Raw genomic sequence first — 72,089 nt, 5'->3', positions numbered from 1 at the left:
AACCACCAAAGTTGTAAAAAAAGCAGTGTATGCCATCGCTTCGCCATTAAGCTATATCATAAACCTCTGCATTGCTCAAGGTAAATTTCCCGAGAAGTTAAAGATAGCAGTTGTTCGTCCGTTATTTAAAAAGGGCGAAAGAGAAAATATATGTAATTATAGGCCAGTGGCTCTACTACCAATATTTTCTAAGATCATAGAAAAAGTAATCTACAATAGCTTATATCAATACTTTGAAAAAAATGATTTATTTACCCCAGAACAAAAAGGATTCAGGAAAAATAAATCAATAAATATGGCTATCTATAATCTACTAGAAAAAGTTATGGCTCACGTTGATAAAAGGGTACCTGTTTGCGCTCTATACATGGACATGTCAAAAGCTTTCGACTTTGTTGACCACCAGATTCTTTTGTCAAAACTTCACAAATACGGAGTACGGGGCAATGTATATGATCTTATCAAATCATACTTAACAGGTCGCAAACAATGTACACAAATCGAGAGAATATGCCCAAAGACAAAAAAGGAAGTCCGGCACCTATCAAACTTCAAAGACATAAGCTACGGTGTACCTCAAGGCAGTGTTCTAGGTCCACTCCTCTTTCTCATATACATTAATGACCTACCTAAAGCCGTAAACCACCCAATGGTACTGTTTGCCGACGATAGTACAATTATATTTACGGAGACTGACATAAATGTACACCAGGAGAATATTAATCAAGCTCTACATAGTATTATTGAATGGCTTAATAAAAATAACCTACATGTAAATATTGAAAAAACTAATTTCATGAACTTTCATTTGCGTACCAACAATGCACCTAATCTAGTTATTACTTACCAAGACCAAAGAATTAATGAAACTGCATCTACCAAATTTTTAGGTTTAAGTTTAGATAGTAATCTGACATGGAAAAATCAAATTGACACTTTATGTACAAAACTTAATCAATTTAGCTATGCACTATATAATTTAAGGAAAGTAGTTAATAAATCAGCTGTACTAACAGTATACCATGCACATGTGACGTCAACTTTAAGATACGGTATAATGTTTTGGGGCAATGCTACTGATCGTGAATTGGTTTTCATAAGTCAAAAGAAATGCTTAAGATCGCTATGCGGTATTACATTCATGGATTCGTGTAAACCCCATTTTATAGAACTAAAAATACTCACAGTCCCTTGTTTATACGTGTATGAAATAGCAACTTATGTTAAAAGTAATATAAATCAATTTACGAAATTCAATAGCCTACGTCACCAGGGAAAAATTAATTATAAGCTATCTAGAACCGCCTGTGTATCTAAAAGTATAATTGGTATGGCGCCTAGAATATACAATAAATTACCATTAAGCATCTTACAACTTGAAAATATAAAAGAATTTAAATCTACACTGTATAACTTTTTAGCGGCTAAGGCATACTATAGTATTAAAGAGTATCTTAATGATGTATAATAATAATTTAATAAAGTAGCTGATAAGTAATATAAATATGCATGCGATGCACACAACATTTTATAAATATTTGCATGTCTTTGTGACAAAACATGTAGCTCTATAAATTGAATATGCATGACCTTTTGTACCATGTTTTAGCAAATAAATGACTAATTCTGAATTCTAATTCTAATTCTGAAAAACCGTTTCTAGTTTTATATCCCGTAAGAATAATGCGATTATATTTCTTTACAGTTACCTTGTTTCCAACGAAGAGTACAGAAGCTGCATGATCAGTGATTGAACTTACAGATATCAGGTTTCTAGAAATTGCAGGAACATGTAGTACATCTTCCAGTTCAAAACCATTTGTTTTTACTGTACCTATGGCTTGTGCGACGAGGTTCTCTGCATTAGCACATCTTATTTCTACATTTACATTTTCTGTGGAGTTAATGACATCATTATTATAGAACATGTGAGAGGATGCACCCGAATCAATAATGGCTCTAATACTAGTTGTATGCTTCAGTTGTTCACTCACCAGACTAAAAGTGCGACAAAATTTTTCAATGTGTCCCTTCCTGTTACATTTCCTACATACCTTTGTAGAAAAACATTCACTGGAAGTGTGGCCACTTTTATTGCATATTGTGCATTTTTTATTATTACAGAATCTCGCAATATGCCCTCGTTGGTTGCAATTAAAACAAATTCTTTCATTGCTTTTCATTGCTTCCTCTGTTTGGTTATTTATATCTGAATTGACTACTATTGAATAATTATTTTCAACAAGCTTAAGTTCTTTTTGAATTCGTTCGATCAAAGTATGTATGGTTTGGTCAGACTTCGGAGTTACCTCCCATACAGTCCTGAAGTAATTTAATGTTGAAGGTAAAATGGTCAAAATCTTTTGTATAAGCATGTCATCATTTATTTTATTTGCGGTAGATTCTAGTTCAAAACACATATTTTGCAATTTGCTAATATCTTGAAGTATATCTCCAGTAAATTTGTAGTTATAAAATTCTATAACTCTGAGGTGACTGTCTTTTTCCACTTTGTAATTGAAGACAATATCTAATTTTTCAAAAATATCCTTTGTGGTTGAGCAATTAATCACATAATGTAAAATATTTTCATCTATTGAATTTAAAATATAGTATTTAGCTTTTGCGTCTTTACCTTTATCATCGGCTCCAATTCCTTTTGCATCCAGAAATAATTTAGCTAGTTTTCTCCAATTAGAATAATTCGTATTTAATTTCAAAGTCTTTATGTTGTCCTTGCTGTCCATGATGTAGTTTACTTACGGTTTTTCTTTAACTATGATGTTACTCTCGTTGCTAAGGTTATGTTGTCAACAACTGTGGTTGCTAACGTTATTCTCGCCGTACGAAAGCTGACTAAATAATGCTGAAAAAATACAAACACTTCCTAGCTTTAAACACAATGTTCCTTAATGTTGCGTATGGGCCATAACCTGTGGTAATTCCCACAGGAGGTCCTTGGAACAATAGGAAGGCACTTTGGTTTATCCGAACGTTATTTATTTATAATTTATTGATATATATTTACACAAACATGTTTACATCATGAGTCCTGTCAAAAGAGTGTCGTTTGAAAACTCAAAAGTCTGCACATAGACAACTGAGGTTCCAAACTTAAATTTGGTCAAGCATGAGTCGATTGCATATTCAACCTTCACAATAACAATATATATATATATATTTTTTTTTTAAAGTACCGATATTATTAAACTTCTGGAATGATTTCATGTATACGAGTGCATGGATATTTTTTTTTTAAAGCGATAACGCTTCTTTAATTCGCCTGAGTATAGAAATAATGACATAATTGAAGTTGGAAATACACTTTTAACAATGAATTACAAACACTAGTTTTGATATTGATTTTTACGAATTTTATTTTGCAACAAGGAAATAAATTAATAACACTATTAAGGACTACGACACTATTAGGACATTACAAGGAGCAAATAATTAATGTAAATACATTTATCTCAAATTACTATACCCAGTTTAACCTTATTTTACAATACTTTGATTTCAGAAAAAATTGTAAACTAAGTAACATGCGTTTAAATTTTTCTTCTGCCACCCCGGCGGTGAAGGGACTTTCGGGGGAGGTGTAATGGCATATTAGCCACTTTCTATGTTTAGCAGTAACACAACGGTTTACTGCGACATAACGCATATTGCTTGGTCAGCGGCAACCGACACATGTATATATAGGCATGTTTTATTAAATAAACCGCTTCATATACGACTCATACTTTGCCTATGAATCAACCATCCTCAACTGTCCTCTAATATTACATGTAGGGTTTGCAATCCGGATATTCGAATATCCGGATTGTGATATGTGAACAAGTCACAGTCGTAGATATCGACTCTCTCCGCCCGAGAGATAAGAGCAACTGCATCGTAGCTAAGACATCGAATTTGTTGAGAACAGAAAAAGCAGCAGCAATGAAGCAAAGAGGCCCGTACTCTCCGTACCTAGGATCCTCGACCCCGGAAAAGATAATGAAGCCCAAGCTGTCAGTGATCAGCCCTAACCCAGCAGTTAAATCAGTAATGAAATTGTATTACATACAATCCTATTTAGAGAGGATGAACCCTCAGAGTAATTTAATAGATTTGATTAAGCAGATGATTGCGAACAAACTGGCAGGGCTGCCTGAGATTTTCTCAACAGAGCCTATATCAAGATGGTGCGGGATTAACTATGGTGGTAGTTACGAACACCGTTTTAGAGCCTCATCCCAGAAGCGTTCGGCCTTGTATGCACTCTCGACAACATTGGCGACCCATATAAGCATAAACACAAATCAGTTGGGGCAGGCACTCAGAGGTCAGGAAGATTACAACTTATTTTTCCAGGAGCTTTTCCTTTACATCCAAAACTATGCCGCCGAAGCAGCTACCTGTGATGCTCGAATTCCAGAAGAGTACGGTGTTCCGCTTATGTGTCCGCAATGTACCTACTTGATCACAGACCCGCAAGTCCAGATGGAGCGTAGTCCGAACATAGGAGTAGCAAGAGAAATTGAGTACAATCCTTGCTATTTACTAGATGGTGATAGAGAAAGAAACATCCGGGACTGTGTTGCAGCTATGTCAGTTGACCTGGGACGTAAATTGGCCAACACGCTAGACAGACATACAGATGTTCACGATGAGAAAGAGTCAATAGGCCTGAGCAAAACTAATGACTGCACTGACAGGCTTGCGAGTAACTTGATGACAGAGTTTCGCTCAGCGAGCCTACCTTACTTGATCGTAGGATTAATGCAAGGAAGTGTCGACTTGACAAACTACCTTCATGGCAAAACATTTGTCTATCCGAAGGGAATGTTTGACCATTTAGCCTATCTAATATTAAATGGCGGTCGCGAGAATGAAGTCATTAGGTGGCTCCAAATTCCACCTTTAAAGCATGCAATATTTACCCAACCTAGGAGTCTATCCGGAGTCTTGGCGGAATCTGTCAAGAAACACATAACAGAACACGCGCGTGACTACTATGAGGCAACCTTGACGATATTCTTTGCTTCAGACACTCTTGGGTATCAGCAACACGTTTGGAACTTATATTTAAAGAAATACTTGGATATGACAACGACGATGAGCAAATTCGAAAAAGCAGGAGCTCTATCCGTCACACGCGTTCACGAGCAGGGAGCAAGGCGATGGCTTGACCTGTGCCCTGTAGTGGCACTGAATGGGTATTCAAACTTCTACGGGTTCGACCAGGCAATTGCAATCCTGGTCTGGCGAGACCTGAAGGGTGAGTTCACTGAGCATCTTTCACCTGCACTGCCTCTTGCTGATACGATCGACCAGAAGCTGTCTACCAAGGCAAACATATCTCGCTTGACGTCAGGGTTTCTCGCTTACCCGGCAAGGAAATCACCATGCTATGCCTTTAGTGAATCAATTCTGAGACGAACAGGAAGCGACAAGTCACCCCTCTGGACACGATATATTCACCACATTACTCGACCAATAGGTAGGATTAGCACAGCTGCTTCTAAACTTCATGAAACTTTGGGCTGCATTAATCCTGTTCTAACTCATACAAGAGATATCGTCATCACGCTGGCGGAAGGGTCAGGAGGGATATTGTCTTACTTGGCACATCTTTTTCCTGTGGCCTCCCTGATATATAACACCCTCCAAGACGAGACGGTGGAAATCAAAGAGAATATACTAAATGTATCCCCTCCGTCCTTAATGGGGGATGTGTGCAATCCCATGAATCGTCTAGTTGGCATTACAGAAACGTGCATGGGTGCCACTGATATCACAGAGATCGGGTTTGTTAGCAAGTTCAAGGACTTAATCGCACGACTGAACGGAAACATAATGGTATTTTGTATGGATGCGGAGACGAAAACCGACACAGACAACTATGATAAGATATTACTCTACTTGCCAATCGTAAGGCCATATCTGCATGCAGAGGGCACCTTTGTTAACAAGATGTTCCTTCGACACCCGTATCAGATCGTAATGCTCAGGGAGATTTTCGAAGCTCACCAATGCAACTTGAGTATCATCAAACCGTCGTCCAGTCACCCGCATAACCATGAATTCTACGTTATAGGGAGACCCAAGGACCCATCAGCAACCCCATCGGAGAGAATTGAAATATTGGGGGAAAGTAATATAGGAAATTACCTTTTAACGCCTTCATGTACGAACAAGCACATGCTGTCGGTGCCGCAATACCGACAAGGTTATATCCACCACATGATCGAGGTTGCCCGAAGCCCACTCTTCGACAGATTGGAGAATAATCACTGTTTGTGGAACCTAGAGTTAGGGGACGCCTACACTCCCACTGAGATAAGGCCCCACTTCTCTCATCCGATACATCTCACTAATGTGTTGTGTATGATCCTTCAAATCGAGCAAGATTCCCAATTATCCGAATTATTCGAATATCCGCCAATATTTTTATCCGAAAATATTCGAATAATTCAAGTGAAATTATCCGGATAATTTCTATAAATGTTATTTTTTATTTATAAGTAATATATTTAATAGCTAGACGTCACTGAAACCAATTTCGATCAATTCTTAATACGGATAATGTTTATTGCTAACAAGTTAATACCTATTTATTTTCAAAATCAAACTATTCTATTAATTGGATGGTTTAAAAACAGAAAAAGGTTCAATTATTGTTTTTTAATATGAAAACGTTACCCCAACCTACTATCATTACTGCTAATAGATAAAGTGAAGTTATCTGTAAAACCGAACTTAATAATGAGATTTATACCTAGATTTCCTGGTCCCTTTTTTTGAAATTGAAATTTAGCGCCTCATTCCGAATTTAGCTGCTATCAGTTCCATAGCAATTTACGCCAGAATTCCCTCCACTTCACTAAGAAATATAAGGTATTTTTCTTTTAAGTCCTTAGTTACACGCATACACAAAAATCGGTCTAATTACTACTTATACTTTGAAATCTTAGTCGATCTACTGATTACCTTGGAAAGTAAAACCTATCAAATCGCTGCCGAGCAATTTGAGGCGTTTTGGATTTGAATATTTAAATAAGTTCGCATTTGTACCTCCTCCTTCTTCATTCTTTTAAATTTGATGTCTTGTATATTTTATGTTGGTGGTACAATAAAGAATTTACTTACTTACTTATTTATCACCTCTCCCCTTCAATTGGTACTTTGGTACCAGCCACTCTGCAACTAAGGTCTAAAATGATCCACACCTGGATAGGAAGTGTCTTCGACTAATTGGTCTTCTCTTTTTTGGTTATTCTGTTTTGAACGAGTACCTATATCTTTGCTCATTCCTGTTCGAAGACCCTAACCAGGACGCTTTTGTTTAGAGCCGTTTAGAGTTTTCAACTTTTTATATTAAGTATCTGATCCGGTCCAAGATGGCATCTGGCACGGGCGTAGGCATTTAATGCAAATGACTAGTGACTACAGTGGTAGTATCAGCATGGGCAATTATGCCACTGTCTTCCAAGGCGAGAGCCCGAGAAATGCGCAATAATTACCTGTGTACATAAGAATATAGTTAGACAAACCCAAGGAAAGAATATCTATATACTCAGCGACAGTCAGGCGGCACTCAAAGCCTTCACATCGCCCAGAGTTTACTCTAGACTGATATTAAACGGCATCCAAGCTCTTAACAAGCTTGGAAGGCAAAACAAGGTGCAACTGGTATGGGTACCGGGGCACGAAGGCTTCATTGGCAATGAAAATGCTGATGAACTTGCCAAGGCCAGATCTAAAGACAACTGCTTAGGTCCGGAACCTTTTGTGGGCCTTTTACAAGGAACCATTAAAACGGCTATGAAAGACCAAACAAAGGCTAATCACCAAAAAGAGTGGGATGCCCTGGTAGGTCTGAAGCATTCAAAGCTCTTTATGCGGAGGGTAGACTCTGGATGGAGCAAAAAGTTAGGAAAGCTAGGCAAAAGACAACTCCAAATTATAACAGGGGTGTTCACAGGCCATTACGGGATCAAAGGAATTTTGGTCAAGATGGGACACGCTGACTACACTGATTGTCGCATGTGCGGCGAAGAGAAAGAGACCGTCAGACATCTAATGTGTGAATGTCACGCCATCGCCAGACAAAGAATTAAGAACTCTGGAGCATGCTACCTAGTACCAAAGGACATCAGAGAGCTACCCATGAGCCTCATCATCCGATACGTGGAGATGGTCGAGAAGCTTCTGAATAGCTGAAGGATCTTAGGATCGAAGGGGGTAATTGCACAAAAGATCCCGATGGGTCGAAGTGTATCCGGAAGCGGCCCCCGCAGATTTAAGATGAGTATCCGATCCGATCGAGCGAAGGACCGACTCACAGACAGGTATTGAGCCTCAAAAGCTGGCCAAAATCCATTTTTTTTATTTACGCCGTACCCCTTCTTAACCATTGTTTCTTAAAACTAGAATAACCCCTCCACCTAGTAAAAAAAAATACCACGTGCTAAAGTCATCTATCACCCGTGTAGGCTTAGTCGAAAATTACCGTTCGCCGAAAGCGTCTGCGTGATTGTTCGATGCACTCGAATTTCATTGTTTTCAAAAATTTGTTATTCCTTGATTGGCCCGTTTTGTGTTGGTTTCTAATATGGATTGCAAAGAACCAGGTATGTACTTTATTTAACACTAAATTTTACTTAAATATTAATTGATTTTCTTCATTAATACCCTTGAGAAGTGAGTACCGGGAAATTTTAAATAAAAAGATAAGTTTTTCAAGAACATTGGAATTTTTAATAAGTTACCAAGCATTATCCAGCTAACATTTGAATGACATGTTGAAGAATAGACTTTCCTTTATAATATAAAGTACAGAATAGCCACCCCAATGCACCCGCCTATTTTTGGTGATTTTTTTTCCGTAAGCACATTCGTTACTTGGTACATGAGATTTTACTTATTTTTACGTTTTTGTGTTTTAGGTTCTTCTGGAATCCGGGTATTATATAGGAATGATTTATTTGCTATTATTGAACGCTCAGACAGCTCAACTTTTAACAAAAAGTTGCAATTTTTGGAGCAAGTATTACTGAATCTATATACGGAAAATGACCACAATATTGCTGACATAAAGCTGAAACTGTCTCGCATCAAGCATTAGTTTAAACAAAAATGGACAGCTGCTCTTAATACAAGTGCCAGATTCCTAGATAGCAGCATCGAGTAGCTCAAAGGATGCATATCTCTACCAAAAGCAGGAGTCAGTTCTGGTCGTCCTGAAAAGACTTTCTTAGAGTTGAGCGACAGGAGCAAGAGACATAAAACAGAAATGTCCTGGAAGAAAGCTAATGTAAGCTTTGATGAAAATAACTAATAAAAGTTGAAATATAATATTTAATGTTTTTCAACTTTCAATTTGTCAACCAGGAACCGTTATAGTTTCGCCATGTCTGTCTGTCCGTCCGTCCGTCCGCGGATAATGTCAGTAACCGGTAGCACTAGAAAGCTGAAATTTGGTACCAATATATATATCAACCACGCCGGCAAAATGGTTAAATAAAAAGTGGAAAAAAATGTTTTGTTAGGGTACCCCCCTACATGTAAAGTGGGGACAAATTTTTTTTTCATTCAACCCACAACGTGTGATATATTGTTGGATAGGTATTTAAAAATGAATAAGGGTTTACTAAAATCGTTGTTTGGTAATATTAATATTTTCGGAAATAATCGCTCATAAAGGAAAAAAAAGTGTCCCCCCCCCTAACTTTTGAACCATATGTGTAAAAAATATGAAAAAAATCACAAAAGTAGAACTTAATAAAAACTTTCTAGGAAAATTATTTTGAACTTGATAGGTTCAGTAGTTTTAAAAAAAAATACGGAAAACTACGGAACCCTACACTGAGCGTGGCCCGACACGCACTTGGCCGGTTTATTTTACCTTCTTGACCCTTAAATCTTAATAACAAATGGTTAGGAGGCCATTGGAACTTTAAAATAATTTTGGCCAACTTTTTGGGTCAAATACCAGTCTGTGCGACTCCTATACATTCTCGAAATCATTCGAGGCGCCATCTTTGATTTTTGCCTTTGACCTCTTTCCTACATCCGATATCGGATCGGATAATATGATAACGCTGTATAGCCCTATAACCATCATCATATCCAATGATGTTGTCTCACGTTCCACTCTACACAAGCCATCCTCTCTACCATCCATTTCCAAGGTAAAGATGTTGTCAGAAAAACTTCTCCTTATACCTAACACCTAACTAATCACTACTACTGTCTTATATCAACAGCTCACTATCTGATTGCAAGATTCTAGTCATAGAAGTAAATATAGAGAGCTAGGTGTGTTTTAATTTCTACAGTTTGCTGATTTACACTAAAAATAAATAAAATATGTAGGTAAATTTCGCATTATGGCGCTCATCTATCTCAGCCGTTATCAATTCCACGCTTATACGCACCTGGAACATTAATTTTGTTCCATTTAATAAATTATCCGAAATTATCCGAATTATTCGAATATTCGAATAATAAAAATTGTATTATCCGAATTATTCGAATATTAAAAACCCGTCGGATAATGCAAACTCTAATTACATGGCGACTGTAAGAGAATGTCAAGGTACGGGCGCCAGGGTATCAGCAAAAATGCATAAAATCTGAATAGGTGTGTTTACTGTCACGGTAAAAAATGTAATGCGAATACACAAATTCTTATGGTTAATTACAACTAGGTTGTGTGGGAGATTTTGATGCGTATGCAAAATGACGGTCTACTTTTGGACAAAGTCCAGATGCATCAGTTGCATTAAGATGTTGTTTTGGGTCAGAGTGCATATGCATTGTTGCAAAAAATGTACATCTTTGTACAGCGACCCTTGCCACTTGAACCAGTGAAGAATCTTCAAATACGCAGTCAGATCAATTGCAAACAGGACCAATAACTAATCTTCAAGATATCAAGACTCCGAAGAACCAGAAGCAGAAAGAAAATTCAAAATTAAATATGGCACCAGCACCAGTGACAGTAAACATCACCATCTAAGGAGAGGACATTTCACTCGAGAAGCCAGTGGAATATAACCAGTCGTTGCGGATAACCCTAGACAGCGACGGAAACCGAACAGTGGAACTAACGATTAACGCAGCGGTCACCGTGGCAATCTAAGCGCCACCGAATCAACCACGAGCCATCACAGTATCAAGCAACACGACGACAGCGCGGCCAGCCTACCAAGACCCGCCGACACACCAGAGGCGAGCAGGCCAAGGGAACCCTCCAGCCTGCCAGGACCAGGCGAGCCAGGCTCCAACGGCCCCGTCGCAGCCCCCGCGGACCATCGTGCGACCGATAGCCACCGTGGCACCAATGCCACCACGGGCCGCACAACTGCCTCAAACGACGGCACAGGAAATCCCGCCGCTCAGCACACCAGCACAGACCACGCCGTTTACAAGGGCACGTAGTCTGCATCAGCATCGGCACAGCGAACCAGTCAGGTACCCACCAGTGACCGTTCAACCGCCACCATACCCACCACTCCGCCAACCCTGTACAGTATCAAGAGAACGTGGATGGAGTATATTATTTTTCCCCTTTCTTTTTCTAAATTTGAAGGTTGCCGCCAACCCATTACTGTTAACAAAATTTCATAAGCTCCAATTTTAAAAGAAAAAAAAAGAAATGTAAATCATAATCAGAATAATCTTAACTCCCTTACTATTGTTTTTGCAACATAACTTCTCTTTTAACCGTACATGGTTAAATAATTTATAGTCATATTCTAAATTATAAATTGTAAGTGTCGAATCTAGTCCAAGTAAACAGCTTACGAAATTGCACGCGCCGACGGCAGCGCACGTTCCGCGCGTCAGCATAATTTTTCTAGGTCGCGAGTTATCGCCACCACTTTACGATATTTTAATTATCCAATGAATGAAATTTGATACCAACAATAAAATAATTACAAACTTCATTCAATAAAATTATTTTATTGCAATTAATAACTTAACTAGTACTACTTAACTACGTTTAGACTGATCACCTGATTGTAGTGAATGTAGAATTTATTTACTTTCTTAAATTAAAAAAAAAAAACAACTTATTTTACCAGGCATATAGTGAATATTAGCTAGCGGTACTAATATATGAGTAAGATAGGTTAGCGTTGCGTAACTAGTCCTTTTTGTTAGATAAAATCAACAATTTGGAGACGGGATGTCTTAAATAGTTACTGCAAACGTGGAGGCACACCAAGTTGTGTGACCTCATACAGCTAGAACACAAGTCCTTCATACTTGATCATGGTGAGAATAACCGTATTCCTCCGTGAAAGATGTAGGAGACCTTTGTTGTCTTAATGTAGATGTGCCTAGGTACAGTACAGGATATCCCTAAAGGATGGGCCTGATAAGCCGTGTTTATGTCATAGGGTGATCAGACCCTCGGGAACGATTCCCATGTATTAAGTATAGGGTACGCAGAGGCGCGTAGCCCAAATTATTATTGTTAGGAGTATAGGACTCCGATTTATTATTAGGAGTATTGGACTCCAACCGGCATTAATTTTAATATATATATATATATTTTTTTTTTAAAGTACCGATATTATTAAACTTCTGGAATGATTTCATGTATACGAGTGCATGGATATTTTTTTTTAAAGCGATAACGCTTCTTTAATTCGCCTGAGTATAGAAATAATGACATAATTGAAGTTGGAAATACACTTTTAACAATGAATTACAAACACTAGTTTTGATATTGATTTTTACGAATTTTATTTTGCAACAAGGAAATAAATTAATAACACTATTAAGGACTACGACACTATTAGGACATTACAAGGAGCAAATAATTAATGTAAATACATTTATCTCAAATTACTATACCCAGTTTAACCTTATTTTACAATACTTTGATTTCAGAAAAAATTGTAAACTAAGTAACATGCGTTTAAATTTTTTCTTCTGCCACCCCGGCGGTGAAGGGACTTTCGGGGGAGGTGTAATGGCATATTAGCCACTTTCTATGTTTAGCAGTAACACAACGGTTTACTGCGACATAACGCATATTGCTTGGTCAGCGGCAACCGACACATGTATATATAGGCATGTTTTATTAAATAAACCGCTTCATATACGACTCATACTTTGCCTATGAATCAACCATCCTCAACTGTCCTCTAATATTACATGTAGGGTTTGCAATCCGGATATTCGAATATCCGGATTGTGATATGTGAACAAGTCACAGTCGTAGATATCGACTCTCTCCGCCCGAGAGATAAGAGCAACTGCATCGTAGCTAAGACATCGAATTTGTTGAGAACAGAAAAAGCAGCAGCAATGAAGCAAAGAGGCCCGTACTCTCCGTACCTAGGATCCTCGACCCCGGAAAAGATAATGAAGCCCAAGCTGTCAGTGATCAGCCCTAACCCAGCAGTTAAATCAGTAATGAAATTGTATTACATACAATCCTATTTAGAGAGGATGAACCCTCAGAGTAATTTAATAGATTTGATTAAGCAGATGATTGCGAACAAACTGGCAGGGCTGCCTGAGATTTTCTCAACAGAGCCTATATCAAGATGGTGCGGGATTAACTATGGTGGTAGTTACGAACACCGTTTTAGAGCCTCATCCCAGAAGCGTTCGGCCTTGTATGCACTCTCGACAACATTGGCGACCCATATAAGCATAAACACAAATCAGTTGGGGCAGGCACTCAGAGGTCAGGAAGATTACAACTTATTTTTCCAGGAGCTTTTCCTTTACATCCAAAACTATGCCGCCGAAGCAGCTACCTGTGATGCTCGAATTCCAGAAGAGTACGGTGTTCCGCTTATGTGTCCGCAATGTACCTACTTGATCACAGACCCGCAAGTCCAGATGGAGCGTAGTCCGAACATAGGAGTAGCAAGAGAAATTGAGTACAATCCTTGCTATTTACTAGATGGTGATAGAGAAAGAAACATCCGGGACTGTGTTGCAGCTATGTCAGTTGACCTGGGACGTAAATTGGCCAACACGCTAGACAGACATACAGATGTTCACGATGAGAAAGAGTCAATAGGCCTGAGCAAAACTAATGACTGCACTGACAGGCTTGCGAGTAACTTGATGACAGAGTTTCGCTCAGCGAGCCTACCTTACTTGATCGTAGGATTAATGCAAGGAAGTGTCGACTTGACAAACTACCTTCATGGCAAAACATTTGTCTATCCGAAGGGAATGTTTGACCATTTAGCCTATCTAATATTAAATGGCGGTCGCGAGAATGAAGTCATTAGGTGGCTCCAAATTCCACCTTTAAAGCATGCAATATTTACCCAACCTAGGAGTCTATCCGGAGTCTTGGCGGAATCTGTCAAGAAACACATAACAGAACACGCGCGTGACTACTATGAGGCAACCTTGACGATATTCTTTGCTTCAGACACTCTTGGGTATCAGCAACACGTTTGGAACTTATATTTAAAGAAATACTTGGATATGACAACGACGATGAGCAAATTCGAAAAAGCAGGAGCTCTATCCGTCACACGCGTTCACGAGCAGGGAGCAAGGCGATGGCTTGACCTGTGCCCTGTAGTGGCACTGAATGGGTATTCAAACTTCTACGGGTTCGACCAGGCAATTGCAATCCTGGTCTGGCGAGACCTGAAGGGTGAGTTCACTGAGCATCTTTCACCTGCACTGCCTCTTGCTGATACGATCGACCAGAAGCTGTCTACCAAGGCAAACATATCTCGCTTGACGTCAGGGTTTCTCGCTTACCCGGCAAGGAAATCACCATGCTATGCCTTTAGTGAATCAATTCTGAGACGAACAGGGAGCGACAAGTCACCCCTCTGGACACGATATATTCACCACATTACTCGACCAATAGGTAGGATTAGCACAGCTGCTTCTAAACTTCATGAAACTTTGGGCTGCATTAATCCTGTTCTAACTCATACAAGAGATATCGTCATCACGCTGGCGGAAGGGTCAGGAGGGATATTGTCTTACTTGGCACATCTTTTTCCTGTGGCCTCCCTGATATATAACACCCTCCAAGACGAGACGGTGGAAATCAAAGAGAATATACTAAATGTATCCCCTCCGTCCTTAATGGGGGATGTGTGCAATCCCATGAATCGTCTAGTTGGCATTACAGAAACGTGCATGGGTGCCACTGATATCACAGAGATCGGGTTTGTTAGCAAGTTCAAGGACTTAATCGCACGACTGAACGGAAACATAATGGTATTTTGTATGGATGCGGAGACGAAAACCGACACAGACAACTATGATAAGATATTACTCTACTTGCCAATCGTAAGGCCATATCTGCATGCAGAGGGCACCTTTGTTAACAAGATGTTCCTTCGACACCCGTATCAGATCGTAATGCTCAGGGAGATTTTCGAAGCTCACCAATGCAACTTGAGTATCATCAAACCGTCGTCCAGTCACCCGCATAACCATGAATTCTACGTTATAGGGAGACCCAAGGACCCATCAGCAACCCCATCGGAGAGAATTGAAATATTGGGGGAAAGTAATATAGGAAATTACCTTTTAACGCCTTCATGTACGAACAAGCACATGCTGTCGGTGCCGCAATACCGACAAGGTTATATCCACCACATGATCGAGGTTGCCCGAAGCCCACTCTTCGACAGATTGGAGAATAATCACTGTTTGTGGAACCTAGAGTTAGGGGACGCCTACACTCCCACTGAGATAAGGCCCCACTTCTCTCATCCGATACATCTCACTAATGTGTTGTGTATGATCCTTCAAATCGAGCAAGATTCCCAATTATCCGAATTATTCGAATATCCGCCAATATTTTTATCCGAAAATATTCGAATAATTCAAGTGAAATTATCCGGATAATTTCTATAAATGTTATTTTTTATTTATAAGTAATATATTTAATAGCTAGACGTCACTGAAACCAATTTCGATCAATTCTTAATACGGATAATGTTTATTGCTAACAAGTTAATACCTATTTATTTTCAAAATCAAACTATTCTATTAATTGGATGGTTTAAAAACAGAAAAAGGTTCAATTATTGTTTTTTAATATGAAAACGTTACCCCAACCTACTATCATTACTGCTAATAGATAAAGTGAAGTTATCTGTAAAACCGAACTTAATAATGAGATTTATACCTAGATTTCCTGGTCCCTTTTTTTTGAAATTGAAATTTAGCGCCTCATTCCGAATTTAGCTGCTATCAGTTCCATAGCAATTTACGCCAGAATTCCCTCCACTTCACTAAGAAATATAAGGTATTTTTCTTTTAAGTCCTTAGTTACACGCATACACAAAAATCGGTCTAATTACTACTTATACTTTGAAATCTTAGTCGATCTACTGATTACCTTGGAAAGTAAAACCTATCAAATCGCTGCCGAGCAATTTGAGGCGTTTTGGATTTGAATATTTAAATAAGTTCGCATTTGTACCTCCTCCTTCTTCATTCTTTTAAATTTGATGTCTTGTATATTTTATGTTGGTGGTACAATAAAGAATTTACTTACTTACTTATTTATCACCTCTCCCCTTCAATTGGTACTTTGGTACCAGCCACTCTGCAACTAAGGTCTAAAATGATCCACACCTGGATAGGAAGTGTCTTCGACTAATTGGTCTTCTCTTTTTTTGGTTATTCTGTTTTGAACGAGTACCTATATCTTTGCTCATTCCTGTTCGAAGACCCTAACCAGGACGCTTTTGTTTAGAGCCGTTTAGAGTTTTCAACTTTTTATATTAAGTATCTGATCCGGTCCAAGATGGCATCTGGCACGGGCGTAGGCATTTAATGCAAATGACTAGTGACTACAGTGGTAGTATCAGCATGGGCAATTATGCCACTGTCTTCCAAGGCGAGAGCCCGAGAAATGCGCAATAATTACCTGTGTACATAAGAATATAGTTAGACAAACCCAAGGAAAGAATATCTATATACTCAGCGACAGTCAGGCGGCACTCAAAGCCTTCACATCGCCCAGAGTTTACTCTAGACTGATATTAAACGGCATCCAAGCTCTTAACAAGCTTGGAAGGCAAAACAAGGTGCAACTGGTATGGGTACCGGGGCACGAAGGCTTCATTGGCAATGAAAATGCTGATGAACTTGCCAAGGCCAGATCTAAAGACAACTGCTTAGGTCCGGAACCTTTTGTGGGCCTTTTACAAGGAACCATTAAAACGGCTATGAAAGACCAAACAAAGGCTAATCACCAAAAAGAGTGGGATGCCCTGGTAGGTCTGAAGCATTCAAAGCTCTTTATGCGGAGGGTAGACTCTGGATGGAGCAAAAAGTTAGGAAAGCTAGGCAAAAGACAACTCCAAATTATAACAGGGGTGTTCACAGGCCATTACGGGATCAAAGGAATTTTGGTCAAGATGGGACACGCTGACTACACTGATTGTCGCATGTGCGGCGAAGAGAAAGAGACCGTCAGACATCTAATGTGTGAATGTCACGCCATCGCCAGACAAAGAATTAAGAACTCTGGAGCATGCTACCTAGTACCAAAGGACATCAGAGAGCTACCCATGAGCCTCATCATCCGATACGTGGAGATGGTCGAGAAGCTTCTGAATAGCTGAAGGATCTTAGGATCGAAGGGGGTAATTGCACAAAAGATCCCGATGGGTCGAAGTGTATCCGGAAGCGGCCCCCGCAGATTTAAGATGAGTATCCGATCCGATCGAGCGAAGGACCGACTCCTATACATTCTCGAAATCATTCGAGGCGCCATCTTTGATTTTTGCCTTTGACCTCTTTCCTACATCCGATATCGGATCGGATAATATGATAACGCTGTATAGCCCTATAACCATCATCATATCCAATGATGTTGTCTCACGTTCCACTCTACACAAGCCATCCTCTCTACCATCCATTTCCAAGGTAAAGATGTTGTCAGAAAAACTTCTCCTTATACCTAACACCTAACTAATCACTACTACTGTCTTATATCAACAGCTCACTATCTGATTGCAAGATTCTAGTCATAGAAGTAAATATAGAGAGCTAGGTGTGTTTTAATTTCTACAGTTTGCTGATTTACACTAAAAATAAATAAAATATGTAGGTAAATTTCGCATTATGGCGCTCATCTATCTCAGCCGTTATCAATTCCACGCTTATACGCACCTGGAACATTAATTTTGTTCCATTTAATAAATTATCCGAAATTATCCGAATTATTCGAATATTCGAATAATAAAAATTGTATTATCCGAATTATTCGAATATTAAAAACCCGTCGGATAATGCAAACTCTAATTACATGGCGACTGTAAGAGAATGTCAAGGTACGGGCGCCAGGGTATCAGCAAAAATGCATAAAATCTGAATAGGTGTGTTTACTGTCACGGTAAAAAATGTAATGCGAATACACAAATTCTTATGGTTAATTACAACTAGGTTGTGTGGGAGATTTTGATGCGTATGCAAAATGACGGTCTACTTTTGGACAAAGTCCAGATGCATCAGTTGCATTAAGATGTTGTTTTGGGTCAGAGTGCATATGCATTGTTGCAAAAAATGTACATCTTTGTACAGCGACCCTTGCCACTTGAACCAGTGAAGAATCTTCAAATACGCAGTCAGATCAATTGCAAACAGGACCAATAACTAATCTTCAAGATATCAAGACTCCGAAGAACCAGAAGCAGAAAGAAAATTCAAAATTAAATATGGCACCAGCACCAGTGACAGTAAACATCACCATGGAAGGAGAGGACATTTCACTCGAGAAGCCAGTGGAATATAACCAGTCGTTGCGGATAACCCTAGACAGCGACGGAAACCGAACAGTGGAACTAACGATTAACGCAGCGGTCACCGTGGCAATCTAAGCGCCACCGAATCAACCACGAGCCATCACAGTATCAAGCAACACGACGACAGCGCGGCCAGCCTACCAAGACCCGCCGACACACCAGAGGCGAGCAGGCCAAGGGAACCCTCCAGCCTGCCAGGACCAGGCGAGCCAGGCTCCAACGGCCCCGTCGCAGCCCCCGCGGACCATCGTGCGACCGATAGCCACCGTGGCACCAATGCCACCACGGGCCGCACAACTGCCTCAAACGACGGCACAGGAAATCCCGCCGCTCAGCACACCAGCACAGACCACGCCGTTTACAAGGGCACGTAGTCTGCATCAGCATCGGCACAGCGAACCAGTCAGGTACCCACCAGTGACCGTTCAACCGCCACCATACCCACCACTCCGCCAACCCTGTACAGTATCAAGAGAACGTGGATGGAGTATATTATTTTTCCCCTTTCTTTTTCTAAATTTGAAGGTTGCCGCCAACCCATTACTGTTAACAAAATTTCATAAGCTCCAATTTTAAAAGAAAAAAAAAGAAATGTAAATCATAATCAGAATAATCTTAACTCCCTTACTATTGTTTTTGCAACATAACTTCTCTTTTAACCGTACATGGTTAAATAATTTATAGTCATATTCTAAATTATAAATTGTAAGTGTCGAATCTAGTCCAAGTAAACAGCTTACGAAATTGCACGCGCCGACGGCAGCGCACGTTCCGCGCGTCAGCATAATTTTTCTAGGTCGCGAGTTATCGCCACCACTTTACGATATTTTAATTATCCAATGAATGAAATTTGATACCAACAATAAAATAATTACAAACTTCATTCAATAAAATTATTTTATTGCAATTAATAACTTAACTAGTACTACTTAACTACGTTTAGACTGATCACCTGATTGTAGTGAATGTAGAATTTATTTACTTTCTTAAATTAAAAAAAAAAAAAAAAAACAACTTATTTTACCAGGCATATAGTGAATATTAGCTAGCGGTACTAATATATGAGTAAGATAGGTTAGCGTTGCGTAACTAGTCCTTTTTGTTAGATAAAATCAACAATTTGGAGACGGGATGTCTTAAATAGTTACTGCAAACGTGGAGGCACACCAAGTTGTGTGACCTCATACAGCTAGAACACAAGTCCTTCATACTTGATCATGGTGAGAATAACCGTATTCCTCCGTGAAAGATGTAGGAGACCTTTGTTGTCTTAATGTAGATGTGCCTAGGTACAGTACAGGATATCCCTAAAGGATGGGCCTGATAAGCCGTGTTTATGTCATAGGGTGATCAGACCCTCGGGAACGATTCCCATGTATTAAGTATAGGGTACGCAGAGGCGCGTAGCCCAAATTATTATTGTTAGGAGTATAGGACTCCGATTTATTATTAGGAGTATTGGACTCCAACCGGCATTAATTTTAATATATATATATATATTTTTTTTTAAAGTACCGATATTATTAAACTTCTGGAATGATTTCATGTATACGAGTGCATGGATATTTTTTTTTTAAAGCGATAACGCTTCTTTAATTCGCCTGAGTATAGAAATAATGACATAATTGAAGTTGGAAATACACTTTTAACAATGAATTACAAACACTAGTTTTGATATTGATTTTTACGAATTTTATTTTGCAACAAGGAAATAAATTAATAACACTATTAAGGACTACGACACTATTAGGACATTACAAGGAGCAAATAATTAATGTAAATACATTTATCTCAAATTACTATACCCAGTTTAACCTTATTTTACAATACTTTGATTTCAGAAAAAATTGTAAACTAAGTAACATGCGTTTAAATTTTTTCTTCTGCCACCCCGGCGGTGAAGGGACTTTCGGGGGAGGTGTAATGGCATATTAGCCACTTTCTATGTTTAGCAGTAACACAACGGTTTACTGCGACATAACGCATATTGCTTGGTCAGCGGCAACCGACACATGTATATATAGGCATGTTTTATTAAATAAACCGCTTCATATACGACTCATACTTTGCCTATGAATCAACCATCCTCAACTGTCCTCTAATATTACATGTAGGGTTTGCAATCCGGATATTCGAATATCCGGATTGTGATATGTGAACAAGTCACAGTCGTAGATATCGACTCTCTCCGCCCGAGAGATAAGAGCAACTGCATCGTAGCTAAGACATCGAATTTGTTGAGAACAGAAAAAGCAGCAGCAATGAAGCAAAGAGGCCCGTACTCTCCGTACCTAGGATCCTCGACCCCGGAAAAGATAATGAAGCCCAAGCTGTCAGTGATCAGCCCTAACCCAGCAGTTAAATCAGTAATGAAATTGTATTACATACAATCCTATTTAGAGAGGATGAACCCTCAGAGTAATTTAATAGATTTGATTAAGCAGATGATTGCGAACAAACTGGCAGGGCTGCCTGAGATTTTCTCAACAGAGCCTATATCAAGATGGTGCGGGATTAACTATGGTGGTAGTTACGAACACCGTTTTAGAGCCTCATCCCAGAAGCGTTCGGCCTTGTATGCACTCTCGACAACATTGGCGACCCATATAAGCATAAACACAAATCAGTTGGGGCAGGCACTCAGAGGTCAGGAAGATTACAACTTATTTTTCCAGGAGCTTTTCCTTTACATCCAAAACTATGCCGCCGAAGCAGCTACCTGTGATGCTCGAATTCCAGAAGAGTACGGTGTTCCGCTTATGTGTCCGCAATGTACCTACTTGATCACAGACCCGCAAGTCCAGATGGAGCGTAGTCCGAACATAGGAGTAGCAAGAGAAATTGAGTACAATCCTTGCTATTTACTAGATGGTGATAGAGAAAGAAACATCCGGGACTGTGTTGCAGCTATGTCAGTTGACCTGGGACGTAAATTGGCCAACACGCTAGACAGACATACAGATGTTCACGATGAGAAAGAGTCAATAGGCCTGAGCAAAACTAATGACTGCACTGACAGGCTTGCGAGTAACTTGATGACAGAGTTTCGCTCAGCGAGCCTACCTTACTTGATCGTAGGATTAATGCAAGGAAGTGTCGACTTGACAAACTACCTTCATGGCAAAACATTTGTCTATCCGAAGGGAATGTTTGACCATTTAGCCTATCTAATATTAAATGGCGGTCGCGAGAATGAAGTCATTAGGTGGCTCCAAATTCCACCTTTAAAGCATGCAATATTTACCCAACCTAGGAGTCTATCCGGAGTCTTGGCGGAATCTGTCAAGAAACACATAACAGAACACGCGCGTGACTACTATGAGGCAACCTTGACGATATTCTTTGCTTCAGACACTCTTGGGTATCAGCAACACGTTTGGAACTTATATTTAAAGAAATACTTGGATATGACAACGACGATGAGCAAATTCGAAAAAGCAGGAGCTCTATCCGTCACACGCGTTCACGAGCAGGGAGCAAGGCGATGGCTTGACCTGTGCCCTGTAGTGGCACTGAATGGGTATTCAAACTTCTACGGGTTCGACCAGGCAATTGCAATCCTGGTCTGGCGAGACCTGAAGGGTGAGTTCACTGAGCATCTTTCACCTGCACTGCCTCTTGCTGATACGATCGACCAGAAGCTGTCTACCAAGGCAAACATATCTCGCTTGACGTCAGGGTTTCTCGCTTACCCGGCAAGGAAATCACCATGCTATGCCTTTAGTGAATCAATTCTGAGACGAACAGGGAGCGACAAGTCACCCCTCTGGACACGATATATTCACCACATTACTCGACCAATAGGTAGGATTAGCACAGCTGCTTCTAAACTTCATGAAACTTTGGGCTGCATTAATCCTGTTCTAACTCATACAAGAGATATCGTCATCACGCTGGCGGAAGGGTCAGGAGGGATATTGTCTTACTTGGCACATCTTTTTCCTGTGGCCTCCCTGATATATAACACCCTCCAAGACGAGACGGTGGAAATCAAAGAGAATATACTAAATGTATCCCCTCCGTCCTTAATGGGGGATGTGTGCAATCCCATGAATCGTCTAGTTGGCATTACAGAAACGTGCATGGGTGCCACTGATATCACAGAGATCGGGTTTGTTAGCAAGTTCAAGGACTTAATCGCACGACTGAACGGAAACATAATGGTATTTTGTATGGATGCGGAGACGAAAACCGACACAGACAACTATGATAAGATATTACTCTACTTGCCAATCGTAAGGCCATATCTGCATGCAGAGGGCACCTTTGTTAACAAGATGTTCCTTCGACACCCGTATCAGATCGTAATGCTCAGGGAGATTTTCGAAGCTCACCAATGCAACTTGAGTATCATCAAACCGTCGTCCAGTCACCCGCATAACCATGAATTCTACGTTATAGGGAGACCCAAGGACCCATCAGCAACCCCATCGGAGAGAATTGAAATATTGGGGGAAAGTAATATAGGAAATTACCTTTTAACGCCTTCATGTACGAACAAGCACATGCTGTCGGTGCCGCAATACCGACAAGGTTATATCCACCACATGATCGAGGTTGCCCGAAGCCCACTCTTCGACAGATTGGAGAATAATCACTGTTTGTGGAACCTAGAGTTAGGGGACGCCTACACTCCCACTGAGATAAGGCCCCACTTCTCTCATCCGATACATCTCACTAATGTGTTGTGTATGATCCTTCAAATCGAGCAAGATTCCCAATTATCCGAATTATTCGAATATCCGCCAATATTTTTATCCGAAAATATTCGAATAATTCAAGTGAAATTATCCGGATAATTTCTATAAATGTTATTTTTTATTTATAAGTAATATATTTAATAGCTAGACGTCACTGAAACCAATTTCGATCAATTCTTAATACGGATAATGTTTATTGCTAACAAGTTAATACCTATTTATTTTCAAAATCAAACTATTCTATTAATTGGATGGTTTAAAAACAGAAAAAGGTTCAATTATTGTTTTTTAATATGAAAACGTTACCCCAACCTACTATCATTACTGCTAATAGATAAAGTGAAGTTATCTGTAAAACCGAACTTAATAATGAGATTTATACCTAGATTTCCTGGTCCCTTTTTTTTGAAATTGAAATTTAGCGCCTCATTCCGAATTTAGCTGCTATCAGTTCCATAGCAATTTACGCCAGAATTCCCTCCACTTCACTAAGAAATATAAGGTATTTTTCTTTTAAGTCCTTAGTTACACGCATACACAAAAATCGGTCTAATTACTACTTATACTTTGAAATCTTAGTCGATCTACTGATTACCTTGGAAAGTAAAACCTATCAAATCGCTGCCGAGCAATTTGAGGCGTTTTGGATTTGAATATTTAAATAAGTTCGCATTTGTACCTCCTCCTTCTTCATTCTTTTAAATTTGATGTCTTGTATATTTTATGTTGGTGGTACAATAAAGAATTTACTTACTTACTTATTTATCACCTCTCCCCTTCAATTGGTACTTTGGTACCAGCCACTCTGCAACTAAGGTCTAAAATGATCCACACCTGGATAGGAAGTGTCTTCGACTAATTGGTCTTCTCTTTTTTTGGTTATTCTGTTTTGAACGAGTACCTATATCTTTGCTCATTCCTGTTCGAAGACCCTAACCAGGACGCTTTTGTTTAGAGCCGTTTAGAGTTTTCAACTTTTTATATTAAGTATCTGATCCGGTCCAAGATGGCATCTGGCACGGGCGTAGGCATTTAATGCAAATGACTAGTGACTACAGTGGTAGTATCAGCATGGGCAATTATGCCACTGTCTTCCAAGGCGAGAGCCCGAGAAATGCGCAATAATTACCTGTGTACATAAGAATATAGTTAGACAAACCCAAGGAAAGAATATCTATATACTCAGCGACAGTCAGGCGGCACTCAAAGCCTTCACATCGCCCAGAGTTTACTCTAGACTGATATTAAACGGCATCCAAGCTCTTAACAAGCTTGGAAGGCAAAACAAGGTGCAACTGGTATGGGTACCGGGGCACGAAGGCTTCATTGGCAATGAAAATGCTGATGAACTTGCCAAGGCCAGATCTAAAGACAACTGCTTAGGTCCGGAACCTTTTGTGGGCCTTTTACAAGGAACCATTAAAACGGCTATGAAAGACCAAACAAAGGCTAATCACCAAAAAGAGTGGGATGCCCTGGTAGGTCTGAAGCATTCAAAGCTCTTTATGCGGAGGGTAGACTCTGGATGGAGCAAAAAGTTAGGAAAGCTAGGCAAAAGACAACTCCAAATTATAACAGGGGTGTTCACAGGCCATTACGGGATCAAAGGAATTTTGGTCAAGATGGGACACGCTGACTACACTGATTGTCGCATGTGCGGCGAAGAGAAAGAGACCGTCAGACATCTAATGTGTGAATGTCACGCCATCGCCAGACAAAGAATTAAGAACTCTGGAGCATGCTACCTAGTACCAAAGGACATCAGAGAGCTACCCATGAGCCTCATCATCCGATACGTGGAGATGGTCGAGAAGCTTCTGAATAGCTGAAGGATCTTAGGATCGAAGGGGGTAATTGCACAAAAGATCCCGATGGGTCGAAGTGTATCCGGAAGCGGCCCCCGCAGATTTAAGATGAGTATCCGATCCGATCGAGCGAAGGACCGACTCCTATACATTCTCGAAATCATTCGAGGCGCCATCTTTGATTTTTGCCTTTGACCTCTTTCCTACATCCGATATCGGATCGGATAATATGATAACGCTGTATAGCCCTATAACCATCATCATATCCAATGATGTTGTCTCACGTTCCACTCTACACAAGCCATCCTCTCTACCATCCATTTCCAAGGTAAAGGTGTTGTCAGAAAAACTTCTCCTTATACCTAACACCTAACTAATCACTACTACTGTCTTATATCAACAGCTCACTATCTGATTGCAAGATTCTAGTCATAGAAGTAAATATAGAGAGCTAGGTGTGTTTTAATTTCTACAGTTTGCTGATTTACACTAAAAATAAATAAAATATGTAGGTAAATTTCGCATTATGGCGCTCATCTATCTCAGCCGTTATCAATTCCACGCTTATACGCACCTGGAACATTAATTTTGTTCCATTTAATAAATTATCCGAAATTATCCGAATTATTCGAATATTCGAATAATAAAAATTGTATTATCCGAATTATTCGAATATTAAAAACCCGTCGGATAATGCAAACTCTAGTTGCAACCAGGCTAGCAAGGACTGGCTTATGAACGAAGTACCAAAGGCGAAGCCGTGGCCGGAGGCGACACTCTGTTTTCCCAGAGGGTGAGCTGCCCAAACCAGCTACGGCGCGGCGGTCACCTTCATTCCGGAGTCCGAGGCGTCCTCAATAGATGCCTGGGTACTGCTCAGAAGTTTGGCCTGAACACGGAGCTCTGGAAGGTGTTAGGGGAGAAGGCTGAGCAGGGTGGCAGGGTCGCCACCTGTGCCCTGGATGAGCCTTCTGCCGAAGCTCTTAAAGCCAATGGCGGAGAAGAATATAGGTACAACTTTAGGTTAGGTATATTGTAAGAGGATCCTTGCGCATACATGGGTTGTAATGTAAGATAACTCCTATATAAGGCTCGCAAAGCGGCCATATATATGGTATGGAATATATATAGGATTGTTTCAGTTCTCTGAAAATACTTTGAGGAACTATTACTACCCGGAAAATCAAGGTGAATACTGGTTTCAAAGGTAAGCAAACCCTCGCAAATAAACGTTCGGGAAATGATATTGACAGCTCCTTTGAACAACTTAATAAGCAATGTAAAACTTTGAAACAGTCTTCGAATGTAAGCAAAAGTTCACTAGAAAGGGTTGCTAACTTATTATCCGGGCAATGCGACGGGAGTATGGTAAGCATCTCCTTTTCACCTTTTTTTTCACTACAAACTCATGGTTCTTCACAGAGATAGTCGTAGAATAATTTAGTAGGTACCTAATTCGAAGCAAAGAATATAAACATCTGGAAAGTGTTACATTCACTTTTGGACACGTAAATTAGATGACGTTAGACAACTTAGTTCTTTTGAAATGAGTTTCTTATGGTAATTTTCTTATGTTTTGGTCTACTAGGTACGTGACTAAATCGTGGTTCACGCAACATCAAGCCACCCAAAAAAGCTTAAACGTGCCAGTTTTGAAGTAAATATAACTATTAAATTTATCAACGAACGGCTTTGCTGCGAATTAGATATTAGGTGAGAGTCACTGCGCGGCATGTTTGTCTCTCGAGATAAAAAGCACTCCCGCAAGGCGAGAGCATTCACATTCCATATTCCAACCTCACAGTTACGCTGCCCATCCATATCCCGGCCGTCCGTACATAACGCCTCTGTCCCAATTTTGATAAGTTGGGAATAAATCGACTAACTATAAGTTTCGTCTGATTTCTCACCTCAAGCAACAGCTGCCAGGGATTTAACAAAAGAATGAGAGTTTATGGTTTATGGTGGTGTTCATTAGTATTTGCAATAAATAGATAAGGGGTACATTTTATATTTTAGTTCATCTTGAGCTTATTAACCGCTAACATATACGACCATAAACCATGGACAGTCTTATTACGAACTTGGACTTGTTTGTTATCCTAAAATCTCAAGGTTCTAGTTTTAATCGCGAAGCTTTGTTTGATATTGTGCTTACTAAATCAAAGCTTCACACCTTGAAAGAATTTTGCCGAAGATTTACAAGAGCTGCTACTGACAGATGGAAGAAAAGCCAACGGAACACAGAAAAATTTAGAATAATGTATGGATCTTGGTTAGAAGCATATATTGACTGGCCAAGTTGTTTTTATCTTCAGTTGGATCTTCAGTCAATCCAAGCAGTCATTAGCAGTGATCTCATTCCTCATACACCAAGCACATCTTCAAAATGGAACCATGACGCGATTGAAACGTAAACCATTTGAAGACCTCGGAACGAAGCAGAAAAAAAAACAGATGCAGCGATCTAAGCGTTGAAAACACAGACGAAGTGGTGTTTTCAGCTGTAAGGCTTTTGAAAGAAGATGGTAGGGGTGAAATGGCATCAGTAATAGAATATATTGGGTTGGCACAAAAGTAATGACACACTCTACAAAACTCTATTCATTTCCTTTCTTAAGTTAATTGTTTTCGATAATATTCTAGTATGTTGTAGAACATTCTAGGTACTTCTAATGTGAGGGTATATAAAGCCGCCCTCGTGATTGGTTTAGTTAGATTGAAATAAAATGGACGAGCGACAAGTTCGAACACTTTACTTATACGAGCACTTATTAGGCCACAGTGCGCGGGCTGCGGCTGACAATATCAAGACTGCATTGGGCGCTGGAAGTACAAGCCATGCCACGGTGTCCAGATGGTTTGACCGTTTTAAATCAGGAGACAGGAGCCTTGAAAGTCAGTCACGCTCAGGGCGACCGCCTGCATTCAATGATGACGATTTACGCCGCGAACTACAGTCGAATCCTGATGCTACTACTCGTGAATTAGCGGAAGCACTTAACTGCAGTCACCACGCTGTGGAATACCATCTGCATGAGCTTGGGTATCGAAAAGTTTTGGCTCGATGGGTACCGCACATCCTTACCGATGCCAGTCGTGCAGTCCGTGTCGCCATCTGTCAATCACTTTTGCTGCGACCCCGATGTATAGAGTTTTTGACTGATCTGGTTACGGGAGATGAATCATGGATTTATTATGAGAACGATACACGTCGTGCTTTTTGGCTGCCTCGAGAAGAAATGCCAGCAACTCAACCGAAGCTGAGTCAAAAGAACCGCTTAAAAGTTTTGCTTTGTTGTTTCTGGGACTCGCAAGGCATGCTGTTTCATGAACTATTACACAATGAAACTGTAAACGCTAACAAATATTCAACACAGCTCACCGAACTATCTTCTGCTATCAAGAAAAAACGACGAAGACGAGCCACTGTAATTTTACTACATGATAACGCTCGACCTCATGTCGCATCTACCGTTCGCCAACAGCTGCAGAACTTGGGCTGGGAGACGATACCCCACCCACCTTATTCTCCAGACCTCGCACCATCAGACTTTCATTTGTTTAGAGCCCTGAAACGATATTTGCGGGGTAAATAATTCAATGATTTCCATGATGTACAGGTGGAGTTGAACAACTTTTTCGAGGCAGAGCCATCAGAGTTCTGGGCGAAAGGCATCCAAACTTTACCGGATCGTTGGCAAGAAGTCATAGATGCTAATGGTGATTACATCATCGACTAAGCTTTTTGTATTGTAATAATAATAAAAAATATAAAACGTAAACCAAGTGTCTCATTACTTTTGTGCCAACCCAATATGTTAAAGAACCCAGAAGCAGACCAAAAATTCACAGCAATAATCAAGAAGCCTGATTCTACCGCGTCACTTACAGCAGAGAAGGCATTAGGTCTCCTGATTTTTTTGAAGTTATCTAAATGGCAATACATAACTTTACGAGAGACAGCCATCAGAGAGGGTGCTTCAAACTTATACCCATTGTATTATAAAGTTCAGAAGGCTAAATTAGTTTAGCTGTAAAATTTTCGGAGATAAATAAGAGAACCGTTTTAAGTTTTTTTTTTGATTACAAAATTGCGCGTTTTCATCCTTCCCTTCACTATTTCAAATAATTTTAGTAATAACAGCCCTATAGTAGAGCAAAATGTATTTTTTTTTTGGTGTTTTTTCTACCTGCTGGATCCGCGCTGGATCCAGCTGGATTGGCGCCGATCCAGCAAAAATCCAGCTGGATTGAAAACACTGCTGGATTGCAATCCCTAAACATGTTCCTTATGCTTATTGTTTTTTATTGTTTTATAAGTAGATATTCCAGTAAGGCTACCAATAACATCTATTTTGTATTAACAATTGTGAGAAACTCGCGTATTTAAATGAAAGAGATGAAAATAACCAGAAACTTAATTTTCGACGTTCGCGATAACCAGCCAGTTCTTAGGTCTAAACAAAATTATCTTGCCACGGTACTCTGCCTTCCATAGTGAAATAAGTTTCGAATTCCAGCCGTACTCTTTTTGCGTCACTTAAAACATTTCCTTGGTTTCGTCTTTGAAAATTTTCCATATGACTACTAGTTGTGTTATATCCGTTGCTGATAATAGTGCCATTGTCAGTATTTTCTTGATAAAAGCATTTCCGGGGCGAATAATTACTCGGTATGTGTTCTAACAAAAAGTTATGCAAGACACATGTAGCCATAACGATTTTTTCTATGTTGTCGGGTTGAACATTTATTGCAGAGTGGTATATTCTAAATCGTGAAGCCAGAATACCGAAAGCGTTTTCAACTATCCGTCTGGCGCGAGACAGCCTGTAGTTGAATATTTTTTTTTGGTGGGAATTCAGATCTGCTTGTCGATATGGCTTTAACATATCATTTCTTAATGGGAATGCATCATCAGCAACAAAAACGTATGGTAGGCATCTTGAACTATTCCTCAGAATTTCACTATTTGGAAGTTTTAATGTTTTATTTTGCAACTTTTCAAAAAACTTAGTATTCTGTAAGACACCTCCATCAGATATTCTACCATTAGTACCAAAATCTGCGTATATAAACCTGTATTTAGCATCTACTATTGCCATAAGCACCATGCTGTGTTGTTTTTTGTAATTATAATAGTACGATCCGTTGTCTGCGGGTGGCACAATGTTAATATGCTTGCCATCAATTGCACCTAAGCAATGAGGAAAATTCCATCTCTCTTCAAATAATTCCGCTATATCTTTCCATTTTTCAGCTGAGTCAGGGAACTGTAAAAAAAATATTTTTGTTACAGGTAAATGCAAATACAAACACTGCTAATAATAATGAAGAAAATGATACAGGAAATAATTTAGACGTTCCTGTGGAAAGGGTTGAGCATCAAAATGATTCGGCTAAGACAAAAGATCGAACACGAGCATCAAGGCCTGGTACAAAGACCAACGACCAAGATAACTTAACTAATGAGGTATTAGTGTCAGTAAGAGATCATTTTAAGCGTCCTTTGCCCTCTTCCACACAAGATGACCGCTATGACTTATTTGGGAAAACTGTAGCTATGAAGCTAAGAACACTAGAAAAACGTCAGCGTCTGATAGCAGAAAAGATCATAAATGATGCTCTATTCGAGGCAGAAATGGGAATTCTGGGCACTGACAGTTATCGCAGTAGAAACGCACCTCAATACACGATTCAACCAACTCGGAGTCCAACATATATTCCTTCACCAACTCAAAGCCCGACTAGTACACCTAGTCCTAATCCGTCCATGATGCAACAATTTAGTCAATTTCAAGGGGAATCATCCCAAAATACCGTGTTCGTGCAGTTGCCTTCATCATCACCCGCAGGTTCCACTTCTCAGAAACTTGTACAGTTGCCTGCAGATAATTCATCATCATCATCATCCTACTTCCCGAATTTCACTGCTCCTTCGCAAACAGTACAATTGTCAATGCCAGAGAATTCATCAACTGCAATATCATCCTTTTTCTCAAATTTTAATGTAGAGTAGTTACACATGTGTATTTTGTCTGTAGATTTTAAATTGTTCCTAAATAAAAAAGATCTCATAAATAGTTCAATTTGGATCAAAATAAGTAGTTCTATTTTTGGTTAAATAATTGATTAAATTACTTAATTTACATATATTGTTGTTTTATTTTTACATACCTGCAGATATTCCTTTTGTAAAGCTAGATAAATGGCTTCACAGGTTTCTGGTATAATTTTGCCAAGAGCTTGAGGTGATATAATTGCAGAAAATTTAAGACATTCGTATGATCTTCCAGTAGCCAGAAATCGCAATGTAACTGTTAGTCGTTCGTGAGGCGATATAGCGTTTCTCATGATAGTGTCTTGCTTTTCAATGTAGGGCGAAACTGTTTTTAAAAGCTTTAAATACGTCTTTTCATCCATTCTAAGATAATTTCGGTAATCTTCCGGATATATTTTGAGCTCATTCAGTAAATTGACATGGCTGAGCTGATCTCTTTTTTGCAGCCATTGCTTACACCACACTGTACGGCGCTTTCGTTGCTTGCTTGCTTTGGCTTTCTTCCACTTTAATACAATAAACAATAACCCTAACAGTGCTGCCTCAGCATCAAGCACAAACGACGACGGTGACATGGTTACAACTGAGAGTTTGTACAGGTTTACCGCTGCGTGTGTGTGCTCCACCCAGATGGGGTTTACCTGTGCAGTTGAACTGTACAGTCAAAACTGCGCAGGCCTACCCTAGCGTGTATGGCCAGCTTAAGCTGGCCATACACGCTATGGTCCACCGGAAAGGTATACCTGTGCAGGTATGCCTGCGCAGGTATACCGGAGTGTGTGTGGGAATAGACCTGTACAGTTTTTTGAGCCTGCGCAGGCGACCGGCGCAAGATCGAAAATCAATTCTTTCGAGTGACACCGTACGGTGTAACCTGTGCGTGTGTGCGTGTACTCCGGTCGCCTGCGCAGGTCGCGTCAGTTGTTTAGTGTTTCTTTCGGACGGTTGTCTCGTCGCTCGCATCGAAAATGGCGCCACCAAATTCAACCAAAAAAATCCTTGAAGATTTTATCGAAATTTATAGAAGTCATCCATGTCTTTGGCAAATTAAAAACAAAGATTACCATAATCGAGACAAAAAAGAAGCTGCTTATAAATTACTCATAGAAAAATTGAGAGAAATTGAGCCAGATGCGAACAAAGAAGTAGTTGTGAAAAAATCAATAATTTAAGAAGCAATGTTAGGAAGGAAAAGAAGAAATATGATCAATCTTTAAAGTCTGGGGCATCTGCTGATGATGTGTACTGTATAAAACTGTGGTACTACGATTTGTTCAATTTCATTCATGATCAATGCACTCCAAGGGAATCTTCATCTAACTTAGATAGTGATGACGAAAATAGTTGTGAGGTAAGTAAAATATTTCATACTTCGTAATATACATTTTTATTAAGTTGAATACATACTCGTAGAACACATTTAATTATTTTGTATTTACCGTCATTCTAAATTTCACCAAAGCTTATAATATAACAATTAGTGATGTTCCGGATATCCGTATCATCGAAAATAAAGATCCGTATCCGTTTTTTAACGATTTTTTACATTTTTAACGATCCGATTTATTTATTAATTAACATGATCATTTTGCCATGGTACCCTTCCCTCCTGATTGAAATAATTCATAAAATTGTTTCGGACTATCTTCGCGTTGTTCAAAGTATTTCCTGGGTTTCTTCTTTCCAAGTTTTCCATGGTACTATTTTGTGTATTGTATCCTTCAGAAATTATAGTCCCGTTTTCAGAGTTTTCTCGATAAAAACATTTTTGAGGTGCATAAGACTTTTTTGAGTGTTCAATTAAAAAGTTATGTAATACACAAGATGCTTTCACTACTTTATCGATATTTTCGGGTTCTAAATTTATATGAGTATAAAATATCCGAAATCGTGATGCCATTATCCCGAAAGCATTTTCAACAGTGCGCCTCGCGCGAGACAATCTGTAATTCAGGATTTTTCTTTCTCGCGATGTTAAATCTGCCTGCCGAAACGGTTTTATCATATCGGGGCGTAATGGGAAAGCGTCATCTGCCACAAATACATATGGTAAATTTCGGTTACTTCCTGTTAACAATTCACTGCTTGGAATATGTAAATCATTATTTTCTAATTTTTCAAAAAAAATTGTGTTTTGTAGAACCCCTCCATCGGATATTCTACCATTCATGCCAATATCTATGTACACAAATTGGTATTTTGCATTAACAATTGCCATAAGAACCACACTATGTTGCCCTTTATAATTATAAAAATACGATCCACTATTAGCCGGTGGAACAATCGCTATGTGCTTTCCATCTATTGCACCAAGACAATGAGGAAAGTTCCATCGTTCTTCATACATCTTTGCAATTTCTTTCCACTCTTCTTCAGATGAAGGAAACTGTAAAATAAAAATAACAGATTTATCATTTAGACAATAAGTAGCTATTTTTGATGTGAAATATCTATAGCGGCGGGACACAATCATGTATCAAAATTATTTGTTTTCAGAGAGACAACACTGAACATTCTTCAAATGCCGATGAAGAATATTCATCCAACAGCGTATCTACCGACAACAACGAGGCCCAATCGACATCGTCAAATAATAATTCATCTCGCCCACCAAAACCTTGTAAAACAAAAAGAAAAGATGAAAGCATAGCAAGTGAAGTATTGGAATCGGTTCGAGATCACTTTAAGCGCCCTCGCCCAATTGTAACAGAAGATAGGTGCGATGTTATTGGCAAAAATGTGGCGATGAAATTGAGGGCTTTAGATGCGAAACAAATAATAGTCGCAGAAAAACTTATTAATGATTTACTTTTTGAAGCAGAAATAGGACACCTCACTCCCGAGCACGCCTATATTAACATGAGAGATATTTTGAAACAAAATCAACGAAGCTATGTTCCTGCTCAGCAATATCGACAACATGTATATCAATCCTCTCCTACTTCCAATAGGGCATATACCCCTGTAAGTTTTGTTTCTTCCGGAAGTCCTAGCCCACCCTGCCCTCCATTTCCCACCAGTCAAAATCCAGAGCATCTTTCTCAATCATTTCAAACTAGCCATCTACTCAACAATTCCCAAGGCAATCACTACTCTACAGAAATGCGAACTCATACAATTCTGGGAAATCAGCCCGGTGAAACAGAGGTAGTTTTATCGATTCCAGATTCGGCAGCGGCATTCCTTAATAATTTCAATGTTGATAATGAATAATTGGTATTTTTTTCAATAAAAATTGTCTGTAATATAACAGTGTTTTAATTACTTACCTTCAAATAATTTCTTCTAAGAACTTTGTACAAGGCCTCACATGTTTCAGGAATAATTTTTCCAAGCGCCTGAGGCGAAATAATTGCTGAAAATTTTAGGTCCTCATAACTTCTGCCAGTTGCGAGAAATCTCAATGTAACTGATAATCTTTCGTGCGCAGAAATACTATTTCTCATAACTGTGTCTTCTTTTTTTATCATAGGAGTAACCATTTCAAGTAATTTAAGGTATGTTTTATCGTCCATTCGGAGATAGTTTTTAAAATCTTCTGGTTCAAATTTTAATTCATTCAATAAATTAACATGACTATATGTTTTCCTTTTCAATAACCAATGCTTACACCACTTTTTTCGCTTCCTTTTCACTGTTTTTGTTTCTTTTATCTTCAAAATTAAAGCAAGGCCTAGCAATGCCAGCGCGTCATCGTCCTCATTCGATGCCATCGCAAAAAGAACTGAAGACCGCTCCGTTACACCGGAACGTCCCCATACACGCTACCAATGTTCGGTTGACCTGCGCAGGCATACCTGCATAGATGACCTCTACGGTAGACCGTAGCGTGTATGGCCAACTTTAATGTACGGCAGGTCGCGTAGATACTGTGACGATGTTTAATTGCTAAGTATGCGTATCAAGGTGGTACGTGATATGTCATAAGTAGTAATATACTGATTCATGATTATTGTAGCATATTTAAACAGATGTTTTTCTAAATACATGTAAGTAGCTATATATTGGGAGTTCTAGCCCACTCCTAATGCTCCAGCTTCGCTTCGCTCGCTGTCGCAGTCGTGGTCCAGAAACCCCCAATATATAGCTCGTATCAGTGGGGTAGAACCCGTTTCCCTATACGTAGTCGTATCATTGGGGTAGAACACCGAGATGCATTTGGATTTTCTCGATACGTAGCCGTTAACTTTGTATTCAGCTAAATCCAAAATATTATGTTAAGTGAGGGTTGATTTTATGTTACGATAAAAAAAATGCAAAAGGCTTAACACAACGGGTACTGCTAGCATTGCACCCACCAGATCTTGTTCTATTTGAGAACCAGATCTCGTAACGCACCATCATAGCCCAGATTTGCATCGGGTAGAGGTTTGCCGGGCTAGGTTTATTACGGTGTTTTTCACACTCTCACAACACAGACTTGGCCAGAGACTGTAATGTTAGAGTATGGATGGGATCTCCAACGTTACTACGACCGTCTAGCAACATGGATCACCCGTGTAATACAGCACCTACCATGAGACAGGAATTTATCGCTGTATACGTCATCACGTATGTGTTTAACCGTCATCACGTTGTAGTGTGTCATGCATACATACCCTGCCCAAGGTAGGGTTATTAGAACCAAGTATGTTGCACACGCCACCGCGTTACCAAGTCAATGTCACAAGGTTGGCCATGCCTCGCAACATCGAAGAGGTAAGAGTACCTGAGACTATCGGTCGGTATAGCCACAGTCACTCCGACATGCCTTTCATTGTAAATTGTATATATACAAACGAATACAAAAAACTTCAATAGCGCGATACACCGGTCAAATCTTACATGAAAATCGGCTAAAAAAACAAAGTGTGATGTAAAGCTGGATTTTTGGTATGTTATTTGGAGTCCTTGGGGGAATGTAAGACTATATGTTGCAAGCAAAAAAAAAGTGTGCTAACTTCGTAATTTAAAAAAAAAAGTAAAAAAATCGGACTTTTTTTGGTTTTTATTTTTTTATTAAAAAACTATGCGTTTTTGGTCAAAAGTTGCTGTGTAATGTTGAAAGCGCATTAAATTTCAAACAGTTTGACCTCTTTTTTATCAATGTCCGTCAAATAGTTTTCGAGATATGAAGCGTCAAAAAAGGTTAATTTTTGACGCATTTATAAAATGTAGCGTTTTGCCAATATTTTTAGACAAATATCTGCAAAATACTTCATGATATGATATATATTGCAATATAACATTGTATAAAATTTATTTTGCTTTAGTTTTAGTGCAAATAAAGGTCAGTAAGACGAATAGTTACTTTGGTAAACAAAAAAAAAATCTACGCTAATAGTTTTAGGTTGAAAGTGCTATCTATTCGATCTTACTTTCTTTGATATCCGTTTATCTGAAAAAATTGTCTAAGCTAACTTTGCATCGATTTGACTATTACTAATGAAGAAATAAAATACAGTAAAATTTTGAAGTTTAGTAAATTAGAAAAATAAAACAGAATTAGTTACATTTTACTTTTTCCTTTTTGAGGGTCCTGGTTCTGCATCTTGATGGCACAACTCCTGTAGTGATATAAAGTCCACTTGAGTTGTATTTGACCACCAATTGCTGTGGAATAAACTACGGGAACGGAAAGCGCCCACGCCAATTATTAAGATACTGGAGAAGTGGTATTCCCAGCATCAGAACGTAGTAAGATGGAAGTCAACTCTGTCCACAGCCAGTGGGCTAAACTGTGGCGTGAGACAAGGAGGCAGTATGTCTCCGGCTCTCTTCAGCGTGTACATGGATGGGCTGTCGCAGGCTTTGACCAGTACTGAGGTTGGCTGCTCCATCAATGGGCAAATGATAAATCACATCGCATATGCAGACGATATGGTCCTACTAGCACCATCTGTGGGAGCTATGCGTAAGTTACTTGCAGAATGCGAGAGATACGCCAGCTAGCATAACATGAGATACAATCCGGACAAGTCTGAATTTATGCTCATGGAGGCAGCACATATGCCCACACATGTACCACCTCTTTTGCTTGATGGAGTTCAATTGCGGAGAGTACACGAAGTCAAATATCTTGGCCACATCTTGTTGTCCAGTTTAAAAGACCAGGAGGACATAGAAAGGCAGAGGCGAGCCACCGCAGTAAGGCAAACATGTTGTCTAGAAGATTCGCCAAATGTAGTGACAGCGTAAAAAGACAGCTGTTCCTCAGTTTTTGTACAAGCGTGTATACTGTCGAGTTATGGTCCGACTACACCTGCGCGGCGGTGAGAGACCTGCGCGTGCAATACAACACAAACTATGTACTGATATTTCGTTAAACGGAGAATACTATGATTCGGGCACGTCCACGACAACGCTCGTGAGATTGCATCGATGTTATTGACCCTCAGTGATATGCTTTAAAAACCAGTCCGTACAAGAACAATTTCGGAACAATCTGATTCCATTAATGAGGGTTTTCTACTCGTAAATATTTTTTTTCCGCCAAGCGGCGATCCTGAGGTCTTTCTGACCATAAACTTACTAAATAAATGTTGATTTGATATACGCAAATAAGTATGTGTCTGAGTAATACTTGAACAGCCCCCAAATAATAATAATTCGTTCTCCGCTACACCTCCTGTGAATATATGTAAACTATATATCCCATTTGGCCATTACCATCCACCGATTATTTCTGATCCAGTTATACTAGACTTATGATATAATCCTATTTTTTTTTAAATAACTGGCACCCTTTTGATCTTAAATGAAAGCTAGTGAAAATTTCAACATTTTTATTTTACAATTTATGTAATAGCCTGAGTTGTTTTGCTGATATCTGTCTCAAAATATTAGCAAAACGAATATTTTCATAGAAAGGGGAAAAATGCTCTTTTTTTGACGCTTCATATCTCAAAAAATATTTGACGGACATTGATAAAAAAGATGTCAAACTGTTTGTAATTTAATGCGCTTTCAACATTACAAAGCAACTTTTGACCAAAAATGCATAGTTTTTTTTAATAAAACGGCAAAAACCAAAAAAAGTCAGATTTTTTACTTTTTTTTTTAAATTACGAAGTTAGCACACCATTTTTTTGCTTGCAAAATATAGTCCTACATTCCCCCAAGGACCCCAAATAACATACCAAAAATGCAGCTTTACATCACACTTTGTTTTTTTATTTCTCTTTTTGACCAGTGTACGATGTAGACCTGACAATGTGATTGGTTGTTAAATGTGACGTTGGTGTTACGAGATTTAACGTAATTTGCCTTTACTAGTACCGATTTCAACCATAGTCCGATCGTATTCAAGTTCAAAATACATTTATGTAATTTTATCTTCATGTAAACTTAGTTCATAATGTAAAACCAACAAAACTTAAAGTAAGGTTAAATCAAAAAACAATGTTATCCACTGAAAATAAAGCATAATTTTTATTTAAGTCTATAGTTACATACATACATATGATCGTAAGACTAACAAAGTACGTATGTATTAATACTAATCTAAACTGTTTATGAAACGTAAATAGTCGAACCTGCTATGCTTTGTCTTTGTCATACTTTGGATATAATATATAAATAAACAAGTGACGGAACATGCGATAACAGGTAGTCGAGTCCGATATGTTGATACGTAATAATCCGATTAAAGAATAAAATAAGAGATTGGTTACTGCTTCTACCTAAGTCATATACGCATCTAAGTTTATGAACATAATACTGATAAGCTTAATGAATGAAAAGTAATGGTAATACAGACTGATTAAACAAAAGATAGGATTTAAACCCTTATTTTTGAAATGATCTACAGGAAAGACGCGAACCTTTTTGCTTTTCACTATCGCAAATTCAAATTATTTTGACAAATAAGTCTATTGAAAAGAATAGTGTATTGAATTTAAGTTAATTACATTTATATATATATATATATATGTCGGCAAATTAAAATAAGATGGTCAATTGACTAAACGGAGGCCCAGGTGCGCGTCAGACCAGATGACGCCACCTAACGGAACTTCGGGGCGATGCGGTCGCAGGTAGTGAGAAGGCGGTACGGCCGGTTCACTGCGGCTGCACCAGCATCGGCATTCGGTTGCGAACCTCCGACGGATCGTTGTGCCTCTTGTGATTTGTTTAAAATTGAATAGTTAATATCATTGTTGATTTATTGAAAGTGATTATGTATTGTTTGTTGTGATCAATATATCGCATATTCAAAGTATTACGTTGTTTTGCTTACAAGCGCCGATATGTCTGATATTGAGGAACCTGTATATCCTAGCAAGTCTAGCCGCGGCTTTAAGCCGTCATCAGAAGTGACAAAAGAACCCAACGACCAGGAAAACTGTGAAAGTTTAGAAGGCATATCAACTGCGACTGCAAACAATAATGACGCTGATGTTTTTATGCGAATATTGCGTAGTATGGCAGCGGCAAGTACTGCACAATATCAAGCAACTAATTCAGCGCCTGGGCCACCACTCAAGCTCATTCGTTTTGACCCAGACGATGTTGACGCTGACATTGAAGGATGGTGCAACATAAATGAGGTGATAATAAAACAAAGGAAGCTTCAAGGTACCGATTTATTATTGGCTTTAACACATGCATTGCGTGGTCGTGCAGCTACATGCTTAACAAAAATTAAAACTGACTGCATCAATTGGGACAGTATAAAGGAATTGTTATTATCCAAATTTGCTAAGCCAATGCTTATGCAGGACTACTTTGACAGTATTATTAAATTCCAAATAAATAACAAGGAAACTGCTGCTGATGCTGCTATACGACTCTGGCAATTAATTGAGAAGATTCCGAATATTGATTTACCTGAGAATGTGATTACTGGCTTTTCCATATCGGTTCTATCAAATATCGATCCGAATATTCGACGCGAACTAAATGCTCACATTATAACTACAAAATCTCAATTATGTCGAGTTTTGCGAGGCGTATCTCTAAAGAGGAAACATGAAGATTTAGAGCAACACACTGATTCTAAACGACCGCGGTATTTTGATTCCCGCACTTTTAGCGGCACATGTCATCGATGCGGCGAAGTTGGCCACAAGATAATGAACTGTCAATTGAATCGACCTTCGAGTTCAGAGACTTCGAAGCAGCCCTCCTCTCGAACAGAAGAAAAGCGACCAGTCACCTGTTTTACCTGCGGTAAACCCGGACACCTGTCTTCTACCTGCCAAACCACCAAAGGAAAGAAAGATAATGTACCAATCAAGGAAGTCAACTTATGTGCCAAGCAAGCGGTAACTAACTGGTGAGTGGTGAGCTTAATGTAGCAGGTAATAGCTGTCATTTTACGTTTGATTCTGGTTCTTTATATCCAGACTTAGTGTAATGTAATCGCATTTCTTAAAATGTTTAATCTTACTATGTAATTGTCGCGGAGATCGCGAAGTCTGTTATTGTGGTATAGGTACTATCCAAACCGTCACTCTTAGCGTATTCTTCACTGGTAACACGTGCGGGAAGAAAAAAGGGCGGAAACGAGTTGAGACACGTGGAGAGAGGTACTCTGAGTACTGGAACGTAATTCGCCGTGTGGCACGTGTATGACGCTCTTGGTAAGTGAGACATTGCTATATTTGATATACTCATGGATATTGCAGTGACCATGAGTTAACGGCTACCTTGAGATAGAGCTGAGTTGTTGAGTTGAGTGATATTCTGTGTGTAGCTCGAGTTTGAATACAACATGTGAGGTGGCTGGTATGTTATCGGTTTGAGTTAATGGAGGTTACTTTATGGAGGCTGATGGATGAGCTGTAGGGGTTGTTGTGGAGGCTCGTCGGGGACCACATGGTTCCCACCTCAGTACTCATCGCAAGTTCTTGAGCATGAGATAAGAGTGCTGAGTTGCGGGATGCACGATGAGTTCTCCTTTGGAGATTCAGTTGTGCCGTGCATCCACCGATAAGAGCCACGGGACTTGGGGCCCTTCTAATTTTCCCTGAGAGAGTTTAGAGGTTGCATTCATAACAAGAGATGAGATCGAGTTAGATTTGAGATGGAATTGTACGACCATCGAGTGTTGATTCATGGTCGGTGCAATGGCTATGTTGTACTGTCTTATATGTATAGATCCATGTAGCCAGATTGATGTTACATCCCTTCTAGAGTAAAAACTCCGCTACAGTAATATTAGAATAAGTGTTGGGGTGTTATGTATAGATATGTGGGTACCTATAATATTGTAGGTACACAGTGTGTGATGAAAGTTATGCAGAAGATGAGACCGTGTCGGCAAATGAAAGCGACACTAATGAGAGTGGTCCTATAGTGGTAGATGTTGAGGTACATAATGAGATGGATGACATTCCGGTAGTCCCTGGGACTAGCCGAATGTGAGGCTTCATTATTTTGTGTGATGGTTTGCTGCATATTTGTTGACTGGCTGTAATCTACTGGCTTGCCTCACTCTATATGAGTGTCGGCCCCCAGATAGAGGCGCAGAGCTGTAACAAGTGCAGAGTTGAATGTTGGAGTGATGATTCGAATCGGCTGTCAAAGTGATGTTATGGAGGATGGTTAACATTAATTGTTTGTTATGGCAGTATATTGTATAGTCATTGATTACAGATTAAGCGCCCGAGGACGTGAGAAAGTCAGGAAGGCCGTGTCGGCAAATTAAAATAAGATGGTCAATTGACTAAACGGAGGCCCAGGTGCGCGTCAGACCAGATGACGCCACCTAACGGAACTTCGGGGCGATGCGGTCGCAGGTAGTGAGAAGGCGGTACGGCCGGTTCACTGCGGCTGCACCAGCATCGGCATTCGGTTGCGAACCTCCGACGGATCGTTGTGCCTCTTGTGATTTGTTTAAAATTGAATAGTTAATATCATTGTTGATTTATTGAAAGTGATTATGTATTGTTTGTTGTGATCAATATATCGCATATTCAAAGTATTACGTTGTTTTGCTTACAAGCGCCGATATGTCTGATATTGAGGAACCTGTATATCCTAGCAAGTCTAGCCGCGGCTTTAAGCCGTCATATAATAGTAATAATTTTTTTCTGCATATCAACAACTTATTCGAAATGACGCTTCTGTTGTGTTAATCACAATGTGTCGAGGTATTTTATTTCAATCACAATGCCGCTGATATGAGAATTGCATGTTACTTACTGAAAATGATGACGCTGTGTTTATTGTCCTATACCATGATATTATTTAACCAACATTCTAAAAAGGTGAGTTGTGTTTTATTGTATGAAACATTGTTGTTCTTTAATGATTTTATAATAATTTAGTGTAAATAATTAATGCATATAATATGTTAATACATATTATATGCATTGAAGAAGGTTTGTTTTTAAGTTGTTTTCCATAAATGTTCAAAAATATTATAAGTAGTCTTGTTCTTGTATAGTGTGTCACTGACTTTCTTAATTACTCTGTGCCTTTAATTGTATAATAATTATTGTATTGCACTATCGCCCGACCCAAGGCTCCACGGAAGACCAGCGCTGTGCCACCATCAGTGTCAGAGCATATGTCGAGTGGTGTCCTTTTGCAACCACAAACCAAACCCAATGTAACTGATTTTGTACTGTTTAGTATGTAAGCCTCATATTGTATATTTTATTTGGCTGCAATTAATGTCTTTATTTTCTTACTTTCTTTCTTCTTTCAAAAATGTTTAATACTTACGTAGGTAGCACCCGATCTAACGAAAAACGATAGTGTTGATGGTATTTGTCATATATATATATATATATACTGAAATAAAAAATAAAAAAACATTTTGAACTTAATCGGTAAGTACTCGTGGTAGCGGTCATATTTACACGTGTTGCAAGACTTGCGGTATTATTTGTTAATTCGATACTTTGTCGACGCTTTGTGAAATACAAGTGGTAATATACTTTGAATATAAATTATGTGCTTCAATTTATAAAAACGATAATATTTATTTAAATTTATAATATTTAGATCTAAAGTTGAATGTCAGAACTTGGTTCTTTAGTCATATATTTATGTTTCGATTTAATATCAACTCATCAAATATTTCACTATAAAATAATGCGTTTTTATGCAACAATTTCTTTACTATTCTGTATTGCGACGTGAAGCTGCTCGTTATTTTTGTTAAGTGAGGAATCTGCAACTTTCAACTTCATTTAAAATGTTAGTAAGTATTTATAACCCTATATATCGAATCTCTTTAAAACTTTGATTTAAGTATTGTTGGTATATTTTTATTCTTTTTTGAAGGTCTGACTCCGAATGTTCAGTATACACGCGCACGCCCTCACCTGAACCGAAGAAGATTGCTACAAAGAATATCAAGAAAAGGAAATCATCCTCAGCTTCAAGGTAATTCATTTATTTTATATTAATTAAAATAATCCTTAGAGTTATATTTAACAGTTCCTGCTAGTCTAGTCGTTAGTGACTCTGTTTTCTAAGCTTGAGGTTACAGGATTTAATCCTGGTAAGGCATATCTGTGTGTTTATCACGTTAATTTATTTCTCAGTTATCTTATTCTCATCTATTTATAACGTTGTCAGTCATAACTATGAACTTGGTTTAGTTTTGTGTCAACATAATTATTATTAATTGACATATATTTAATATTGTTTTTCTTATTTAAGGTCCGAAGTTGAAACAGAAAATCGACGGGTACTACATTCATCCTCACCAACACCTTGCGCGCAAAAGAAAAAAACAACCAAAAAAGCACGAACGTCAACCAGTGAAAATAAGAATGTTGGCTCTAGGTACTACTTATTTTTAGTTGTTTTTAAAATTAAATTACTTTATTGTGATTGTGCAACTATAACATAATGTATTTGCTTGAAATATTGTAATTCTGTTTTATTTTTTCAGTTCTTCCAAAAAATCGCCTGAAACCGATATCTTCAAAATCATAAGAGAAGAAGAGAAGATCACCAGCGAGGGCAGTTCGAAAACCGTCAAGACAACATCATCGTTTACCAGCCGCGTATCGACAGGTTCTAGTCGACGCACTACGATAACAGACGGTAATTTTTTCATTGATTTAAAAGTGTATAACATTAATGATTACCAAAAATCTGAGCCTGAAGAACGTTATAAAAAAGCATTAGCGTCGGTTAAATTGCAATGTCAAGAGAATTCCTCCGAGTGGAATCAAATACAAACGTTCTTAGGTCAAGCCTTTAATATTTTTGGAGAATGTGAACCTGTTTATTATAATAATTATAAAAAAAAATAGTTGAATATTTTCAAATCTCCCACAGTAAGAGAATTCTATTTAAACAAAATTTTGTTATTTTTTATTCAAAGTTGTTGACAAAATCAAGTTATAGTTAACAGCAAAGGTAGATACCTACGTCTATAACTAAATCTCGAATATGGTTTTTGCATTAAGAATATATCGTACGCTTATATAAATAGTTTGTGTACAAAAATAGATACTTAAATATTATAGGTTTTCAATATTTTATGTGCGAAAAAGTTTTAATGAATAAATACAGAAATTAATTTTTGTAAGATAAAAGGTTACTTTCTGTTAAATTTAAAGAATATTTTCGAATGCGATAATTTAATACTGCGACTTTATTTGATTTATATTTATAGACTTATACTACCATACTTTGCATAGTGTTAACAATTCATTGCATTCTTAATGAGAAGTCAGTCGAGTCAACTGTTTTGATTAAGTAATACAACGTATGCTAATAGTAAATAGATGTATTAAATTAGTGTTTGACAAATTACGGTTTCAAAATAGCCTAGTGAGTTTAGCTACATCTTTTGCATTAACATAATTCATTATGCCTTTCTGTGTACCGTGTAGTTCATCTGTAGACAAAAATAAATGGATAGGTCATCTTCGAAGCACTGCACATAAAACAACTGTATGTTCTAACAAATTACTTAATGATGGTGTTGAAGTAGTAGAGTCTGCATTTCGGATGCGCATTGCCACTTATCGTATATCAGCAACCAACGACCAAAGTCTGGCGTCTGTCGATGCGTTTATGAACTCTATTCGAAACAAAATAAAACGGCTTTTAGATAATTCACTTACGAAACATACGTGCGTAAAAGTAAATTTCGAGCTCTTTGGATTGTTTTTAATGTTCAAAGATAATAGTCAATCAATAAAATCATTTGGAACTAAAAATAAAATTTTATACTTAAGTTATGATTTTGAGTCACTGTTTTGCGAAGTTGTTAACTGTCTAAAGAAAAAATTTGAGGAATTTCAAGACCGTGATAGTGGATGGGCTTTTGTTAGTAACTCTCATTTAGAGATCAACATTAACAAGTATCAACCATTACGAGGTTCACGCTATGTTGACCTGCCAAAGTTCATAAAAAACAAAAAAGCATGTATAAATATACAAAACAACGATCAATGCTGTTTTTTATGGTGTGTAACAGCGGCTTTGCGTCCTTCTACAAAACACCCTGAAAGAGTATCATCTTATCCTAATTTTCGAGACGTTTTGAATATTTCTCAAATTTCTTTTCCAGTCACATTTGATGACATAAGAATATTCGAAAAAAATAACCCTATGATTTCATTGACGATTTTTGGTTTGAAAAATAATAAAATTGTTGTGGGCTCCCTTTACAAGTCTAAAGTATCTAGTAATCAGAAATGTAGAAAAAATATAAACCTACTTTTAATAGACGATGGTAGTCACCCACCGCATTATGTTCTAATTAAAGACTTGAGTCGTCTTGTGCGCAGACAAGTAACAAAACATAATAGTAAGATATACTTTTGCGAAACCTGTCTGTTATTTTTTCTCACGCAGGAAGAACTCGCAAATCACTTGTGTACTGGAATAGTTACCGTTTTACCAGAAAAGGGGACAGTAATTAAATTTAAACATTTCGATCGTAAACAGAATGTTCCATTCGTTATATATGCAGATTTTGAATCGTTACTACAACCAACTGAAACTAGTGACTCTGATACTGATACTAGTGATAGTCTTACCCCTAACACTACAACTTTGCATCATCATATACCAGCTGCCTTTGGGTATCATATTGTTTGTAACGCAGATCCGAGTCATAATCGTTATTTCTCTTATCGCGGTACTGATTGCGTCGATAAATTTATTGAGGCAATCTACAAAGATGTTGTTAAAATTTATAAAATTGTGAACAAAAATACCCCAATAATATGTAATGAGAATGACGAGCAAAACTTTTTGAACGCTAAACGTTGTCATATTTGTAACCATTTTCTATTTTCTGATCGGGTTCGAGATCACTGTCACATTACAGGAAGATATCGGGGAGCGGCACATAATATATGTAACTTACAATATAAACGTCCTTGTTTCGTACCTATTTTTTTCACAATCTGTCTGGTTATGATTGCCATCTATTTATCAAAAAATTGGGGGAGGCACCTGGAAACGTCAAAGTTATACCTAAAACCAAAGAAAACTATATTTCTTTTACTAAATTTATCCCTATCGAGAATGAGTATTTTCAGCTTCGTTTTGTAGATTCTTTCAAATTTTTAGATACAAGTTTAGAAAAACTAACTACAACTATGCAGAAATCTGACTTTGTTCATTTACATAAATATTTTTGTAATGATGAGGAGTTTGAATTACTTACACGAAAAGGTGTGTTTCCCTATGAGTATATGAATAAATGGCAATGTTTTGAAGAAAAATACCTGCCAAGTATTGACTGTTTTCATAATTCGCTCACTGATGAGAACATTTCTGTAAAAGATTATAATCATGCGCAAAAAGTATGGCAACAGTTTAAAATTCAAAATTTAGGTGAATATACAGACCTATATTTGCAAACGGATGTTCTTCTGCTAACCGATATTTTTGAAAAGTTTCGCGCTACTTGCAAACAACACTATGACTTGGATCCTGCTTTTTATTTAACTACACCTAGCTTATCATTTGATGCCATGCTTCTGAAAACTGGTATTGAATTAGAGCTTATAGATGACTTTAACATGCTTAAGATGATCCAATCTGGAATAAGAGGGGGAGTCTGTATGACCTCTCTACGATATGCAAAGGCTAATAACATATACTTACCTCACTATGACTCATCCCAGATAGACTCATACCTAATTTATATCGACTGTAATAATTTATATGGTTACAGCATGTGTCAGTATATGCCCCTATCAGACTTTAGGTTTCTAGAAACCAATGAAATAAGTGCTTTAAATATCACTCAAATCCCTGATGACTCGGATTATGGTTTCATTCTAGAAGTTGATATTATTTACCCCAATGATTTACATGATAAACATAATGATTTACCATTTTGTCCCGAAAAATGTGTTCCACCAGGTGGGACGCATTATAAACTGGTACCTAATCTATATGACAAATATTTGTATGTGATTCATTATGTACATTTGAAAACGTGTCTTAAACATGGTTTAAAATTAAAAAAAGTACATAGAGTAATTACGTTCAAACAGTCCCCTTACTTAAAACAATATATTGATATGAATACAAGGCTACGTCAAGAGGCAACGTCTGTCTTTGAACAAGATTTTTGTAAATTGATGAATAACAGTATATTTGGTAAAACTTTAGAAAATACTGAGAAAAGGGTTGATGTGCGCTTAGTTAATCAGTGGACAGACAATGATAACACAACAAAAAAGAAAATCACCGCTGACAGATTAATTGCAAGGCCAAATTTTCACAGTGTATCAGTTTTTACTGAAAATTTGGTGGCAGTTCAATTGAAACCAGATCTAATAATTTTAGATAAACCGATCTACATTGGTTTCGCTGTACTAGAGTTATCTAAAAGTCATATGTATGATTTTCATTATTCAGTATTTAAACGTTTTTATGATACTCGTCTACAAATGTGTTACACGGATACAGATAGTTTTGTTTATTATATACAAACAAAAGACTTTTTTAAAGATTTAAGAATGCATTTTTTAACATATTTCGATACTAGTTGTTACGATATTGATAATAAATTTTTATTACCTGTTCAAAATAAAAAAGTGCCAGGACTTTTTAAGGATGAAATGAAAGGAAAAATGATTAAAGAGTATGTTGGACTTCGTTCTAAAGTGTATTCTATCAAAACAGTTGATAAAATTATTAAAAAAGCTAAGGGTGTGAGAGAACCTGTAGTATGCAAATTTGAGTTTTCTCATTACGTGAAATCATTATTTCAAGGAGATGAAATAAAAAGAAGAAACATATTATTTAAGTCGATTAAGCACAATATATTTACCCAAAGTGTAAATACTTAAAGTCGCCCTTTCAGCTAATGATGATAAGCGTATGATATCTGACAACCAAATAGTGACGAAAGCTTGGGGGCATACCTCAATACTTAATGTTTAATTTGTAATTAATTGTCATGTTTTGTATAAAATAAATTGCTATATGCAGTCAGAGGTCATTAGTAAATTGAATAGCACATATAATTGAAACAACATTTTGATATTAATTTTATAAATCTATTAAAAACTATAAATATAAGTTGAAGATAATAACTAATTCAATTATATGTCCTAAAAATAAATCTTTCTTCTACTTATTATACTTATTGTGTTTTTATTAGCAATATTATTCAGTGATGTCTTATGATAAATAAATATATTATCTTATTATTTTTTTTGTTTTCATTTTAATTTACCTTAAACATTTCTATAGATAGTTTATTCATAAACGTGTTCATAAAACAAGTTGTGACTTGTTTAGGTAAAGACATACACACGTGTAAAGTTAAAGCTATCATATAACAGGATTGCGCATTTATATTTTGCTGAACAAACAATAGCTAACCTTTATAAGCGCAAAGTAATTTTTAATTGGTTACATTCGAATAGCATCAACGCGTCTTTATTATCCACTCGCAGACATAGACCTGGTAAGTTGTTTTTTAACTAACTACTTATTAAAATTATATATATATATATATATATATATATATATATATATATATATTAAAATTATATATTATATTTTACAAATCAAATAAACATTAAAATTAATTTATTTGTGGTTATATACATTTTTGTTCGTTGTGTAATCTGATTTATCAATATTATATAATTTTTCGTTTTGTCTTAGGTTTTCAAAAAATGGCAGACAGCGAAGACATCCCAATTCCATTTTCGCAATATGCACAAGAGTTTGAGCTACCACAAGAATTTGACGATAGCGACTTATATAAAAAAATTAAAAAGAACATCGAAAACCCTAAAGCCAAGAAACGTAATAAAGTTAACATTCATAATAAAGTAGTGAAAAGGACTCAAGGACACCCACCATCTTTTGTGATAAATAATCATGAGATCAAAGGCAATAAACTGATCAAAATTCAAATAATCAACATAACAGAGGATGTAAGGGATCAAAACGATGAACAGAACGAAAATGTATTACTGAGCGCGCAGTATGTTGCAGGCGATAATTTTGATGAAATTATTGACAGCACAGAGGCTTTAATAAATAAAATTTCAAAAAAAATTTGTGGATACAGTACTAGTTATTAAAGTTGTATTTTAAATATAATATAAGTAATAAATATTATGTGAGTAAGTTGTCGTTTTATTTATATCCATACTAACTAATAAGTTTTTCTTATGCAAATTATGTAAAATCTAAGCTAAAAATTAAAAATATAACATTTACTATAAAAAACTTATTAGGTAGTTATCAGTAGTTATATAGAATGGTATAAAAAAAACTAATATAATTAATAACAAACATTTATTTTAAGAAACACATTTTGAATACAAATTAAAATTAGATTTGTCGATTGTCTAAATACCATTTTTTTATACATAAAACATTTTTTAATGCACAAGATTTTTTATGATACACACAGTTAAAAATACATTCATTAGTACAATATTTTTTATACAGTTCTTTTAAATTAGGCACATCTTTTTCACCCAAATCTAAAATAGTGCATTTTGGATATAAATCTTTAATCCATTGAACTTTTTCCAAACCTTTAACGTAGATTGTCTTATCTTTTATATGGTTATCAATAAGTCTTCTAAATTCTCTATAATCAACATAACCTTCGTGCCATAAAATACCTAAATGTTTTTCAATCCATCTTGTCTGCCTCTTTTCACTTTCCGCCAATTTAGAAAAACGAAAAGGGGTTTTATTAAGAAAACTTGAGTGTATTCTAGCGTGCTGTATGCAAATTCTTTGACAATAAATTCATTTTCTTTTGTTTTAAATCCTTGAAGGTCTACAAATATATGCTGCATTACGATACTTTTTTCGTAATATTACTTAAGGGCTTATATTCAAATATACTATCATTTAAAATCAGACAATAAGCTGCAGTGTTCTTTGGTATATCAGATTCACAATCCAATTCAACTCTCACATCTACCGATCCGGTTTTTAAGGTTTCGTTTTGACGAGAACAGTTGATAACAAATAAAGGAGCTATATCTTTAAAGTCTTGAGGACTTAACAACGGCGCTTGTAGACGGTTATAATAAGACTGCTGAAATTTCGCATACTGCTCGTATAATATAGCAAACTTTCCACCCGAAAAACTAACATCAAAACTTTCGTACGGAAAGTAGACTGAATTCAAAAAAACTTTAACATCTCTCAAATTACAGTGATCAAAATGTGTTATGTCTTTATTAGCGTCATTTTTTCGTCCCGTTTTCAAACCAATTATAATATAACGCGGCTTTTCAATTTGAGATGAAGTTTTGATAGACCAAGAATGTTTTGATGTCTCAGGCAAGAGCGGATATTCATATAAATCCCAAGTCCTAAATGCTATCTGAATGGCACGATCACTTTCCAAACATTTGAGTAAGTTTAATCTTTCTCGATCAGACACTTTAACATGAGGCATGCGCCATACTATTTTAGATATAGTAATATTGTCTATATATTCATTCGCATTTAGTTTAACGCTATTCAAATTAGTATTGGATCTTAAAATAATGAGTTCATGCTTGCAATTAATTATGATTTTGTTGTAATCCTCAGCAAACCCGAGAATCTTGTTTAAGGGTACAGACACGGAAAATGAACCTTGCGTGTTTTTTATGCCTTTGACATCAAATCCCCATAACTTAGACATAGATGCTTCCAGTTCATTCATAGATACAAGAGATTTCATAGTTGTTGTAACTCCTGCGTTTTTAATTTTGTCAATTTCGATTCCATTTAATTCATATCGAATATCTTGAAATAGATGAAGTATGGGGTTGTTTGTAAAAAGAACACTTTTTACCTCGGCTTTTGTTTCTCTATTGAATGCGGTTATAGTACCTTCTATGTATAAAGAACTTGCTGATGGTAGTACATAAAGATCTTGTTGGTTTATAGGTATACGTATTTCATCGTTGAAATTAAAACTTGTTACGTACGGCTTATATGAATGATATTCAAAGCTCTCGATAGAATTATCAAAGACAAAAGGTTCTGTTAAGTTTAATATACTCATTTTAATAGCCGTAAGCTTTGGAGGAATTGCTTATTTTGTTTCGTAAGTTTCACTTTAGGTCTTCTTTTTATGATTGCAGGATGAGTACTGATAGTTTTTTTAAGAGAGATTGAAGTTTTATTGAAGTCTATCATTTTTTCCTTAGATGTAAGTATATCTGAATTTCTTCACCTCGTAAATTAACTAGATTATTTTTAACGTCTAAAATTCTTATCGTAATTGTATTTAAGCTGTTTTGGGTTACAGGGAAATAAATAACGTTTTTTGGTGTTTCTATAATCCGATAACCAGGTGCCACATTTGGTACAAACTCGTGAATTATATGACTAGGTTTTCCGTTAACAAATGAACCGCTCACTATGTCACATTCAATGCGTACTATAGTTGTCGACAGAATGGAAACAGGATAAGGGGATTCGGTTAATATATTAGCTTGAATGGATTCTGAACCGAAGCCAAGTAAATTACCGATAGAGCCTTCTTTGTTGAAATGAATATTTTCAGAGCATAAAATAGATGTTTTTAAGGTATTATTATTGCATGTTAATGCAAAAGAGCATCCTTCAATATGTTCTTTAAGGTAATCGTCAATATCTTGAAGTTCAGATCCTTCAGGAATTTTAATTACTTTGTTTTTACCATAATATAACTTATTATTTCTGTTGTCTATGTTGGGTATAGAATTAAAAGTTGACATATACAATAGCCCACACTCATATTCACCATCCAGTTGAAGAGCTGGTGAATAGTTTGTTAACAGAGTGGAAGATGTTCCAGTTATAGACAAAGTGAAAGACATTGTGAGAATGATAAACTGTTTATTGTGCGATGATATTTAAACGGTTATACCAATATTGTTTTAAGTATTTTAGACATAAATGACCACAATTGACAGTGTTAAACTTTTGGTACGTGTCATAATTATAGTAAATATCATATTTTTTTAAATACCTCTTTAATTCTAGCGGAGGTGGAAGGTCTCCATAACTATTAAAATATTCACAATAATTATTATCTTTTACATAGGCTACCCAGTGTGTACCATTGTTTTTAGAACTGTCCAAATTAACAATTCCACATTCTACTTTTTTAGGACTCTTTGGTAAACTGTCTCTCATATAAACTCCTCGAAAATATGGAATATCAGATGAGTGTTTTAAAATATCAATATTTGAAAGAGCGCGCCTGGGTAACCGCTCATTTAGTTTTTTGAAATTTTCAAACATAATCCTTTGCCATTTTTATATGGTTTAATGTGTAAGCCTTTTCCTAATGCAATAGATTCCATCATCTTGTTATGTCGCTCTGATTCCGCTAAATTTTTTCTGGCGGCTTTGTAATCACCTACAGCTTTAGCAATTCCGGCAGCTCCTCCTGCTTATGATCCCAGCGCAGACAGACCGGCAAAAATAGGTATCAGCGGTAAGAAGCCTCCAGTTTTTGGAATTGGTATAATACGAGGTACCCGTACCTTGGAATTGGTATTGAAAATTTTTGTCGCAGCAATAAGAGCTCGATCAATTATATTAAGTTTTGTTTTTGGTTTCTTTTTTAATTCAGTGCGTATCTTGGACACAAAACGTTTAAAAGGTTTTATACCCGCACCGGCCTTTATTTTCGATTTCATCACTTTGCTAACTAACCATGAAGCAATTTTTTCTCCTCTCCCTGCATCTTTCGACTTTCTTCTTTGTTTCGCCATTTCGTATAGTTCTAAATCAGCACGATGTCTACCAGCTAAATCAGAATAATTATCATATGCTATGTCGTGTTTCATACACGCATTATCTAGCGCATTAATTCCTTTATCACCTCTTTGTAACCTTTTGCGCAATTTCGTTCCCGGACCACAATAGTTATAACCAGGTAAGTGTAATTCGAAGGGCAAATTATTAATAGCGCTGTTTAAGAGTCCTCTCCCTTTCATATCCCGTAAGATAATAACACTATCATTAAAAGGATATTATATAAATAACATTAAACAATGGCACTTTTATCAATCCAACTGTTTTCGCTATCATCAAGGCCTAACCATTTAACATACAACTTTCTACCCTTTTTTTTAATAACCTTTTCTATAGCTTGACCACAACCGCTGTGCCGCTCCTTAGGTATGCGAGCGGCGAGACGGGGGGGCAGAGCAGCCACTGCGCTCTGTCATTCCGCCGTCGTCGCTCGTGGCGGCGTGTAGTGTTATCTGTTGCGGGCTGTCTATGTCAGACGCACATGAGATAGAATATCCAAAGATGGGTCGTGCTTTATCTCGAGATGTTAAAGCTGTCATTTTCAAAGTGGCGGAATATTTTAGGAAAAGAAAAGCAGACAAAGATAGTTTCGAACATAAAAGTGACGCAAATATCGCCAAACTTGTGGCCGAAGCTACTGGGTACTGCCAAAGAACCGTAATAAATGTAATATCTGTAGGAAATTCATCAATTGAAAATGAGGGCCAACCGAAATTTAATTCGCCCAAAAAACCGAAAGTTATAAAGAAAAATATGTAATTGATGATTTTGACTTGGGAGTGATCAGGAGAAAGATTCATCAGTTTTATGAGATCGAAAAAACAGTGCCAAGTATTCGTAAGTTACTGTCAAGTTTGAGACAAGATGGTGTTTTGAATTGTGGACGAGAATATTTGAGAAAACTTTTACACACAATGGGTTACCGGTTCAAAAAATGTAGATCGAAAAGACATCTTCTTATAGAGCAGCCTAATATTACAGAGTGGCGGAGGAAATATTTGACAGAAATAAAAAAATATAGAAGTGAAAACCGCAACATATATTTCCTAGATGAGACATATATTAACGCCAGTCACAATGTTAGCAAATGTTGGCAATCATCGTCGGAACTTGGAATTCACACTGACATCGGGAAAGGACGACGCTTGGTAATCGTTCACGCTGGAAGTCGAAATGGCTTGGTCGAAGGTGCATTGACTATATTTAAATCCGATGCTAAGACTGGCGACTACCATGGAGACATGAACGGGCCTACTTTTTATAAGTGGGTGGATGAAAAGTTGAAAGATAAACTGCTGCCGAATTCTGTCATTGTGATGGACAACGCGTCTTACCACAGCGTTCAAGTTGATAAGAAACCGACCATGACAAACCTCAAAAGTGAAATGCAGAACTGGCTGCGGCGTCACAATGTTGAATTTCCGGAAAAAATTAAAAAAGATCAACTGCAAATTCTTATAAATGCCACTCAAAAAGAGCCTGTTTACAGAATCGATGACCTCTTAAAAGCTCATGGGCACACAGTCCTGCGTTTACCTCCATACCATCCAGATCTGAACCCCATCGAATTGGTATGGGCTGATGTTAAAAACAATATAGCGCAAAACCATATTCATTCTTCTCTAGATGAAAAGATAAACGCACTGAATTTATTATTTTCGGAGTTCACGGCAGAAAAATGGCAGAGGTGTGATGACCATGTCCAAAAAATGAAAACGATTACTGGGATCGCGACAACCGTTTCGACAATATTATTGACCCCATAATAATAAATTTGCAGGATGACAATGATTCAAGTTCCGGTAGCGAAATGGAAGATGAAGATAAAAGTGAATCTATGTCAGAATAGTCACTGTATTCATTAACTAGAAGCTTATGTTTTTTTGTTTTTCGAACTGATTCTGTTTTAACTCTCGAAACTATTAATTTTTCCGATAATTACACATTAATTTGACTTATATTGGTTTTTTTATTTGTGCTTACCTAAAAATCGTATTGTACCATAATAAAAATTGGATATAATAAGTATGTACCTATACAGAGCCAAAATATTGTACTTCGGTATCTTCAGATCTATCCGACACGACGACAGACTCTTGTGTGTCCGTGATCTTTCCTGCCCGCACCCCGCCTCCCCGCGCATACCTAAGGAGCGGCACAGCGGTTGTGGTCAAGCTATACAAGGTAAACGTTTGGATGGTTGGTTTTCAGAAGTTCTTCTTCGTAAAATGTACCAAGTATAGTGTTTTTATGCTGGTCTTGAACGTGATACGTAACAGGTTGAGTGCGATTCACATGAGTAATAGTGAAAAGTTCTGTTGACCAATTAGGTGTGTAACCTTTGTGAAAGGCATTTTTATACTTACTAATGCGTACACAATCTCCTTTATTAAATTTGTTCAATTTATAAGACAAAGTGGCTTGTGATCTTTTAATATTTTTTAATACTTGCATTTCATTATCAACATTTACATCAATAGGTTTCATTTTTGTTGTGCGATGTACGGTCTGATTATACGATTTTACTACATCGTCTAATGGCTTACCAACCCATTTATAGTTACCAACTAAACTGAAATGTTTGTAGAGTTTAAACTTAATGGTCTTTATCAGCCTTTCAACGATAGATGCCTTTTTAATTGAATAAGTTGAGTAATGATTTACGTTTAATGATTTTAAATAGAAATCAAATTCATGATTGTAGAATTCTTTTCCTAGATCAGTTTGTAAGTTATTAGGTCTCCGTTTAGATGTTTTGATTATTAGTTCGAATGCATTTTTGACTACTGTTTTAGTTTTAGACTTAACCCAACTAACAAAAATTAGTCTTATAGTGGCTTATAATGCCAAAAATAGTACTCTTATAATAACCTTGTAAACCCTTTACAAGAGGGCATTTGGGCACACCTTATATGGCCAAAAACCTTATATCCCCCTTGTAGTTGCTATATTATTAGCTTTCTTATCTTGTACGTGCTTTATTATGGCATGCAATAAGAAAGTTAACCTTATAATGGCAAGAAAAGTGCTTTTAAAAGGCTAATGTACTAATAAGAATCATATTTAAAGCTTTAATAAAGGCAACTAGTTTTTTAAAGGTGCGCGGGGCCCGAGGGCCCCGCGGTGTTCTTTTTGGGCTTTTGTGCTTTGCTTATTTGTTTTTTGCTTTTGCTTTTGCTTTTTGTTTTTGAGCTATGCTTATGCTTTTTGTTTTTGAGCTATGCTTTTTTGCTTTAGCCTTTGCGTGCTTGGGAGCACTCTCTGCCCGCAGCTCGGCCTGCGGCCTCGCGTGCTTGGGAGCCTGTAAGTCACGCCCGGGCCTTCGGCCCTCCGCGTAGTTACTGTGGGGGTTGTAGGGAAGTTGGAGCTTAAACACGACCCAATAGTAAAAGTGTCTTGAGAAGCTCACGACGGGCCTGCGGCCTGCGGCCTCCGGCCCGTCGTTTCGCTTCTCTAAGACACTTTTACTATTGGGTCGTGTTTGAGCTCCAACTTCCCGGTCCGCCGGCGAGTCGATAGGGACGCTCCGGGCCTTCGGCCCTACGCGGAGCTCGGCCTTCGGCCTTCGCTATGTTTCGAAGCTCTGCGTCGGGCCTCCGGCCCGCCGCTTCGCTTGTTAAGATACTTTTTGTTATTGTTTTGCTTGAGAGCACAGTCTGTCTCAGGCACGCTCCGGGCCTTCGGCCCTCCGCGTAGTTACTGTAAGAGTTGTAGGTAAGTTGGAGCTTAAACACGACCCAATATTAAAAGTGTCTTGAGAAGCTCACGACGGGCCTGCGGCCTGCGGCCTCCGGCCCGTCGTTTCGCTTCTCTAAGACACTTTTACTATTGGGTCGTGTTTAAACTCCAACTTCTCGATCCGCCGGCGAGCCGATCAGGGACGCTCCGGGCCTTCGGCCCTACGCGGAGCTCGGCCTTCGGCCTTCGCTGGGTTTCGAAGCTCCGCGTCGGGCCTTTGGCCCGCCGCTTCGCTTATTTAGATACTTTTTGTTATTGTTTTCTTGGGAGCACAGTCTGCACGCAGCTCGACCTGCGGCCTTCGCGTGCTTGGGAGCACTCTGCCCGCAGCTCGGCCTGCGGCCTTCGCGTACTTGGGAGCCTGTCAGACACGCTCCGGGCCTTCGGCCCTCCGCGTAGTTACTGTGGGGATTGCAGGATTTGTAGGGAAGTTGGACCTCCGGCCCGCCGCGTCGCTTTTTAGACACTTTTACTTATATTTTCTTGCTTGGGAGCACTGTCTGTACGCAGCTCGGAACTTGGACCGGAGCAATGACCGTCGGGCTGTGTAGAACGCTCCCTCAGGCTGGTAGGGAAATTTGACTTTGTCCCCTCCCGCCGTTTTTGACTTTTCCAAAATTTTTTTTTTCTCATTTCTATTTTTGGCCCCCGCTCTTACCACGTGCCAAATTGGAACGCGCTCGGACCGAAAAAAAAAAAAAAAAATTTCAAAGTCGGCCATTTTGAAATTTTGTAAATGCCATTCGATGGACCTCAGATAACTGTACAACATTAGTTTAAGCACTATTAACCTTTTCCCTACCGTTACGGAGCTATGGGGATTTAAAAAAAAACCTCCATACAAACTGGTAGGGAAATTTGACTTTGTCCCCTCTCGCCACCGTTTTTGACTTTTCCAAATTTTTTTTTTCTCATTTCTATTTTTGGCCCCCGTTCTTACCACGTGCCAAATTTGAAGGCGCTCGGACCGAAAATAAAAAAAAAAAATTTCAAAGTCGGCCATTTTGAAATTTTGTAAATGCCATTCGATGGACCTCAGATAACTGTACAACATTAGTCCAAGCACTATTAACCTTTTCCCTACCGTTACGGAGCTATGGGGATTTAAAAAAAGGACCTCCATACAAATTTCAATTGGCCTTCAAAGGGCGCCATTTTGAATTTTTCAAAATTTTCTTTTTGTATACTAATCTTGGGGAGGCTGTCTACCCGTGTGCAAAATTTCAGCGCGCTCGGACCATTTTGAAATTTTTCAAAAAAAAAAGTCGGCCATTTTGATTTTTTTTTAATGCCATTCGATGGACCTCGGGTGACTGTATAACATTTGTTTGAGCACTTTTCACTTCTTTGTACCGTTACGGAGCTATGGTAATTAAAAGAAAAACCTCCATTCAAATTTCAATTGGCCCTCAAAGGCCGCCATTTTGAATTTTTCAAAATTTTCTTTTTGAATACTAATCTTAGCGCGACCGTCTACCCGTGTGCCAAATCTCAGCGCGCTAGGACCATTTTGAAAATTTTCAAAAAAAAAAGTCGGCCATTTTGATTTTTTTTTAATGCAACTTTTTTCTACTCGGATACCTGTATGACATTTGGTCGAGCACCCCCCGGCTATCTCTTACGGTTTAAAAGTTGCCATACAAAATAAAAGTGGCCAGTTTTCCCACATTTGTAGCACTTTTCAATTTTTTTTTATTTCATTCGAATCAAGGCCACTTGGAGATTCTATGACCAAAATTTGAGCTCTCCACGACAAACTTGAAAAATCGTCAAAAAAAAAAGTCGGCCATTTTGAAAAAAAAATGGCGGCGTCAAAAACTGCCCAGGGTCCTCTATGACATTTGGTCCAACACTCCCCGGCTAACTCTAGCCGTTTGGCCAGGCCGTCCGACATTTTTTTACCCGGAACCGGTAGACCGACGGTCTGATCTATCCGGGGTCGCAGGACCAAACTCTATACGACCACACCAAACACTGCCACCTTCAAATCCCCCTTCTGCCTATTTTTTGAAAAATGTCAGTCGGGTTGTAGCTTTATATTATATAGATTATACTTGTAAGAATCATATTCAAAGCTTTAATAAGGGCAATAGCTCTTGTACACGTTTTGTGATCATCAGATATAAGGGAGTAAAACTCATAACGGCGAAACAGGATGCTGTTTTAAAAGTTTATTGTGCTTTTCGTAGTGATTTATGTGTACATCATCATCAAGTCATCCATTTTGCAAGTTAGTAAACGGTAAGTTAACTTTTACATATTACAATTATTTGCTTATTTATTATGAAAACTGTGTGGGAATCCAATTTCATGGTGAAATGTGATATAAAATGTGTTGTATTATTAATGCGCCCTTGTATTTCAACGGTTTTGTACTAAAAATGCGGTTAATTAATTTTGACATATCTTGAGCAAGGCTGTTATAAGAGTAAAAGCAGTAAGCACATCATTTACAAATACTCTATAAGAGTAAAAACTTTATAATAGCCACCGGTGTTACTTAAGATTCGCCATTTTATATATCTTTAGGGTTCCTTCTCACAATTAGTGAAATCCCGAACCTTACCATCTAGTTAAATATTTGTAACGGATACCAGTTAAAAATTCATAACGTTATCGTTAGAGAGCAGATTTCAGGTAGCGATTTAAATATTAATATTATGAATATGACTCGCATACAATATTTATTATTTTTTCTACACACGAAAAAATGTATGGGAACATAAAAGTAAAACCCTTTTTGGATGCTTTTGTGAATATTGGGCAAAAATTATAATGATAATAAATAAAAATAAAAAAAATATTTATTTATACTTATTTATTTAATATTTCTTCTGTGCATTGCACAGTAAAAACTTCTATTATGGCTCAAAGAATATAAAAATGAAAATAATTCCCTTCTTATATATATTTAAATTGAAAGTCCATTATTTAGAATAAAATACTTTTATTTTAAATGTAGTTTGTTGAAAAAATAACATTAATTTAATCTAATTATTCAGTGAAGTTTGTGGTGTGCGATGTAGGTAATAATAATAGATTATAAACCACATGACATGTATTTAAAAAATTGCACTAGTCATATCCACATTAATATTTAAATCGCTACCTGAAATCCGCTGTCTAGTTATCATGTACTTGGCGCAAACCTTTGAAATTGCATTTTTGTTCGAAAGACCGTTCTTTTTAAACCGGTATTTTGGGGAACGCTTTGATAAAGGTTTGGTTCGATTAACCGGCATAGAACAAAATAAAACCGTGTAGTCCGCAGCATGTCAGGTAATACTGATATTTTCAATATTTCATTAGGAAGTTATACCTAGAATTTTCAATTTAAAACAAACTTGTGCTTCGGAATATTTAATCTTCTGGTGCCTTATTTTATTACTTCCTATTGATTTATTGTAAATGCTGAGTCAAATACTCTATTTGATATTTATTATTATGGTTATTGTTACAGAATCTGTGGATGAGATACATAGTCAGCCGTTTTTAGTGACGTGAAGATGACAACTCTTCTCCTCCTCTTAGTAAGTAAGTGCTATTGAAAACCACAGACGATTTCAGTACCGCCATCACAATGGACTTTGTGTCGATAACTATAAACAGCCTAGCCTAAGACTTCGAATAAATTTTTTTTTTTATTACAGATGAACTACAAAACGGCACATATTCTGATGGAGAAAATCAGTCACAATCATTACTTACACCCAAAAATAAGCCAGGAGTGGTGGATCAAAAAACATGCAAAATGGAAGAGGACGCAGGAAATAGTTTAGGTTGTAAGAAAATCACACCAAGCAAAGATGGCGCTGATAATTCAAAACAAGAAAACGAAAATCAATATATCTTTTGTGAATTTGATGAAGACCTCGATAAAAGAAACTACTTATTATTTTGGAAATTTACTGATAGGTTAATTACAATTTCTACCACCGTGTAGGCGCTCTGAAGAATATATTAATATTTTGAAGTATGTAGACTCATTGAAACAGCAACATCGTGAGCAATAGAACTGAAAATATTAATCTTATAAAGTTACTTGTATCGGTTTGGTTTCGTTGCACATAAATAAATATCTTAAAAACAGTGAGTTTGTCTTTATTTGTCCTCAATTTTAATCTGTCTTAGTCCCAAAAGGACTACATATAAAATCGGTTTCTTCTTAAAATAGCCGAACATTGTATTCACTTATTCAGATCGTCTAACATTCACAATGATAATCCGCAATAAAAGATTTTTTTTTTATTTCAGACCAAAGTCCATAAAGTAAGGAATACACTTTTGGAACTTATTCTAATAAAGTTAATCTTAAAAATTAATATTAGTAGGTACTGATGGATAAAAAAACTAAGTGCCTTGGTAATAGTCTCTTATACGCTCAGTTATGTATAATTGGCTACCTCCGAGTGCATGCTAGTCTGGTATAACCGGTGGATACTCTATTTAATAATGTAAACATTGTAAAACATGGAAACAATGGACCAGTTACATTTGCCCTCCAGTCGAGATCTGCCCCGCGGCCCCGCTGTATATACCTTAACATTTTTCACCGCAGAGCTACAGACACCTTAAATAAGAACAAAAAATATAATTATAGAGCTAAATCCAAACTCAATTCATCATTTAACGATATACCTGTATTACTGTCACTGCTGCTTGCCTGCATATTCTTATAATTATTCCATAATGGCATCCTCTACGGAACCACTAATCGATAAGTTGGGATCAGATTGTTCACATTCGCTGGATTTTCAAAATGACGAATCAAGTTTTATAAAAACTTTTAATACGACACTTTCAAGAATAATGCCTTTATAATTATTGTATAAGAGAAAATGTATTGCTTTAATTCTTTTAAACACTTTATAAAATGCTATAATTTGTTTGCTGGATAGACGTTTTATAATATGCTCCTATGAGGCATAAAGCATCATAGTTATCTTATGCATTACTTTTATAAGAATAATTGGCCATAACAAAAGCTTTTATAGTGCTTTGAATATTATACAGCGAAAAGGCATTTTAAATGGCTTCTATAAGAATACATATTTTTAAACCCTTATTGCAGTCATATAAATTGGACTTATTAACGTGTACATGGCCAAGTTATAAGAGTAAATGTACTATTGGCCAAATCCTCTTATAATGAGCTACTATAAGAGTAAATATTTTTAAACCCTTATTGCAGTCATATAAATTGGACTTATTAACGTGTACATGGCCAAGTTATAAGAGTAAATGTACTATTGGCCAAATCCTCTTATAATGAGCTACTATAAGAGTAAATATTTTTAAACCCTTAAAGCAGTCATATAAATTTGACTTATTAACGTGTACATGGCCAAATTATAAGAGTAAATGTACTATTAGGCCAAATTCTCTTATAATGAGCCGCTATAAGGAACTCTGGCATAATGAATGCTATTTTAAAACTACTATGAGTGTTAAGCCCTTATAGATTGATTTTATAAGGATATTTTGTTTGTTGGGAATAGGTGTACACCATGCATACTTTGAAAATGTGTCAATAACGACTAAAATATATTTATATCCTCTGTTAACAGTATGAAGCTTTTGTAAATCTATCAAATCAGCTTGCCATAAATCATCAATTTCTTTTAGTACAACCGATCGTCGCTTAAAATTTCTTCGCGCTGACCGGTGGATCTCGTTCACTATTTGTTGTTTTGCCATTATTTTTTTTTTTTTAAATATCATCTACCTCCTTCTTCGTGTAAAAGTTCAGTTTTAACTGAGTTACGAGTTGGTGAATTTGATTATTTATTGTGTTAAACAAAGAGTCTATATACTTCTTTTCGTACATGTTTTGAATGTATTCATCAACGTACTGTTTGTTAACTGCATCATCGGAAGATAATGGTTTAACAACTCCTTTTAATCTAACAGTTTTTAGATCAAAATTTCCTGCTTCTGTTCGAAGCAAAGCTTTGTACTTGAGCTCAGAGATTTCATCAGTACGCAAACGTTTATGAACATGGTGTCCGAATTTGTCTACACCGTGTTTCACTTAACACTAAAAACCTGAAAACAGTTTGTTCAGAATCGAGAGTAGAATCGATTGAGCTATATCTTGATGGGGGTAATATTTTTATTTAAATTTGTATTATTAGTTATTTTTTACGTGCCCATTCTATTGTACTCGTAATACAACATTGTGTATATCGCATTGCTAGAGGTTGTTTACCTTTTTTCAGTATTTAGGGGTATTAATACTGGCCGGTTACTTGGACGATTATTTTTTCCGCTACTAGTTTGACGTTGTTTGTCAGTTTAATCTTAATGTTTATCATAAGTCATAACAAATTGAACTCGTACCTAATTACAACCTTGTCATTTTGAATATTGAGTTTATTTGCTTACTGCGATTACCTGTCCAATTTGAAGTTTACTGTGACAAAGCTTTAAAGTGTTTTACAGTGACATCTTAGCTGTCTATTGGTAAACCTTATGTCGTTGCAGTAACGTACACAAATAAATAGTCTTATGGTTTATGATGGTAGTTAGCAATTATTTTATTGAGTGTAGAGCTAAAAGTCAAGTAGAGCTGTACAGAAAATTAAAAATTCAATTAAAAAAAAAGTAACGATCAGATTAAAAGATGAATACTCTAGATGAGTTTAAAAAAATAAAAATCAGTTGGGGTGTCTGAGGTTTTGAGTGATACCGGAAACACCGTGTATATTCATTTTTTACTTGAAAGTCAAACTTCGACTGATTAGAAAGGTAAGAGTATTCACTTATATATTATTTATCAAGCCTGCTTCACGTAATTCTTCAATTATGGATATGATTTCGTTATCTAACCCAGTATTACCAGCGTCTCGCGATGCCATAAGCAGTTTTAATCTGTCTACTAATTCGTTTGGATCATCCCAATATACATATGAAATATCTCTTTTTACTTTTTTCATTGATGGTAAACCTTCACCGGATACACATAATTCTTCACTTACTGTGCGTTGTTTGGATAATTTGAAAAGGGGTTTTATAACGTTTAAATATTTCATACCCTTGTTGCTTTTTATGGGTTTATTTGGATCAAAGTCACGTCTATGTGCATTCGTTTTCAATAACAATGTTTTATACAATCGTTTATCATCTTCAGTTACTAGTTTTAAGTCAGGTACTTTCTTAAACAACAAATCATTTAAGCCTCGTGTTAAAAAATAGCTTTCTCCACCTATTACGAGTTTGTCATCATTAACAGAAATTGGGTAAGATCCAAGCATTAGCTTTCCGCGCTCATTTCGTACACCGAATGGAATATTCATGATAAAATATTGTTTTTGCCAAGCAGGATCATCGCGAGGAGAATAAAACGAGTCTGACGTTCTAAATGATACATTATTTGTTGTATCAGAATCACTTTGGTTCCCACTTCTTTGAGATGAAGAATCACTATATTCACTATCATTTAATTCATTTTCACTATAATTTGGTTCAGATTCAAATGACTTTCTCAGCATTGTTTTATTATCCAAACTTTCTTTCATCCCATCTTCTGAAGGACTATATTTCAAAGTTTTTACCGACTTATTCCATTTAAACCTATCGTTATCGAAATCTGAGGCACTAATATTAAGATTGTTATCATTACTACTATGTTTTTTTACCATTTCACCAAGTGGGTCTGTGATTGGTTTTAACATTGCTTCCAACATCATATTATCGTTTGTTTTAACATCACGAATGCGTTTAACTTTTTTTCTTACTGCTTCAGCAGATTTGAGTACTTTATGTTTAAATATTTTTTCTTCGTTAATTTTATGTTCCATGTCTGAACTGGATGGTTTCATTTTCAACAATAAGTTTTTAATGTAATACTATCCTTTATATATCAAGTTAATCTAGAATTATAAATGTATCAAATCCTTTTCTATAACATCCTGAATTTCTATTACAATCTTTATTTATGACTAAGTAATCAAACGGTATCTTCCATACTTGTGCACACATTTCACGAAATTGAGACCATGACATATCACTTCCTACATGTTCATCATAAACATGCTTTAAATTAATATCATCCTGTTTAAAAAGAATGATTAAGTTAGCATTATCTCTTATTAATTGTTTAGGTATTTTACTATACGTTTGATTCAGATAAAAGCTATCTATATTTTTATGTCTTCCCATTGCGAAGTAATCTCGTATATTATTTTGATTTTCACACGCAACATCATCAAATATTATAATGGAATTCATGTTTGCTATATGAGGACTTAAGATTTCATCATTTACACTATATTTTTTAAATGAAACTGAAGGAACTAGTTTTAAAACTTGCTCAAGAAATTGGTACATTGGTTGAAATAAGGTTTTAGAGTATACATAAACATTTTCAAAGCGTAGACCTTGTTCATGTAGCAGCAAACCAACAATTAAATTTGTTTTTCCACAGTTGGATGGGCCGCATATTATACAGCGTATGGTGTCAGGTAAAAGTGAGCCATGTCGAAAATAGCGTTTCTTGGACAAAGAACAAACAGCATCCAACTGCAATTTCTGAGACTGTTTTACAAACTTCATATTATCAATAGACACGTGCAACTAACTTGAAAGACAATATGCCAGTAGTATATTTTAATAAGCTTTAGAGTATATATTTTATCCCAACGTTGCAAATGATGGTTATATACTGAGAGTTTCTGAACCACGCACGTAGCTATATATTGGGAGTGTCTGGACCACGACTGCGACAGCGAGCGAAGCGAAGCTGGAGCATTAGGAGTGGGCCAGAACTCCCAATATATAGCTACTGGTACCCACCAGTGACCGTTCAACCGCCACCATACCCACCACTCCGCCAACCCTGTACAGTATCAAGAGGACGTGGATGGAGGCGTCGCGAGACGACGGATTTATAAGGCTAGGGATTCCTATATTATATTCTTTTTCCCCTTTCTTTTTCTAAATTTGAAGGTTGCCGCCAACCCATTACTGTTAACAAAATTTCATAAGCTCCAATTTTAAAAGAAAAAAAAAGAAATGTAAATCATAATCAGAATAATCTTAACTCCCTTACTATTGTTTTTGCAACATAACTTCTCTTTTAACCGTACATGGTTAAATAATTTATAGTCATATTCTAAATTATAAATTGTAAGTGTCGAATCTAGTCCAAGTAAACAGCTTACGAAATTGCACGCGCCGACGGCAGCGCACGTTCCGCGCGTCAGCATAATTTTTCTAGGTCGCGAGTTATCGCCACCACTTTACGATATTTTAATTATCCAATGAATGAAATTTGATACCAACAATAAAATAATTACAAACTTCATTCAATAAAATTATTTTATTGCAATTAATAACTTAACTAGTACTACTTAACTACGTTTAGACTGATCACCTGATTGTAGTGAATGTAGAATTTATTTACTTTCTTAAATTAAAAAAAAAAAAAACTTATTTTACCAGGCATATAGTGAATATTAGCTAGCGGTACTAATATATGAGTAAGATAGGTTAGCGTTGCGTAACTAGTCCTTTTTGTTAGATAAAATCAACAATTTGGAGACGGGATGTCTTAAATAGTTACTGCAAACGTGGAGGCACACCAAGTTGTGTGACCTCATACAGCTAGAACACAAGTCCTTCATACTTGATCATGGTGAGAATAACCGTATTCCTCCGTGAAAGATGTAGGAGACCTTTGTTGTCTTAATGTAGATGTGCCTAGGTACAGGATATCCCTAAAGGATAGGCCTGATAAGCCGTGTTTATGTCATAGGGTGACCAGACCCTCGGGAACGATTCCCATGTATTAAGTATAGGGTACGCAGAGGCGCGTAGCCCAAATTATTATTGTTAGGAGTATAGGACTCCGATTTATTATTAGGAGTATTGGACTCCAACCGGCATTAATTTTAATATATATATATATATATATTAAAGTACCGATATTATTAAACTTCTAGAATGATTTCATGTATACGAGTGCATGGATATTTTTTTTTTAAAGCGATAACGCTTCTTTAATTCGCCTGAGTATAGAAATAATGACATAATTGAAGTTGGAAATACACTTTTAACAATGAATTACAAACACTAGTCTTGATATTGATTTTTACGAATTTTGCAACAAGGAAATAAATTGATAACACTATTAAGGACTACGACACTATTAGGACATTACATGGAGCAAATTTATAAATTACTATACCCAGTTTAACCTTATTTTACAATACTTTGATTTCAGAAAAAATTGTAAACTAAGTAACATGCGTTTAAATTTTTTCTTCTGCCACCCCGGCGGTGAAGGGACTTTCGGGGGAGGTGTAATGGCATATTAGCCACTTTCTATGTTTAGCAGTAACACAATGGTTTACTGCGACATAACGCATATTGCTTGGTCAGCGGCAACCGACACATGTATATATAGGCATGTTTTATTAAATAAAGCGCTTCATATACGACTCATACTTTGCCTATGAATCAACCATCCTCAACTTTCATCCGCAATTTGTGGGCTTCGTTCATAAGACATGTTGCAACCAGGCTAGCAAGGACTGGCTTATGAACGAAGTACCAAAGGCGAAGCCGTGGCCGGAGGCGACACTCTGTTTTCCCAGAGGGTGAGCTGCCCAAACCAGCTACGGCGCGGCGGTCACCTTCATTCCGGAGTCCGAGGCGTCCTCAATAGAGGATGCCTTGGTACTGCTCAGAAGTTTGGCCTGAACACGGAGCTCTGGAAGGTGTTAGGGGAGAAGGCTGAGCAGGGTGGCAGGGTCGCCACCTGTGCCCTGGATGAGCCTTCTGCCGAAGCTCTTAAAGCCAATGGCGGGGAGGTGTTCAGTGGCTTTAAGGTGCTGTTCCGGATGAGGGGGGGGGGGGAGAATGCTCCCCCAAAGAAGTTCAAATTATTAATGATAAGTAACTTGCCATACTTGGAATATGAGTAACAAGTCAATGTCACAACTCCTGCACGATTAAGATAATGACGTAAAACCTTAGAATTTAAGCCATATGCCATGCTCGAGACTTACTACTAGTTGTTATTACTTACGCAACACCCTACATTTTAGAATATAGGTACAACTTTAGGTTAGGTATATTGTAAGAGGATCCTTGCACATACATGGGTTGTAATGTAAGATAACTCCTATATAAGGCTCGCAAAGCGGCCATATATATGGTATGGAATATATATAGGATTGTTTCAGTTCTAATAGTTTGAGGAACTATTACTACCCGGAAAATCAAGGTGAATACTGGTTTCAAAGTTAAGCAAACCCTCGCAAATAAACGTTCGGGAAATGATATTGAGAGCTCCTTTGAACAACTTAATAAGCAATGTAAAACTTTGAAACAGTCTTCGAATGTAAGCAAAAGTTCACTAGAAAGGGTTGCTAACTTATTATCCGGGCAATGCGACGGGATTATGGTAAGCATCTCCTTTTCACCTTTTTTTTTCACTACAAACTCATCGTTCTTCACAGAGATAGTCGTAGAATAATTTAGTAGGTACCTAATTCGAAGCAAAGAATATAAACATCTGGAAAGTGTTACATTCACTTTTGGACACGTAAATTAGATGACGTTAGACAACTTAGTTCTTTTGAAATGAGTTTCTTATGGTAATTTTCTTATGTTTTGGTCTAGGTACTTGACTAAATCGTGGTTCACGCAACATCAAGCCACCCAAAAAAGCTTAAACGTGCCAGTTTTGAAGTAAATATAACTATTAAATTTATCAAAGAACGCCTTTGTTGCGAATTAAATATTAGGTGAGAGTCACCCAAACTGCGCGGCATGTTTGTCTCTCGAGATAAAAAGCACTCCCGCAAGGCGAGAGCATTCACATTCCATATTCCAACCTCACAGTTACGCTACCCATCCGTATCCCGACCGCCGTACATAACATTAACGCCTCTGTCCCAATTTTGATAAGTTGGGAATAAATCGACTAACTATAAGTTTCGTCTGATTTCTCACCTCAAGCAACAGCTGCCAGGGATTTAACAAAAGAATGAGAGTTTATGGTTTATGGTGGTGTTCATTAGTATTTGCAATAAATAGATAAGGGGTACATTTTATATTTTAGTTCATCTTGAGCTTATTAACCGCTAACATATACGACCATAAACCATGGACAGTCTTATTACGAACTTGGACTTGTTTGTTATCCTAAAATCTCAAGGTTCTAGTTTTAATCAAGAAGCTTTGTTTGATATTGTGCTTACTAAATCAAAGCTTAACCTATCAGAAGAAGATCGTGAGTCGTGACACCTTGAAAGAATTTTGCCGAAGATTTACAAGAGCTGCTACTGACAGATGGAAGAAAAGCCAACGGAACACAGAAAAATTTAGAATAATGTATGGATCTTGGTTAGAAGCATATACATATTGACTAGCCAAGTTGTTTTTATCTTCAGTTGGATCTTCAGTCAACCCAAGCAGTAATTAGCAGTGATCTCATTCCTCATACACCAAGCACATCTTCAAATGGAACCATGACGCGATTGAAACGTAAACCATTTGAAGACCTCGGAACGAAGCAGAAAAAAAACAACACTCTATAACTTTCAACCCATAATGGTGTCCAAAAACACACTTAGCCCGAATGTCTTCGACGAGTCAGTCAAAGGTAAGTGGACTAATTGGATATTTAAAACCATATTCTTCTCGATGCTTTGGGCGGACCGTGGAGTCCCCTAGGGCCCTTTGGATCACATTGGAGCATTTTGGCCACTATGGAGCACCTTGGAGCATGCCGGAACCCAGTGGAGCATCTTGGAGCATATCAGACCCCAGTGGAGCAAATGTGTCTTTAATGGAGCGCAGTGGAGCATTCCTCTTTAGTTTGCTCCGCTCACGGTTCCCGCCCCCCGACCTCTCTCCCGCATTCGCCCTCGGTCGTCGGTTGGCAGTTTGTTTCCGCTTGCGATCGTGCGCAGACGCCGCGTGTGTTGCCTTCCGATTTCTTCCACTTTTTGTGTTTTTACTTTCTTTCCGTTTTTCACGTGTTGTTTATTTACTACCTTAGGTAAGTGGCCTACTTTTGGTGTTTAGTTTTGTTTCTACCCTAGCCTTCCTTATGGTTTTTAGATGTTTTCTATGTGTAGGTAGTTCTGTTTATACTTGTCCCTACCCTGTTTTGCTACTATATTTTGGTGTTTTTCCGTGTTTTAACCTTTTATTTTTCTTTTCAGGTTTATTCTTCATCTGCTTTCTTCCTTCTTCTTCTGTCCTCGCCTTTACGGTTTTGCGTTCGCAGGTTTGTAGATGTTTATTTTCCTCTTGTGGTACTTCCTATTTTCCGTGTTTTCCTACCCTCAGTATATATTCTTGTGTTATTTCTTTTCTAACTTCCTTTTTTTTTTTTTAGATATGGACATAGACATAGACATAGACATCATTTATTGGTAATAACATATTACAGGTCACAATTGGTACTTATTTCTACATATCTTATATCTGTCTGACGTCTGCCATTATGATTGTCGGCGGTGCCGCATGGCTGAGGAGTTGGAGGCTTGTCGCCGTGAGAATGTGGAGTTGCGGGCCGAGGTTCAACGGTACTCAGTGTTCCTGAGTTGGGCTTTCCCGGCTTCGCCTAGGAGGTCTACCTGCGCTGATGCCTCGGCACTGTCTTCTATCGCGACCTCCAACTCCTCGAGCTCCTCAAGCTCCTCAAGCAGCAGCGGCAGCAGCAGCAGCAGCGTCCCCGGCCCCTCCGTCGAGATGTCTGGATCCGATCGCCAGGCTGCCGTCCCCTGCGAGGAGCCTGGTTCCGCTGGCAGGGCAAGCACCGGGTGCGCCGGCAAAGTCTCCGCCGACTCATCGGGATCCCGCGGCCGGTCTACGATTGCTCGCACGAGGACCGGGACCACGGGCAGGGCCGCCCCAGGGAGCGCCCCTATCTCCGCCGTTGGTGCACCAGTAAAGCTTCCCGCCTACCGTGGCGCCTTCCTTTCTGGCCTCGCCAGCGAGGGTGCCTCCCACGAGATCCCGGGGACAAGCGGACTCACCCGTCCGTCTCTCCCTTTCTCTTCCGCTGGGTCGGGTAGCGCTCCGCTCACCCCCCCCCCCGCGCGATCACGTCCGACACTGGTTATCTGTCTCAGTCTTATGTTGCCGCTATAGCCGAGATGGACACCGTATGCGCCTCCGACAGCAGCCTCGGCCCCCCAGGCGGAGCCTCACCCGCAATCCCGAGTCCGGGTCCCCCAAGGGAGGCCAATGGACCTCTCGCGGCCTCGACCCCGCTGCCAGGTGCTCGGCCCCCCTTGGGCACCCCGTCCCTCGCGCCGAGAGGTTGGAACAGCAGCCTACAGGAACAACGGAACAGAAAACAGCGACCATGGAGAGTGAACTGGCCGCGATTACGGTGTCAGCTAGGATATATCCTTTCTGGAAAGATATGCCTAAGCAATGGTTCAACCAGTTCGAGGCGATCGTGGGTCCCCAGAAGATGTCCAAAGAGGCAAAGTTCGACCTGGTAGTGGGCAAATTAGGCCGAGAAGAACTGACCACGGTAGGAGACATATTAGAGAATACGGAAAGGAATTACGACACCCTGAAAGCTAGGCTCATCAAGGCGTTTCAGGAAAGCGCCGACCGGCAGTTTAATAAACTAGTGAAAGAAATGGACTTAGGGGAACAGAAGCCGTCGCAGCTTTACAGAAGAATGGCTGAAGCGGCCAGGGACGCTAACGTCGCAGAAGAGACTGTCCGGAGGTTATGGTTGCAGAGACTCCCGACAGCATCGAGGGCGCTCCTCGCAATGGTACCAGAGAGCGCAAAGTTGGAGGATCTGGCAGCGATGGCCGACAAGGAGTCCATGGGCTCGGGGGTGATAGCAGCTGTAGCAACCCCGGAGAGCCAGTTGACCACGACGATAAATGCTGAC

At 37.8% G+C, this 72,089-nt stretch overlaps 5 protein-coding genes across 5 annotated transcripts in view; 3 read left to right on the top strand and 2 right to left on the bottom strand.

Annotated features, from left to right (window-relative positions):
- Positions 1–29,568: 29,568 nt before the first annotated feature.
- On the bottom strand, positions 29,569–32,026 carry LOC125235944 (protein ANTAGONIST OF LIKE HETEROCHROMATIN PROTEIN 1-like). Its single transcript, XM_048142594.1, has 2 exons — positions 31,444–32,026; positions 29,569–30,539 (listed from the first exon to the last, which is right to left on the bottom strand). The coding sequence occupies exons 1-2, from the start codon at positions 31,900–31,902 to the stop codon at positions 29,727–29,729; spliced, it is 1,272 nt and encodes a 423-aa protein (XP_047998551.1). The 5' UTR covers positions 31,903–32,026; the 3' UTR covers positions 29,569–29,726.
- An 86-nt stretch (positions 32,027–32,112) lies between these two features.
- LOC125236123 (protein ANTAGONIST OF LIKE HETEROCHROMATIN PROTEIN 1-like) lies at positions 32,113–36,132 on the bottom strand. The gene is made up of 2 exons (XM_048142821.1): positions 34,597–36,132; positions 32,113–33,713 (listed from the first exon to the last, which is right to left on the bottom strand). Exons 1-2 carry the CDS (start codon positions 35,038–35,040, stop codon positions 32,898–32,900), a joined length of 1,260 nt encoding a protein of 419 aa, XP_047998778.1. The 5' UTR covers positions 35,041–36,132; the 3' UTR covers positions 32,113–32,897.
- Positions 36,133–43,177: 7,045 nt separating this feature from the next.
- Positions 43,178–49,791, top strand: LOC125236135. Its single transcript, XM_048142835.1, has 5 exons — positions 43,178–43,456; positions 43,544–43,645; positions 43,925–44,050; positions 44,160–44,314; positions 49,367–49,791. Coding segments are annotated over exons 1-5 (810 nt in total). The 5' UTR covers positions 43,178–43,454.
- Positions 49,792–69,158: 19,367 nt separating this feature from the next.
- On the top strand, positions 69,159–71,340 carry LOC125235729 (putative protein TPRXL). The gene is made up of 3 exons (XM_048142303.1): positions 69,159–70,454; positions 70,566–70,573; positions 70,664–71,340. Exons 2-3 carry the CDS (start codon positions 70,568–70,570, stop codon positions 71,321–71,323), a joined length of 666 nt encoding a protein of 221 aa, XP_047998260.1. The 5' UTR covers positions 69,159–70,454; positions 70,566–70,567; the 3' UTR covers positions 71,324–71,340.
- The window catches only part of LOC125236134, a 1,083-nt gene continuing 333 nt past the window's right edge, over positions 71,340–72,089 (top strand). Inside the window, exon 1 of the mRNA XM_048142834.1 lies at positions 71,340–72,089. This exon is cut by the window's right edge and continues 333 nt beyond it. Coding sequence (XP_047998791.1) covers positions 71,340–72,089 — 750 coding nt within the window.

Source organism: Leguminivora glycinivorella, chromosome 18, assembly GCF_023078275.1.
Source record: "Leguminivora glycinivorella isolate SPB_JAAS2020 chromosome 18, LegGlyc_1.1, whole genome shotgun sequence".
NCBI lineage: Eukaryota > Metazoa > Arthropoda > Insecta > Lepidoptera > Tortricidae > Leguminivora > Leguminivora glycinivorella.
Note: the sequence above shows the minus strand (reverse complement) of the source record. Positions and strands in the feature narration are given on the sequence as shown.

Coding starts and splice junctions, on each gene's coding strand:
- LOC125236123 (XM_048142821.1), bottom strand. CDS start 35,040: ATGGCATCGAATGAGGACGATGACGCGCTGGCATTGCTAGGCCTTGCT. Junction 33,714..34,596: donor TTAGAAGAAATTATTTGAAG/GTAAGTAATTAA, acceptor TTTATTTTACAG/TTTCCTTCATCTGAAGAAGA.
- LOC125236135 (XM_048142835.1), top strand. Junction 43,646..43,924: donor AAATCATCCTCAGCTTCAAG/GTAATTCATTTA, acceptor TTCTTATTTAAG/GTCCGAAGTTGAAACAGAAA. Junction 44,315..49,366: donor ACGCACTACGATAACAGACG/GTAATTTTTTCA, acceptor GTTTTGTCTTAG/GTTTTCAAAAAATGGCAGAC.
- LOC125235944 (XM_048142594.1), bottom strand. CDS start 31,902: ATGTCACCGTCGTCGTTTGTGCTTGATGCTGAGGCAGCACTGTTAGGG. Junction 30,540..31,443: donor TACAAAAGGAATATCTGCAG/GTATGTAAAAAT, acceptor TTTTTTTTACAG/TTCCCTGACTCAGCTGAAAA.